General features: G+C 50.1%; 2 protein-coding genes across 7 annotated transcripts in view; both read right to left on the bottom strand.

The window, feature by feature from the left end:
* Positions 1 to 4,541: 4,541 nt before the first annotated feature.
* CDCP2 (CUB domain containing protein 2) lies at positions 4,542 to 23,993 on the bottom strand. Its single transcript, XM_032296361.1, has 7 exons — positions 23,630 to 23,993; positions 23,379 to 23,540; positions 17,203 to 17,550; positions 13,118 to 13,453; positions 11,856 to 12,209; positions 8,406 to 8,584; positions 4,542 to 5,230 (listed from the first exon to the last, which is right to left on the bottom strand). The coding sequence occupies exons 1-7, from the start codon at positions 23,733 to 23,735 to the stop codon at positions 4,904 to 4,906; spliced, it is 1,812 nt and encodes a 603-aa protein (XP_032152252.1). The 5' UTR covers positions 23,736 to 23,993; the 3' UTR covers positions 4,542 to 4,903.
* Positions 23,994 to 43,042: 19,049 nt separating this feature from the next.
* LOC116563998 (NADH-cytochrome b5 reductase-like) overlaps positions 43,043 to 65,254 on the bottom strand; it is a 29,744-nt gene continuing 7,532 nt past the window's right edge. For 4 of the 6 annotated variants that reach the window (XM_032296904.1, XM_032296900.1, XM_032296902.1 and 1 more), the window contains 5 exons: positions 60,468 to 60,616; positions 57,728 to 57,815; positions 53,733 to 53,837; positions 49,009 to 49,212; positions 43,043 to 44,633 (listed from right to left, as the gene is read on the bottom strand). In XM_032296904.1, the coding sequence (XP_032152795.1) occupies positions 44,430 to 44,633; positions 49,009 to 49,212; positions 53,733 to 53,837; positions 57,728 to 57,815; positions 60,468 to 60,562 (696 nt within the window). In that variant the 5' untranslated portion in view covers positions 60,563 to 60,616 and the 3' untranslated portion in view covers positions 43,043 to 44,429. Of the gene's footprint in view, positions 44,634 to 49,008; positions 49,213 to 53,732; positions 53,838 to 55,817; positions 55,870 to 57,727; positions 57,959 to 60,467; positions 60,619 to 65,254 lie in introns of those variants that run through there. The other 2 variants (XM_032296905.1, XM_032296906.1) reach the window with 2 other exon arrangements.

Raw genomic sequence — 65,254 nt, 5'->3', positions numbered from 1 at the left:
CAGGCTGACCCACACCGACTGCAGGCACAGGCTGACCCACACCGACCGCAGGCACAGGCTGACCCACACTGACTGACTGCATGCACAGGCTGACCCACACTGACTGCAGGAGAAGGAAGCCAGACTTCCTTCCCATGGGGTCCTCTGGCTGGCTGTGCCCCTCTGTGGAAGCACACGTCTCTTCCCCTCACCCTTCAGACCTGAGGATGATAAGGGCTCCTCACTGCCACTCACCTCAGGTTCTGCACTCTCCCTTGTGGCTTCTCTTTTGTTTTTTTTTTGAGACAGAGTCTTGCTCTTTCTCCCAGGCTGGAGTGCAGTGACACGATCTCAGCTCACTGCAACCTCTACCTCCTGGGTTCAAGCAATTCTCCTGCCTCAGCCTCCAGAGTAGCTGGGACTACAGGAACACACCACATGCCCAGCTAATTTTTGTATTTTTGGTAGAGACAGGGTTTCGATATGTTGGCCAGGCTGGTCTCGAACTCCTAGCCTCAAGTGATCTGCCCACCTTGGCCTCTCAAAGTGCTGGGATTACAGGTGTGAGCCACCTTGCCCGGTCCCCGTGGTTTCTCTGCCCACTGCTCACACCTTTGTCAGTTACATCTGTATTAAATGCTCTTCAAATTCCCAATTTCAGTGGACTGTCTCCCGGTTGCCGCCACGCTGACTGATAGATGGACAGATTCTTCGAGCACAGTGTGCCTTGCAGCTGCTTTCATGCACGTCTCTCCCCGTGAGACAGTAAGCTCCTGGGGGCAGGCCATGCCTCAGCCAGTCTGCATCTCTCTGCAGGAGGTCATGGAGAAGGCACTTGAGAAATGCCCTTGACTTAGATCGCACCACAATACAGTAATCCCACATACATGGGATGGAACACATTGAATGAAACTGAATCCAACCATTCATTCACTCATTCAACCAGAGATATTCATTGGGTGCTGCATGTGCCAGCTCTGGCAGGGGTGAATGAGATGAAGACGGCCTCACGACGCTGGCTTTGCAGTGAGAGGAATCAAGCATAGACAAGCAGAGAGCTAACGACGCTTCAGATGGTGATGCCTGCTAGGAAGGAAATGAAGCAAAGCAAAAGGGTGCCAGGGATGAGCTGGGGATGCTATTTGAGGTAAGTGGTTCAGGGGGGTCATGTGAGCAGAAAGGGACATGAAGGGACCGGGTTGGGAGACACATGACTGTGGGTGGGAACAGCCTTGGTCTGTTGGAGAGCAGCAGGGAAGCTGGGAGGTGGGATGGGGGGGGGGTGGGGACTTGCTTTCTTGTGAGGCCTCTCCCAACTCTAGAATCTGAGGACTCCTCAGGGAAGCTCTTGCCCAGGCCAGAGCCCACTAGCCAACCACTTCCTGATCCACCCAGGGGACGCCTCGCATGGGGTGCGCTCTCCATGTTCCCTCACTTAATCCTCATGCTAATCTGGTGAAGAGGGTGTTTCTACCCCCATCCCATAGGTGAGAAAACTGAGGCCCAGAGAGGTTAAGTAACCTACCCGAGGTCACACAGAGTCAGGGAAAGAACTGGAAATGATCCCAGGTCTGCCTGACTACTGCATGCATTTGCCAGGGACCCTTTCCTCAGTGACATCGGTCTTACTAGGACAGGCCGGCGGCAGATCCAAAGCTCCCATTCAAGGGTTGGCATGTCCCAAGGTCACACAAGGGAGCTGGGGTTCCAGCCTGGCTCTTTCCACAGCCCCTCACTGCGAAAAGAGAAAATTGGTAGGTGAGCAAGCAAGCCGCGCCGTGCCCGCCATGCCCAGTGCTCTTCCAGGGCCAGGGCAAGTTGGCTAATGGGTATCATTTCAGCCCTTTCATTTCTAATAGACACTGTGCTGTCATAAAGAGTGTCATTTTCCACAGCTCACGCAGATAATCAACGTGCTGGCTGCCTGGAGGGCTGGGAATGGCAGTATTTGGGCACATCTGTGAAGATAACACCATCCTCTCATTCTCTACCATTTCAGTCCTTGCCCGACCAGACACAACTCTCACATTTGAGGGCATTGCCTGGGATCCCAAGAGGCTCCAGCTTGCTGCACAATGGCCCCAGTTCAGGGAAGAGCTGACTGTCAACATTCCATAGCCATATGACCTTGGACCCATCCCTTGCCCTTCCAGAGCCTCACTTTCCCCATCTGTAAAATGGGGACAATTAGGCCTATCCTGCAGAGTGTCTTAAATGAGATTATTACCATGGACCTATGCATCTACTTAAAAGCTCTGACTTAGAAACTTAAGTTCTGGGCCCAGCCTTGTCATTGATTTGCTGTGTGACCTTGGAGGGACCCATGTTAAACACCTGCCACATAGTCGGTGCTTAGGAGGTGGTAGCTAGAACAGTGATGGTGCTGAAGGTAACGATGTTTGCAACATTTTTACAATAAGAAAACAGGTCAAGGCCAGGCGCAGTGGCTCATGCCTGTAATCCCAGCACTTTGGGAGGCCAAGGCAGGCGAACCACTTGAGGTCCGGAGTTCAAGATCAGGCTGGTCAACATGGCGAAACCCCCATCTCTACTAAAAGTACAAAAATTAGCCAGGCGTGGTAGTGCACACTTGTAATCCCAGCTATTTGGGAGGCTGAGATAGGAGAATTGTTTGAACCCAGGAGGCAGAGGTTGTGGTGAGTCAAGATCGTGCCACTGCACTCTAGCCTGGGTGACAGAGCAAGACTCCATCTCAAAAAAGAAAAAAAGAAAAGAAAAAGAAAGAAAAGAAAACTGAGCTAGAGAAGGGAATGGGCTCATGAGGGTGAAGGTACCTGGCTGGTGAAGGTAACTGGCTTGAAGGTACCTGGCTCAAGACTGAGGGTGAGAGAAAGAGGAAGGGACCTCTAATCCCAGCACCATGGGACAGATTCAGGACTCTCCTGCTGGCTCACCTACCCTGACAAATGTCCCTAATTCATCGTATTGCTGCATCTTCCCAGCAAGATAGAAACTGTAGTGCCATTTTGCACGTGGAGAAATCAAGGTTCATAGAATCAAAGTGACTTTCCCAGGCTCACACAATTTGTAACTAGAAGAGCTTGAATCCGTCTCAAACTCTTCCCGTTGGACTTGAGCCCATTTCAATTCCTAATGTCCAGGCAACTCTTTTTCCCTTGCTTAATTCCTTTCTACTTTGTTGCTTCTTTCTAATTTTTTTACCAAGTTACCAACTCATCTATACCGCTCCCTCCCCAGCTCTGCTCTCCCACACCAAACGTCTCTCAGGCAGGAATCTCGCCTGCTGTGTGTGCTGCTGTGTGTCTGGAGCCTGCCACAACAGACACAAAATCTGGAATCCAGTGGATGCTTGTTGGACTGTTGAGTGAATTGTAATTGGGCCACAGCTCTTTTAACTTGATGCCAGTGGGCAGCATGGTCAATCTGGAGATTTCTGCTATTGTGAAAGGACTCTCCGCAATGATCATTATGCAAATACACAGATGAGCAGGGGAAAGTGGTATATTATAAGTTGATTTTTTTGTTTATTTTTCATTAACAAGATTGCTTCACTTCTTGGTGTCAAGGAGAGCTCTAAGAAGGATGGATCAATTTGCATAATAATCCCAGAGGTCTTCTCACGAGGAAGGGTGGGAAACCCAACCTCAGCTCCCCGTGATGTGAACTTAGAAAATGCAGGTGAACTGGAGTAGCTCTGAGTAGACTGGAGTAGCTGTGAGTGAAGTCCAAAGGCAGGAGAGGGTACAGAGGGCTCCAAAGAGAACTCCTCTGGAGGGCAAAGATGGACTGGCGATCTGAGTTCAGCATCAGGGGCAAGGACAGAGATGTGTGGGACTTCAATCAGCTTTTGTCAAGGATCACAGACATTTAGGAAAAACTCCAACATGAAAGAGAAACACCAGCCTTCTGTTCCAGCCTCATGGCCTGCCCTAGTTTATATGGGGCTCTGACCCAGTGGGACATCGCCACCTCCACGGACAAGCATCTGCCAGGATGCGCAGGTCCGGCCTTCAACCGTGACACCATGTGGCAGGGGCGGAAGTGAGGGCACCGGATGGGACTTTGGCTCCCTTTCTCTATTCCTGGAGTTTGGAGGCAGAGCTGTCCTGCTTTAGACAAAGTTCCCAGGGTCCCTTGGTCAATTCAGGAGGGTGAAAACCCCTGGCTGGATACGTCATTAGCTTCCTGCTAATGAATGCCTAAGGTGACCAATTAATTGGAAAAATAAGGCTGGGTGCAGTGGCTCACACCTGTAATCCCAGCACTTTGGGAGGCTGAGGTGGGAGGATCACCTGAGGTCAGGAGTTCGAGACCAGCCTGGCCAACATGGGAAACGCTGTCTCTACTAAAAATACAAAAATTAGCTGGATATGGTGGCGGGCACCTGTAATCCCAGCTGCTTGGGAGGCTGAGGCAGGAGAATTGCTTGAACCCAGGAGGCAGAGATTGCAGTGAGCTGAAATCTCACCACTGCCTTTTAGCCTGGGCAATAGGGCAGGACTCCGTCTCAAAAAAAGAAAGAGAAAAATAAGTGGTGTCCTTATTTGTACCCTGAGTTGGTAAAGCACTCATGTAAGTTAGAGAATGAGTCCATTTTATCTACACTCTGCCACCAGTGACCAAAACTATCCTAACTGACAAGTAACACACATGGGAGAGTTCTTTTCTACAGCAGAATATCTTTAAACTTAACAACAGCAATTGCAATTACAGACAAAGCATGCTACAGATTACAAGACTCTTATCCATCTCCGCCCTCCTCTGAGCCTCATGCCAGCCCCGTGAGAGAGCAGGGCAGAATGGCTGTCCCAGGAAACGGAGGCTCAGAGAGGGACACGACCTGCCCGTAGTCACCAAGTCAGCAAGTCCCCGTCCCACCCCTGTTGTGGGTCCCTAAGCTGCCTCCCAGGCATGTCAGATGCCAGGCCCCTATTCTGTCTATTCAAAGCAGCATCAGGACCACGATGGCGATAACCATGAGGATTCCAGCCAGGATGCAAAGACCCAGGAAGACGATGTCACTGGTATCCTGGGCCACCATGGTCACTGAGCCCTCCAGTGCCTCCGCCTCGTCCCCGGGTGGTGCTTCCTGAAGGTGCTCCGCAGTGGCAGCATAGGGCCCCAGCCAGTGAGAGCCGGACAGCAGGTGGACGGAAGCTTCCTTGCGCCGTGGCTCACAGCGGACCTCGTATTCGTGGATGTCCTCCTGCCCCGCGGCCGAGAAGTCGATGTACAACACGCTGACAATCACTGAAGTGTTGTTTCTTCTCTGTGGGGTCACAGGGCACTCATTACACCCAAAGGAGCTTGGGCTGACCCTGTTTCCCTATATATGTGGGGGTCTCAGTACCAAGGGGGCAGAGCCCCAGGAGCCTGGGTTCTAGTCCTAACTCCGAGCCTCAGTAGTCCCATCTGTGAAAGGGGTACCGTGAGGGTGAGCTGTCTGGAAGGACAATATCAGATTTGATGCCAGTGTTTTTCTGGCTAATGTTCTCGGCACATTTACCATGGTCCAGGCTTTGTATTTTAAGTATCTTATTAACTCTCACAACAACCTTCTTTTCCTGGTCCCATTAAAACCCCTGTGTTACAGATGAGGAAACCAAGGCCCCGAGGTTAAATCCCTTGCCTGAGTTCACACAGCACACAAGTGACAGAGCCCATATTCCCACTCTGATCTGCCCAGCTCTTAACTGTGCTTTTGGCCACCACGCCTCACTCAAACAAAAGAATATCGAACCAAAGGGGGCTTTTCAAAGCATCGATTCTGATCCCCCATCCTTGGCAAATTCACAGATGTGACTCCTGAAGCCTGGAAGGGAAATGACTTGCCCAGAGCTGGGAGAAAAACCGAGTCTCCTGCCTCCACATTAGGAGCTTTGTCCCCAGTGCTGTGTGGCTTCCCCCCGCAGCCTTTTCTCCCGATGATATCTGCAGTAGGTATCCCTGCTGAGTCCCTGGCCACCCTCGTGACAGCAGCCTGGTGTTGGGAAGAGCCATCAGGAGCCTGGCACAGCACTGCCCTCTCCACCTTGGATGAAGGAGTCAAGTGGGCCTGAGCCAATGGAGCTGGAGGGCAGCCTTGTGATGGGCAGTCTGGTGTGGTCAGCAGCGAGGCAGGGCCGCTCTCCCGCCCACGCCCAGTCCACAGCAGCCACTGCCCTCTTCAGGGTGCCCTAACTGGCCCTGTCTAGCAGGTAGCACTTCTGACATGAGGCTTCTAAAAATCAAACCTGCCTAGCAGAGTCACAGCAGCTGTGAATAGTAGGAAGTCCCCAGCACCAGAGACTGGATGACCCCTTTGGGCAAGGGTTGAAGGGGTGTCACAAATAAGGGGGTTTTTTTGTTTTTGTTTTTTTTTTAGAGACAGAGTCTTGCTCTATTGCCCAGGCTGGAGTGCAGTAGCATGATCTCGGCTCACTACAACCTCTGCCTCCCAGGTTCAAGCGATTCTCATACCTCAGCCTCCCAAGTAGCTGGGATTACATGCGTGAACCGCCCTGCCCAGCTAATTTTTGTATTTTTAGTAGAGATGGGGTTTCACCGTGTTGACAGGCTAGTCACAAATCAGGAGTTTTATGGACTAGATGACTATGCATTTCTTCCAAAGGGCTCTGATTCCATGTCCCCAGAGGAGCTCCTGCTCCCTTCCGAGAACTTGCGCCCTGGATTTGTGGGACACAGAATCAGGACCCTGGGCGAAGAAAGACTCCTGAGAGTGGAAGGGGCCCAGTGAAAGGCTGAAGCTCATCTATAGAACAAGAAAGGGAGGGGAAAATCAGAGAATGGGGATGGGGAAACTTTCAGGGGTTTTGATGAGTGACAGGCTTGGGAAATAAAGAAAAGCCATACAACGTGGGGTGTTGATGGCTCTGTAGTCACGTCTGTCATGTTTTTAAGGAGATGCACGTAAAGATTGGCGTTACTTTTTATTGCTGTCAGCTGTTTGAGCTACAGATCTTTGAAAGCAACTCTATGCAAAGACTGATCTTTGAGGGTCTAGGACTTATAAGGGTTACACTAAGAATCCATGAATCTAAGGTTCTCTATTTTATGTTTCCAAGATACTGACCCCAAAGTTCCATGGTTCTTTCTGTTTGTTTGTTTTTGTTTTTGAGACAGAGTTTTGCTGTTATCACCCAGGCTGGAGTGCAATGGCCTGATCTTGGCTCACTGCAACCTCCACCTCCCAGGTTCAAGTGATTCTTCTGCCCCAGACTCCCAAGTAGCTGGGATTACAGACATGTGCCACCACACCCAGCCAAGTTTTGTATTTTTAGTAGAGACAGGGTTTCCCCATGTTGGCCAGGCTGGTCTTGAACTCCTGACCTCAAGTGATCTGCCCATCTCAGCCTCCCAAAGTGCTGGGATTCCAAGTGTGAGCCACTGCGCCCAGCGATTCCATGGTTCTGTGGTTCTGAGTTCTGGTGGCGGTTCTGTGACTAAGAGACAGTGAGTGTCTCTGAGCCCTTGGTTCTAAGATTTCATGAGTCCCTGCTCCTAGGATTCTTTGTCTCCATCATTCCATGACTCTGTGGAATGTGGTTCTGCCCCAAACAAAACCCCTAGGGGACTTAGGGCATGGAGTAGGGGGTAGGGCAGAATATCCTGCCAGCCAGGACTGGCCCCCTACCCTTCTCCTCTTCTCAGGCTGCCAGGAGGCTGGGGGAGGCAGAGGGTGGCCTGAAGGGACCAGAGGCATACTTGCAGCTAATGTTAGGAGGCGGGGGAAGGTTTGCAGGAAAGCACATGATTTCTGCTAAATCAACTGCAAAGCCCCTGGATTTCAAGGCTGGGAGTCTCTCCAACAGAGGCAACTGTTCCCTTCCCCCATACCCCAGCTCCTGATCTGTCCCTAAGCATACAAACATCCAGGTGCTTGAGCCACTACCCAGTGACTCTCTGAAGGCTCCAAGTCTGGGATCATGGCCTCCAAAATACAAGGATAGTAGGGAAAATGGACTTGTAAGCCTCATAGCCTTTTAAGGAAGGGGGATCCTGTGCCCTTTTGTGTTGTGGAGCCCAGGGATGGCTCTGGATCACCAGGGTGGGGACAGGTGAGAGAAGCAGGGCTCTTACATCTCTGCATATTAAAGGCGTGGGGTCTTCAGGATCCACGGGGAGCTCTGAGGGGAAAGGGGAGGAACAGCAAGGAAGAACTAGAGGCAGCTCAGCTAGCAGCGTTCCTGTAGCAGGAGTGACTGGTAGCATCTTTGGGTTGCTGCTGGGCTTAGGCCACGGGACCCCCTCTCCTCTGTGTCTCCTATTCCAGTTCTTTGCTACCTTTACCCTGAGCAAGTTGGTTGAGGTAAGTAAAGCCAAGAAGGGCTGAGCTCTGCATCCAGGCCCCCAGAGCCAGGAGAAGCTGAACTTTCAGGAATGGCTGGTGCCTTTCAGCAGGGTCAGAGCCCCTCCCTCGTGCCTGCCCCTCCCCCAGCCCCTACCTGAGACTCCGTGCCGCAGGTGTCAAAGCGGGCCTGGATCCTGAAGTTGCCGCCCACCTCCTGGGCAGCACAGCTCCGGCTGCCCAGGTAGACCTTGGTCCGCTCCAGCGGGGCCAGGGCCTGTGTGGATATCAGGATCTGGAAGTCCGTGCGGGAGCAGCTCACGTTCATGGGCACCACTGGAACGGGAGGGAGGAGCTGGAGGCCTTAGGGTCAGGCCGTCTCACCCTCACCTCCCCAGCACCCCCTACGCTCTCACAAAGGGCAGTGAATGGGGAAACTGAGGTCCAGAGTGGGAAAAGCTCTTATGGAATCCAACAGGGTACGGTATGGGATATCTTACATGGGTTACTCTGTTCAAGTCCATCAGACTGTGAGATCCTCAAGGAAGGCACCTGATTCTCACAGCATCCTCTGGGCCCAGCACAGAGCTTGGCAGGCCCAGTGAATGCTGAGCGAATGAATGAGTGTTCGTAATAGTCAGAAAGGCTCAGCTGGGCACGGTGCCTCATGCCCACAATCCCAGCACTTTGGGAGGCTGAGATGGGCTGATCACGAGCTCAAGAGATCAAGACCATTCTGGCCACATGGTCACATGGTTTCACATGGTGAAACCCCGTCTCTACTAAAAATGCAAAAAAATTGGGCGTGATGGCGCACGCCTGTAGTTCCAGCTACTCAAGAGGCTGAGGCAGAAGAATCACTTGAACCCAGGAGACAGAGGTTGCAGTGAGCCGAGATTGTGCCATTGCACTCCCACTCCAGCCTGGCAATAGAACGAGACTCCATCTCAAAATAAAATAAAATAAAATAAAATCATAATCATAGTCATGAAAGTTCATCTGCTAATCTCTTGGCCATGTGTCAGGCAATTCATTTAGTTATTGAGCAAATATATATTGATGGCCTACTATGTGCAGGCTCTATTCTCAGCACCAAAAATACAAACATGAGGGAAAAACACGGCTGACATTCTTGCCCTGTGGAGCTTCCATTTTAGATGGGGGAGGGGCCATATATGTAAAACACACATACCTGTCAGAGTGCCCCAGAGGAAAATCAAGCAAAGACGAAAGGAGAGTAGAGTGAATCAGGGAGGAGTGAGGAAGGAGAGTGGCAGTTTTAAAAAGGGTGGTGAGAGAAGCCTCACTTTTCCTCCCTACGATGACCCCAGGAGGCACACGTGACGAAACTCATCGTACAGGTTTGGAAACTGACACTCTGAGAGATGAAGTTGTTTGCAGTGGCCAACTGGGTGGACAGAATCTCAAAGTTCGGCAGCCCCCTGCAGCCCTCCTGGACAGGACGGTGTGCACATGACTCAAAGCATCTGCTTTGTGTGAGCATGTGTGTGTGTGTGTGTGTGTGTGTGTGTGTGTGTGTGTGTGTGTGTGCGTGTGTGCATGCATGTGTGTGCATGGAGAGGTGAGGGTAGGGGAAAGGAAGGCGGCTGCCTGGTGGGAAGAAAAGGAAAGGGAGCTGGCAGGCAGAGGCCTGGAACTCTCAACCCCTCTCCGGGAAATGCCTCAGACATGTTTCAGCCTCTGGTGTCTGGGCAGCCGGGGATTTATGGGCCAGCCGTCTCCCACGATGATCTCGGTGGTGCTGAACTGTGTGTCACCCCGACTGACACTGTGGCTGCCCTCCCGGTGGGGAGGCCTCCTGCAGCCTGGGCTGCATCTGGAGCCTCACCCAGCATGAGTGCCCCTGTCTGCCCCTGTCTGCCGCTGGACTCCCACGGGGATCTGGGGAGGGAGGGACGTGGGGTGGAGTGGGGCAGGCACTCCCGCCCTGAAGCCCCTAGAACAGTAGCTGGGATTAGAGCTGCCCCTAACTTTCCCTCATTCTCTGCAGAAGGGGCTGGGAGGGGGACTGGAAGAGCTCTGGAAATAAGACTACCAGAGGCAAAAGGAACTTTAAAGATCTTTCAATGTCCTCATCTTACAGGTTGCGAAACTGAGGCCCACGAGACGCAGGGGCCGTGACAGCTAGCGGAGGCAGAGCCAGTGGAGCTGGGCTGTCCAGGGCCGTGCCCACAGAGCCACAGCTCTCCCACCCAGCTTGCAGGTGGAGCCCACTAAGGCCCAGAGGGGCTGGGCCTGCCCAAGTCTGTGGCTCTGCCTCAAGCTCGCAGCAGCTCACCATCTCCTCCATCGCTGGCCCCGGCTCCTCTTGCATATGGGGCAAGGAAAGATCTTTTGAATGCTGAACAGACCTGAGACACCTTCCTGAAGGAAAGATGTCCTAGGATCCAGGCATTGTGACCTGTGTTACCTCATTTGGCCTTTGAGACCACCTGTCTAGGGCCTTCATCAACCTCTTTTACAGATGAGCCCCTTGGATGATCAGTAAATGGCAGCATTTGGATGTGGCCCTGGCCCCTGAGCTTAGTCCTGGGCTGCCCTCCCTTGTGCCCCTCTCAAACAAGCAAGAGGAAGGCAAGAGAGTTCTAGTCCTGGCTGTGCCACCGACTGCCCATGTGGTCACAATGAATCTTTCCCCTCTCAGCACCTCCGTTGCTATCCCTGCACAGTGAGCGGCTTTGCTCAGCCAGGAAGAGGGCAGAGTAGGTGCAGAAAGCAGGCATTTCTGGGCCTATAGACAGGGAACGGTGGGAGGAGGGGAGCAACGGTGGATCCTCTTGACTGACAAATCTAAACAATAATTTGGAGCCTGAGAAAGCCCAACACCAGCTCCCCAGCCTCCTCTGCAGCAAGGTATGGCCATCTGACTGAGTTCAAACTAATGGGACTTTTTTTTAAGGTCTTGTGAGAGCTTCTAGAGATGCTTTTCCTTTTTGATAAAATGCCATTTGCAGCTGGCATCTTCCCTGTCCTCTCCAGCCTTGAACATGGATGTGACGCCTGGAGCTATGGCAGCCACCTTGCAGCTGTGAGGCTCAGAGAGGCCCAGAGATAACACTTGGAACAGTGTTGCGCCCTGGACCAATACAGCAGCTGCCCAGCTCCAAGCTTCTTGTTGAGTGAGGGAAAACAAGAGCCATTTGTTCAATCAGTAGTTCTGAATGATACAAGTAGGGCTGGTAGGCACACCCATGGTTATGCCAATTTTTTTGCCATAAACAATATTATCATATTTTTTCTATTTCTCCTGGATACAGGGGACCAATTATAGCACAAGAGGGGCCAGGGGCCCATGGGGGAAGGAACCAGATGGGGAGGGGTGAGGACTCATGAAGTTAGGAGCTGAGGAAGGAGGCCCTGGAATAGTGGAAACACGCAGGTGCCATGCTGTACAGTCTCAGGGCTCCCGAGACTTGGCAAGGGTGTAGCTGCCAGAGAAGGCGCTGGAGAAGACCATTCACGGGAGGCAGGACAAGCTGGTGTCCTGGTGGTGGGATGCTGGTGGGAGGGAGAAAGGAGCTGCAAAGGCCGAGGCTGCAAAGACCCCCCTCACCCCTCAGTGCACCCACCCCACAGCCCAGCTGACCTCCGATGTAGGCCACAGAGAAGCCCCTGCGGGTGGTGCTGCGGTCCGTGTGCAGCAGAATCAGAAGCTGGTTGTGGCTTGAGGTGATGGGTGGTGGCACGTGGTGTCCACACCAAGTCCCCAGCAGGGGTGCCTCCTCACTGGCGCCATCGAAGGCTGCCAGATGGTCAAAGTCACAGGTCTTGGTCAGGCTGTTGGGCTCCTCCAGGTCCAGGTCCAGGAAGAATACCTTGACCCGGTGGCCCAGGGGCAGGCGGATGGTCCAGTGGCAGTGGATGTTGTTGGGGTAGGAGCTGGGGTACTGTGGGCTGGAGAAGTTGCCCCGCATGGCCATGTACACCTCCTGGCATTCTCCTGGGTGGGGGAGGAGCAGCAGTGAGGAGGAGGAGAAGTCACCCTCTGCAGTTACAGCTAGGCAGCAGGCACCACAGTGGTCCTACTGGGCACCATGGATAGCAAACCAGGCAATTGATCCCAGCTGGACGAAAGCTAGGACGCTGGACCCCAAAGCTTGTTTTAAACTGCAAGTAGCTGAAAGCTGGGACTTGCATTCCAATTGATAGCCCCTTCATGAGTGTGGGCCCTGTTAGGAATTCAATAACACACAATACCTGGCCTCAGAGTTAACTCTGCACTGCCCCATTTGGTATGTACTATGGGCACTGCAAACACTCTCTGCCCTCCAGGCCTTTGCACATGCTGTTCCTCCTGCTTGGAACACCCTTCCCTTCTGCTTCTGTCCAACTCCTTCAGGGTGCTGCTCAATTCTCTCCTCCTGGAAGTCATCCGTGATTCTTACTGTTGGATAGCACAGATCATAATGTCTTGCTTGTCTGTTGCCTTATGATCTCCCCAACTAGACTGTAAAGTTCCCATGACTTCATCCATTCCTTTGTGCAAATATTGAGTCCCTACGATGTGCCAGGTACAAAGATAAGCCCATAAGGGACTCACAGTCAGACTGTGACATGACTGACATGCAAACCACATACGGAAGTGACACATGTTAGATCATAGTGTAAAAACTTCTATAAGGAGTTGAAAAAGGGATTAATTCTGGTAAAACAGGAAGTCTTTGCAGAGGAGGTGACATGCTTATGTCTTGGCATCGGCCAAGGGTATGCTAGAGCATTCCAGGCAGAGAGAGTGCAGAAAGCCCGAGCCTGCTGGGGGCAGAAAGGTGGGACCCCTGCAAGTGTAATGGGGAGACAGAAGTCCAGTAGGCACGGGAGGATTTGGGGTGGAGCTCCGGCCCCTCCTACCTGAGAAGTAGTAGGCCTTGAAGCCACGGCCTCCGATGTTGAAGTCGGACTTGAAGACCACCTGCAGCTCGTGGCCCAGAGACACGAGCGTGGGGGGCCTGGTGCTGCCACAGTAGTGGTGCCCACGGGTGGGGCCAGACCCCCCAAGCACAGCCACGTAGTCATAGGTGCACTCCTCGTTGCCCTCCACCTGGAAGTCCACGAACACCAGCTTGACGCTGGCAGGGCCAGTGGCCCGGATCACCCAGTGGCACTCCATGCTGTTGGGGTAGTTGTTGGGGTACTCAGGGCTGGTGAGGACCCCCGACAGGCCGGTCAGGACGCCGCCACACACATCTGCAAGGGAGCCCACTTGAGCTGACCTTTCTCTCTCCTTGTGGCTCCCCAGTTTCCTCCCTTGAGAACCAGACACCCCCACATGCTGCCCCCAGAGCTACCTCATGGGGGCCTCATTATCATCCACTGAGACCTGCCACCCAAGTAGCAAGTGTAACGCGCGCTCCGGCCTAGCACTCAGCCCCTATGCCGCCTGTTGAAATCTTCATCGTAGCCCCACAAGACTGTGCTGCAGGCTCTGATTTTACAGTTAAGAAAAGGGAGGCACAGAGAAGTGAAGTAGCTTACCTGTCTGAGTTTGAGTTTGCCCAGGCAGACCCCCAGATAAGGATTCGAGTGCGAGGAGCTTACTTGGGAGATCCAGGGGACCCCAGGTGGGGAGGAAGGGAGTGGGCAGAGAAGGGGAGGTGTGTTCGAGCCGCCTGTTGACCTGTCGGGGAGCTCTGGGACGGCGTAAAGCACACACTTCAGAGCTCTGTCACTCTAGGAGCGAGGGAGCTGCGGCGTTTATATGCCAACTCCCCAGAGTGCAGGCAGAGGGCTGCTGTGGGCTGGGAGTGACCTACTGAGACTTCAGGAAAAAGCCCTCCAACAAAGAACCGTGGAGGTTGGCAGGAGCACATTGAAGTGGCAAAGCCCAAGGGACGTGGTCAGGGCCCTGAGAGCAGGTCATCTGACTGGTAACTGGGAAAGTGGGATTTGAACCCAGGGAGACTAACCATCAACCCTGTGCACTTGACCCTCATGACCTTCGCTGGCCACTCCTATGAGGCCATTGGGGCACAAAGGTTGAGGAGCCTGAGCTCAGGAATGTGATGAAACCTCCCTAACAGATGAGGAAACCAAGACTTAGAGAGAAGATCTGATGAAGTAGAGCTTGGTTTGACATCTGAAGACAAGTGGTCTCCCATCTCTGCCTCTTATTAGCTGTGTGACTCCAGGGAAGTGACCCAGCCTCTCTGAGCCTCAGTGGAACATTAGAAATCATAAGACCCAGCCGGGCATGGTGGCTCAGACCTGTAATCCCAGCATTTTGGGAGGCCGAGGCAGGCGGATCACGAGGTCAAGAGATTGAGACCATCCTGGCCAACATGGTGAAACCCTGTCTCTACTAAAAATAAAAAATACAAAAATTAGCTGGGTATGGTGGCGCACGCCTGTGGTCCCAGCTACTTGGGAAGCTGAGGCAGAAAATAACCTGAACCTGAGAGGCAGAGGCTGCAGTGAGCCAAGATTGCACCATTGCACTCCAGCCTGGGCAACAAGAGTGAAACTCCATCTAAAAAGGAAGGGAGGAAGTGAGGAAGGGAGGAAGGCAGGAAGACAGGAAGACAGGAAGGGAAGGAGGAAAGGAGGGGGGGAGGGGGGAGGGGGAGGGGGAGGGGGAGGGGGAGGGGGGAATGGAGGGAGGGACAGAAGGAAGGTATTGTAAGACCGAACTAGCTTGATCCACTGGGCTCAGACGTGAGCAGAGTCTGAAAATATGCTGCTGGAAACTCTCAGGAAGCCAGCTGGTCCAGTACAGCAAGTGTGGATGAATGCTGTGACTTGCTGAGGTCACCCAGAGAGGGCACGCATGGGATGTGTTTCCTGAGACTCCAGCATCTCGCCCTATGGCAGGGCTATGTGACCAGGGCTCTGTATGGGGCGTCTAAGCACTTGGCATCTTTTCCCAGTGCCAGCCCAGCCACGTGACTTTAGGAAGGCCCTCTCAGAGGCTCAGATTTTGTGAAATGAGACAGCAGGTTTAGATAGCCTATGAAATCCCTTCCAACACTAAGGACCTTCGCGAAGACTTCCCAGAGTACCCTGGGGCTCCTCAGCAGCCCCCTGGAGCGCCTGCTGGCACCTGGGGCAAATTTCATTCTTATGCTGTGTTTTAAGCTCTCTTTTAATATAATGAAAAGACAGCACCCACAGTCTTTAATATCACTAATAAAATATTAAAATTTAAATATTCTACATTTAAAAGTTTGACTCATTGGAGGTCATCAATATTTACTTGTGTTTTTAATGATTGGCTTATAAGAAGTAAATGTTAAAATATGAATTTACAGGCCAGGCACAGTGGCTGACACCCTGTCATCCCAGCACTTTGGGAGGCCTAAGTGGATCACCTGAGGTCAGGAGTTTGAGACCAGCCTGGCCAACATGGTGAAATCCCATCTCTATCAAAAATACAAAAAATTAGCCAAGCTGGGTGGCACACGCCTGTAATCCCAGCTACTCAGGAGGCTGAGGCAAAAGAATAGCTGGAACTGGGGAAGTGGGTGGAGGTTGCAGTGAGCTGAGAGTGTGCCACTGCACTCCACCCTGGGTGACAGAGCAAGACTCCATCTCAGAAAAAAAAGAACTTACAGAATAAATGCATACCACTAAAACATTGCTTTTTTTTTTTTTTCTCTCTCTCTCTCTCTCTCTTTTTTTACATTGGGGATTAACATGGAGGTTCCACTTGACACAAAGATATTCCTGTTTTTTGAAATGTTAGGAAATGTGACTGATGGTACTATGACTTTGATATCCTAACATTCTAAAAATCTAAGGGTCTAAAATTCCAGGCTGGTGAGGTGGCTCACGCCTCTAACACCAGCACTTTGGGAGGCTGAGATTGGCAGATCACAAGGTCAGGAGTTCAAGACCAGCCTGGCCAACACAGTGAAACCCCATCTCTACCAAAAAAAAAAAATACAAAAATTAGCTGGACGTGGTGGCACATGCCTGTAATCTCAGCTGCTCAGAAGGCTGAGGCAAGAGAATTGCTTGAACATGGGAGGTGGAGATTGCAGTAAGCCAAGATCACACCACTACACTCCAGCCTGGGTGACAGAGCAGGACTCCATTTCAAAAAAAAAAAAAAAAAAATTCTAAAACTATGATTATCAGCCTATGGTTCTTGTATTGTAGCATTCTACAATTCTATCCTTCTAAATGCAGCAGTGGCTCAGGTCCCACCTGAATCCCCCCGGATTGCTGTTGGTCGACCCTGGGGACCAGTAGCTTCTCTGGGTGTCTATTGTTTGTGTTAACATCAACGAGGCCTTTGGTTCTGGCCCGGGGAGGAAGCAGGAGGTTTGAGCCTTTGCACAGAACCTGGGGACAAGGATGAATGAGTCAAAGAGAAAGGCAAGAAGAGCAAGGCCTCCTCTCCCCTCACTAGACTGAGAGGCAGGTGTCAAGCCCGGTTGAAGAAGGGAGGGGTTAGGGATACATGATATGAGAGTCACCAGCTCCATCCAGACCCTCGTGTGGGGACTCAGGCGGGGATTCCCAAGCTGTGAAGTCGTGGGATGCTGCCAAAGGCTGCAACAGCAGTGGTGTCCCCTTCTGTGGCCTGATGCCATGACACAGGACAAGAAGGATAAGAGTAGTAGAGTGTGACAGTGCGACCCTCTGAGGGCTCTGGGAGAAATGGAAGGAGGAATCACACCATGAAGGTGGGAACTGCAGCTACCAAGATTATAAGCATGGTCATGAACAGTGAGGAGGCTGGCTTTTGCCCTATAAACTATGCATGAGAGCTGGGTCGGGCAGGTTACAGAGCAGCCTACATGCCAAGATGCCAAGACCCTGCAGGTCTCACCTAAGCCCCACTGCTATGCTCCCACCTCCACCCCAGAGCCAGCCCTTCCACTGTCAAATTCCCCCCTTGAACTCCTGGGCTCAAGTAATCCTCCCGCTTTGGCTGGCCAAAGCACCAGGATTACAGGTGTGAGCCACTGCATCAGGTTCCTAATGCCCCCCTTGACCTTTCTGGTAGCCCGCAGAAAAGCCATGGCTGGCCACGTGCTTGTCTGAGTGGAAGATGACAGACATGATGTGCCAGGAGGAGGTGAAGGGTGGTGGGGGCACCTGGCCGCAGAACCTCCCCAGCAGGTTGCCCTTGTCTGCTGAGGCCCCGTTGTAGATCTCCAGGAAGTCGAAGCTGCAGGTGTCATGGTACTCCAGGTCAAAGGCATGGAAGGTGAGCAGCACTGAGGATCCCTCGGCTACCACGATCAGCCAGCTGCACTCTGTGTTGTAGGGGTACAGTCGAGGGAAGTTGGGGCTGGAGAAGTTTCCAGAAGGTGCTGAGAGCACACCCCCACATTTGACACCTGGGGCAAGAGAGAAGGATGCCTCAGACTCCATGCTGGGGTCTTGGGTACATGTGGTAAGGACAGTGGACCCAGCCACAAAGCTAGCTCCTTGGGATGGGATGAGGGAACACAAAACCATGTGTTTTGTTTTTCGTTTTGTTTTATTTTTGAGATGGAGTCTTACTCTGTCACCTGGGCTGGAGTGCAGTGGCATGATCTTGGCTCACTGCAACCTCCACCTCCCAGGTTCAAGCTATTCTCCTGCCTCAGCCTCCTGAGTAGCTGGGACTATAGGCGTATGCCACCACACCTGGCTAACTTTTGTATTTTTTTAGTAGAAACGGGATTTCACCATATTGGACAGGCTGGTCTTGAACTCCTGACCTCATGATCCACCCGCCTCAGCCTCCCAAAATGCTGGGATTACAGGCGTGAGCCAGCGCGCCCAGCCACCATGTGTTTATTTGCTCGTGCATTTACTTATTCTTCAGATGCTGATCAAGCACGCTGGGATTCATTCCACAAATACTATTTGAGTGCTAGGCATTGTTCTAGGTGCTGGGGTTACAGCAGAAACAAAACAGACAAAAACCCCTACCCTCATGGAATCTACATTCTGGCAGGGAAGACAGACCATAAACCTACCAGGTAAAATATAGAGCTTATGACACTGTGAGAAGCTATGGAAACAAAAGCAAGCCAGGAAAGCAGACCGGAAATGTCAGGCAGGACCCCAGAATTTTAGTTAAAACATTATGCAGTAGGGAATTTTAAAATTATTAAAACATTAACTTGAAATTAATAATAACACTAACCCCCCCAGTGAAAATGTGTAGAGTCTGCTACAATGTTAAAAGTACATTTTTATATGTGCAGAATTGTTTGTATTTAGCAAAAGAAAACAATGGAAGGAAACTAATAAGAATAATTCTCTGTCACGGGAAGTAGTGAAAGGAGGGAGGAAGCAGGTATACTGGCTGGATCTCCTTAAAGTGTCCTGAATTTTAAGAATTTTCACTTTGTAAGCACATAAAATATTTTATATAATTTTGAGATTAAAAAAATGTTTAACCCCTAAATATCCCAAACTGAAACAAATAAAGTGAACCTTACCAACTTGGAGTCACAGTCACCTGGGGAAGAATGATTTGAAATGACTTTGAAAGACAGTATTTCAGCCACACAGTCCTGGTGGGATATATCTCAAGGTCAGAATGAACCGCAACAATATCTCAAGCTATATTCACTTACTCAAGCTATATAAACTTACTATTAGTAATAATATTAAATACCATTTTACAAGTATTATGTATTAGAATAGAGCAAGTAAGTAGGCTAATGTCAATAGAAACCAATATTTTCAGTGTAAGAGTGATAGGTATAATTTTTTTTTTTTTTTTTAGACAGAGTCTGGCTCCGTCGCCCAGGCTAGAGTGCAGTGGTGTGATCTCAGCTCACTGCAACCTCCGCCTCCCAAGTTCAAGTGATTCTACTGCCTCAGCCTCCTGAGTAGCTGGGATTAGTTCCTGCCACTACACGTGGGTAATTTTCATATTTTTAGTAGAGACGGGTTTTGTCATGTTGGCCAAGCTGGTCTCCAAGTCCTGACCTCAGGTGATCCACCATAATGAAATAATGGATCCAGACAACATTATCAAAGCCTGTTCTGATCACTGAGTAAAGAGCTGGTAAGAGTTAAAACTTAGATAATTGGGTATACAGGAATTCACTGCAGAATTATTTCAACTTTGCTAAGTGTTTGAATTTTTTTTACTGGTCAAATAAGCCAGATAAATAAAAAATTGCATAATTAAAAATATACAGCCGGGTGTGGTAGCTCACACTTGTAATCCCCAGCACTTTGGGAGGCCGAGGCAGGAAGACCACTTGAACCCAGTATTGAAAGACCCTATCTCTGAAAAAAAAATTAGTTTCAACTGACTATTTAACAGTGAAAAAAGAAACTAAAAATTTCAAACAGACCGGGCTAACAAACCCTGAACCCACTGGTGTATCTAAGTGTCAAAGTGGAATACTGGACAATAAATATCTTCTTGAAAAAAAATTAAGAAATATGAATCTCAGGAAGTCTCTGGATCTGTCTATAGTTAGAGTGAATATGGAAGCTATGGGAGCATTTCATGAGGATACATTTGGCAAGTCTGGAATGTGGCAAATTCTATACGATAAATGACCTTGGGGCTTCAACAAAAAATGATAAAGTGGGGGGAACACGGCACAACTGTTGTATTAAAAGAGTCAAGGCCAGTGCCATGGCTCACACCTGTAATCCCAGCAGTTTGGGAGGCTGAGGCAGAAGGATCACTTGAGGCCAGGAGTTTGAGACCAGCCTGAGCAACATAGTGAGACCCTGTCTCTAAAAATAGTAATTTTTAAAAAATTTTAAAGAGTCAAATGTTGACCAAATTCAGTGTGTGGAACTTGTTTGGATTCTGATTTGAACAAATGAACTGTAAAAAGATTTTTTTCTTTTTTTGGTCCACAGTTGGGGAAAATTGAACATGAACAGAGTGGCACATAAAATTAAGGAATGAAGCGGGGCGTAGTGGAGTGCTCCTGTGGTCCCCGCTGCCCAGGAGGCTGAGGAGGAGGATCACTTGAACCCAGGAGTCTGAGGTTGCAGTGAGCTGTTACCACAGCACTGCACTCCACCTGGGTGACAGACAGCGATCTTGTCTCTAAAAAAATTGTTTTTAATTAAGCACGTATTATACCATGACAAAGGTATTGAGGTTATATACAGTTTTATGATGTATTTCTCTGTTAGAGACATACTCTGACGTATTTATGAGTGAAATAATATAGCATCTGAGATAGGCTGTAATTTTCTTCTCACCTCCCAGAATGGGGCTGGGGTGGGATAGAAGAAACAAGAAAGCCAAAACGTTGATAGTTATTGAAGATGATTGATGGAGACATAGGGATTCATTGTATGATTTTCGCTGCTTTGCGTGTATTTGAAATTTTTCATAATTAAAAGTTAACAGCCAGCACATCCCTGGCTGCCTTCTCAGGGAAGCCTTCCTTAACCACCCTGTAACACCTAAAACCCTCTCCCCAGCCCATGCCCCTTCTCTCCCTTTGTGCTATATGCTTCTCCGTAGAATTCATCACGATCTAACATACTACTTATTGTACATATTGATTTGGTTCAGCATCCTGCCACAAAAACGTAAGCTCTGTGAGAGCAAGGATTTCTGTCTCTTCCCCCTGCTGTATTGCAAGCACCTGGAGCAGTGCCTGCCGCAAAGCTGGTGCTCAATGTATATTTGCTGAATGAATGAGTGAGTGAATGATCTTGTATAACCCTCACAACAGCCCCCTCAACCGGGCAGGGCAGGTGTTACTGACTCATTTTACGGATGAGAAACTGAGCCCTGGAAAGGGAAGTTACTTGCTGCAGTGAACATCTATTGCTTTGGGTCTGCCCAAATACCCCTTCCTCCGCCTCTTGCAACAACAGCCCCCTCTTCTAGACACTGCTCCCCTCCTTCCCTCCATGTGGTAGCTTCCCTCCTCTTCTGGCTCTCTCCCTGACTCTAGCTGGGCAGTCCTGCGGCTCCCACCACCACCACCACAGTGACTGGCCCGTGGGGTGGGCATGTGCTCCAGGCTAGGCCAGAGTTCTGCTCAGGATGTCCAGATAGGGGTTCTTTTCTTTCTGGTCCCTTGACTGGGTGTGGGAGCCCTGGGGGTGGAACAAGGTCCATACATTGCATTTGGTCGATATTTGCCTCTTAAATTTTTAAACAATTCTTATTGGCCGGGCATGGTGGCTCACACCTGGAATCCTAGCACTTTGGTAGGCCAAGGTGTCATGGCATGTGCCTGTAATCCCAGCTACACAGGAGGCTGAGACAGGAGAATCGCTCAAACCCAGGAGGCAGAGGCTGCAGTGAACCAAGATTGCGCCACTGCACTCCAGCCTGGGCAAGACAGAGCATGACTCCATCTCAAAAACAAAACAAAACAAAACAAAAACTTATTACGTGTTCTCAGGGCTTAAGAAAATATTCCCTCTGTGGACTAGAAGAGCCATATGAGATGTAGAAGCGGCCCTGGAGCCCAGGGGCCCTGGCTACAGAGCCAGTGTACTCTTCTTTTTGCTTAAACTCATCCAGGTTGAGTTTCTGTCACTTGCAACCAAAAGCACCCTGAAGAATACACTTGACTACATCTCTATAAGAGAAGACACATTCACTAGCCATGTGACCTGCACCAGGCCTGTGCTGTGAAATGGGGATAGTGGTGCCTCCCTTGCTGGGTGGTTGTGAGCACTGATGAGCTAAAGGCTGTGTGAGGGCCGCACAGGTGCACATTATCGGCTCTCTGATTGGCTCCTGGGGTGGGACAGGGCAGGAATGGCATCTATTCCGTGCCTTTATGGCAAAAGGACCAAGAGATATTCTGTTCAATGCCTGTTCTTGTCCTTCCCCCAGCCCTACCCACAGGGCAGGAAAAGGCACCAGAGCATCGGAGCAGAATTCCTGTAGCCCAGGTGGCTCCAGTCATCAGCAAAAGCAGAGGCCCTGTCCACTGGGACCCAGGGTTTCCCCAAGGTTCTATAAGCCCTGGTGGCTGGAAAATAGGAACAGCTAGCTCCTCCCACCACCCAGGCATGGGTTGAGACGCTTGAGTGCCCATCCTATCTCTGAGCCCTCCCTGAGCCCCACTTGAGCCTTGCAGAAGGGTGAAATGATATCACCCCGGCTTCACAGACAGGTAAACAATGCTTGGAAGGCCAGAGCAGCGCAAGGCCACTGGGGACCACAGTGCAGGAAGAGGGTTCCAGGAGCCCCAGTGAAGGCGAGTGTGAGGCTGGTGGAGGATGTGGAAGGCTGATGGAGGGAGTGGTGTTTGATCTGAGCTTGAAGGGTGAGCCGGATGTTCTCAGTTGGGAAAAGGGAAAACAGATTTTCCAGACAGAGGGGACAGCAGGACTTAAGGTCCCTGAGGCTGAAGCAGAAGGGGTTGTGATTCCCCTGCCAGGGCATGGGATGTTCAAGGGACGCAGGAAACTGAGGCTCAATAAGATATGGAAGTTGGAGCCCATACTCAGAGGGCACTGAAGGCCATAAGAAGGAACTTTGATTTCACTTGCTTGGCAGTGGGATGGACAGCAGGGGCTCGGGAGGAGAATAAAGACTCTTCAGCAACAGGCAGGGTGCAGTAGCTCAGGCCTATAATCCAGCACCTGCCGAGGCAGGTGGATCATCTGAGGTCAGGAGTTCGAAACCAGCTTGGTCAACATGGTGAAACCCCATCTCTACTAAAAATGTAAAAATTAGCCAGGTATGGTGGTGCATGCCTGTAATCCCAGCTACTTGGGAGGCTTCGACAGGAGGATCGCTTGAACCCAGGAGTGGAGGTTGCAGTGAGCCGAGATCACACCACTGCACTCTAGCCTGGGTGACAGAGCGAGACTCCATCTCGAAAAATAAAATAAAACACAAAGACTCTTCAGCAATAAACCTTTAATAGTTCTCAGAGCCGTTCCCTTCAACCTTAGTAACCATGCAGCCTTGGACAGGTTACTTAATATCTCTAGCCCTCAGTTTCTTCATCTGGAAAATGGGAGGCTAACGTCCACCTTGAAGTTTGTTATGTAGATTAAATGCAACCGACATGTGAAACATCCGGCACATGGCAGGCACTCAGTAAATTGTCTTCCCCCACCTCAGAAACAAATTCGTTCTCAACTTGGCTACGTCCCCTAAAAGGACCTCCTGCATTCTGGCTTCCCATGTAGAAACTTCCTGAGCTCCTGGCTGCTGCTTGTCCACCTCCTTCCCCTCCCAGTTCGTATCTGTCACAAGAGTGCCTACCTTCCATGGCTTGGGTCCAGGGCCCTGGGCCCAGCAGTGCCACTGCCAGCAGGAGGCAAGCCCCCCACTCTGCCAGCATCTCCTTACCAGAGGCTCCCACAGGTCTGCAGAGCTCAGGTAGGTGAGGATCTGAGGTCCAGAGTGGGGGAAAGAGAGGTGAGGCTGAAAGGGCCTCCAAGTTAATGGTGGCATGAATAATTCACTGGGCCCTAGAATTAGTAAGCCGATCCCCAGGTACTTCCTTCACTCACTGTAAAGTGACGGATCTGGTGTCCCCAGGTTTACACGTTCTGAGATCTGCACTGACCACACTGTATCAGGAAGGGAAGCAGCTTGGGCTTGGAAGGAAACAGTCATGGAAAAAGCGCATAACTTTTGGAGCCAGGTAGATCTGGGATCAATCCCAGTTCAGACTGTAACTTGCCAGGTCAGCTTGGACAAGTCATTTAACTCTCCTGGTCTGGGTCTTCTCATCCACCCAGTGGGGCTGTTCAGCTCCTCCCCAGGGGCTGTTGTGCAAAGGAAAGGAGATCGCACTTGCTAAAGCACAGAGTAGGTGCTTGCTACAGGTTCTGCCCATCCCCACCCCTGAGGGAGCTGAAAGGAGCCTGTATTTAGTGGGACAAGCAGGACAGCTTCCTTAGACATGCAGACTTAGCTCAGAGGAGGAGGGAAGGAAATTGCTGTGGACAGTTGATGAGGGAAAAGTCTTTTTCATGCAAGAATGCAACAGGAGTAACAGAATTAGAAAATCGTATTGTGCAACTCTTAATACAATAATAGGTCTGGGCCCCAGTGTAACTTCTGGCTGAGAATATGAACTACTCCCTCCTTTATCGCTCCCAAGCCTTGCTTGAACATCGTTGGGTGCCAGGCCCTGCATGAGGAGCTGGCACTGCAGAAATGCCCCGGGGACTTTGTGTCCAACAGGAAGTAGGCTCTTTCTTCTCCTCTGGAGTCTTTTGACTTGGTTCAGTTCAGCCCAACACACATTTCTAAGCCCCTTCTCTGTGCTGAGCCCATGCCAGGCAAGGGGACAGCAGGGGAACACGGCACATTCCTGCTCTCCCGGCGGGGATCCTAGGCTCTTCCTGGCAGGCGAAGGTCTGAATCCTCGACCCACCCCTGCCTGGCTATGGTAGCCCGGGAAAGTAACCCAACTCTGTAACTCTGAGGCCAGTTTCCTGGATTACGAAATTGGAACGAGAATTAGTAGCCTGCAGTTTGCTGAGAGGATTAAATGTGATAGTGCATGAGAAGCCTTCGCCAGTGCCTGGCTCAGTGCATAGACACACTCAAGGTTTCTACTTACCCTAGAGGAGCCCAGAGAGCATCATCTGCCAGATAGCATGTGCCTCTGGCCCAACCTTCTGTCAGGAAGTCCCCAGGGAGCCCTTTGCTGCGGGCTTAGGAGGCTGAGTGGAAGGTGTTCAATGGAGCATCAGGACCCATCAGGCCTGAGGGATTGGCTTACCTGTGGAGCCTGATTGGCAGGAAAGAAGTATTCAGCTGTTCTAGGCAGTCTGAGAGAATAGGAAGTTCTTTCTTTCTTTCTTCCTTTCTTCTCTTTCTTTCTTTCTTTCTTTCTTTCTTTCTTTCTTTCTTTCTTTCTTTCTTTCTTTCTTTTTCTTTCTTTCTTTCTTTCTTTCTTTCTTCTTTCTTTCTTCTTTTTAATTTTTCAAGATGGAGTCTTACTTTGTCACCCAGGCTGGAGTGCAATGGCGCTATATCTGCTCGCTGCCACCTCCACCTGCTGAGTTCAAGCAGCTCTCCTGCCGCAGCCTCCCAAGTAGCTGGGATTACAGGTGCCCCCCACCAAGCCCAGCTAATTTTTGTATTTTTAGTAGAGACAGGGTTTCACCATGTTGGCCACGCTGGTCTTGAACTCCTGACCTCGTGATCTGCCCACCTCAGCCGCCCAAAGTGCTGGGATTACAGGTGAGAGCCACCTCACCCAACCAAATGGAGTTTCTAAACACCTATTGTCCTACTGTGTCTGTGACACAGGAAGGCAGGGAGAGGCGCCGACCTAGTACCTGCTGAATGCGGGGCCCGGTGATGGGTGCGTCACTTGCGGGTGCAGCCTCCCAGCTTTCACAGCCTTTGGCACCCTCCTGAAGGACAGAGCAGGAAACTGAAGCTCGAAGGGCTGGAGCCACTGTTTTGGCTTGAGTTCTTTCACACAAAGACCCGGGGACGGTAGCGCATTTGGGAGGTGATCCCAGGAAACACAGTTAAGGAAATGGGACGAGGCGGGGAAAGAAGCCAGTTCAGGGACAGTGAGTGAGCAGGTTACCACTGTGTGCAGCCGGGGCTAAGTCAAAGTGGCAACCTCCAGGACACAGTATAGACTGTGCCTCTCGCTGCTCCACCGGAGGGGGAAGAAGTAGAACATTGATCACCAACTCCCAGTGCCCTTGCTTGGAAGTTGCTCTAAGGGTCTTATCTCCCAGGTATTTCCAGCCTGCTGGGCACAGCCCCAAAGCCCTGAGGCAGAAAGTACAAGGGGCTACAGGCAGAAGCTGTCTGCATGATGGGAACAGTGGATGCCACAGGATGGGGCAGGGCCATGAGGCACCTACTGAGCCATCCATAATGAGAGGCTGTCATCATTACAGTGACCCCACCCTGGACTTGACATCTGTATTAGTTGGTTATCACACTGCTATAAAGAACTATCTGAGGCCAGGCGCAGTGGTTCACGCCTATAATCCTAGCACTTTGGGAGGCCAAGGTGGGTAGATCACGAGGTCAAGAGATCGAGACCATTCTGCCCAACATGGTAAAACCCCCGTCTCTACTAAAAATACACAAAATTAGCTGGGCATGGTGGTGCGTGCCTGTAGTCCCAGCTACTTGGGAGGCTGAGGCAGGAGAATTGCTTGAATTCAGGAAACGAAGGTTGCAGTGAGCCGAGATCGCACCACTGCATTCCAGCCTGGTGGCAGAGCGAGACTCCGTCTCAAAACAAAACAAAACAAAAAAGCTCTTGGAGACTGGGTGATTTATGAAGAAAAGAGGTTTCATAGACTAACAATTCCACAGGCTTAACAGGAAGCATGACTGGGAGGCCTCAGGAAACTTACAATCATGGCAGAACGGGAAGGGGAAGCAAGCATGTCTCAGCACAATGGAGCAGGAGAGAGAGAGAGAGAGCGAGGGGGGAGGCACCACACACTTTTAAACCATTGGATCTCAAGAGAACTCACTATCATGAGAACAACATGGAGAAATCCATCCCAACGATCCAATCACCTCCCATCAGAGCCCTCTTCAACACGTGGGGGTTACAATTCTATAGGAGATCTGGGTGGGAATAGGGAGCCAAAGCATATCTCCTCCAGAATCACCCCATCTCCCTGCTGCATCTCTCCTCTGGGCACCCTCAGCAGCCTTTCAATGATACCCCATCCGTGGTAACTGTCATAGTGCCCCCTGGGTCCTTCAAAATCAATAGCTCCCACCCAAACTAAACTAGTCACTGTCTCCCACACCAAACTTCTCCTCTGATGGTTCCTATTTTAGGTAGCAGCACAACCAACCCATAAAGCCAGCAATGTAGGAGCCTGCCCCATCTTCCTTCCCCTCACACCCATGTCCATTGGTCACACTTGAGCTTGGTCACCACTTCTGCCTCTGAAACGGCATCTGCAGCCATGGCTACCCCAGTTCACCAACTCTCCTGCGTGATTTCAGCAGCGGCCTCCTCACTGGCCTGGGTGGCTCTGCTGCTGCCTGCTCGCCGCTCACCCTAAAACCACATTCTGCTACTTGCTGCCCTGCCCCATGCGGTGATCTTTCTAAAATGTTCATCTGAGTCAGGCACGGTGGCTCACAGCTGTAATCCCAGCACTTTGGGAGGCTGAGGTGGGCAGATCACTTGAGGTCGGGAGTGCAAGACCAGCCTGGCCAACATGGTGAAACCCTGTCTCTACTAAAAATACAAAAATTAGTTGGGCATGGTGGTGGGCACCTGTAATCCCAGCAACTCAGGACGTTGAGGCAGGAGAGTCACTTGCAGCTGAGAGGCAGAGGTTGCAGTGAGCGGGGATTGTGCCACTGCACTCCAGCCTGGGCAACAGAGGGAGACTCTGTCTCAAAAAAACAAAAAAATAAAATGCGAATCTGATCATGTCATTCTTCTGCTTATGATAAATTCCAAAGTCCTCTTTTTGGCAGTCATACCCCTTCAGGTCACCTCCCCAGCATGTCTCAGACTTTCTCCTCCTCTTGAGCTCCACACCGCGGCCCCCTGACAGCTCTCTCACTTTTCTGCGTGTGCTGTGCCCTGAGCTTGCATTGCCCTGCTTTCTGCGCCATTGTCCCTTGGTGGACTCTGAACCTTTAAAACAGTTGTCACCTCTTCCAAGGAGTTGTCTTAACCCCACCCCAAACTGGGTGAGTTCCTCCTCCCTGGGTGCACCTCTAGCACAGAGGGGACACCGGTACCCCTGCTGGCTGGTTTCTTATTCTGGTGCTCTGCACAGGGCTTGGCCCAGAGCGTATCCTCTCCCCTATGTCCATCTCCACTGTCTCCCCAGCGCATCTTAAGTGCTTAGCAGCTATCCATGGACTGAACTGCTCAAGGCTGCACTGCTAGGAAGTGTCTTTGTCAATGTGAACCCATGTTCAGGTGTGTTCAAAGTCTGCTTGTAACCCTGCTGAGGCCGTGTGGGCTGCCATGACCAAATGCTATAGCTTGGATGGCTTATAAACAACAGACACTTACTTCTCCCAGTTCTGGAGGCTGGAGAGTCCAAGATCAAGGTGCCAGCAGATTCTGTCTGGTAAGGGTCCATTTCCTGGCTCATAGATGGCTTCTTCTTGCCATGTCCTCACATGGTGGAAGCGGTGAACAAGCTCCCGTGGGCCTACTTTGTAAGGGTGCTAATCCCATCACCTCTCCAAAGACCCTGCTTCCTAATACCAGAGCCATGGGGGTTGGGATTTCGTGAATTTCAAGGCACACATCCATTCAGACTGTAGCACCTGCTGGGTAGAGTGGCAGGGTGGCCTGGTGTAGTGGTTCAGCACGAGCGCCCAGAACCCAGACCACGTCAGTTCAAATCACAACTCTGGCAGTTGCTAGCCGTGTGACCTTGGGCATTTTGCTTTGTCTCTCCAGGCCTCTGATTCCTCGTTGGTGAAATGAGAAGAGTGGTATCTACCTGCAGGGCATCAAGAGGATTGAAGGGGCCGGCATATGGGGAATGTGGAGACCTGTGCCAGCACCTCGTATACTAAGTTCGGAGTGCACCGACCTCACTGAAGACTTCAGGTCTTCTTGTATTTTTCTTTTGAACCCATCTCTCCTGATGTCACCTCCGGGTGGGGCCTCCTGCTGCCTGGCTGCCCCTCCCTCCAATCAGCAGCCTGGCAGTGACTTCTCTACTGAAGTCCCCAGGGGAGGTGGTAGAGAGGCAACAAAGGCCATCCACCTGCCAGGGGCATTAGGGAGTGCCTGGGCCACCCCCAAAATGAGTCAATAAGGGGTGCCTGGGTGCCTGGCAGTGCCCTGCTGTGCTGACTCCCATGGGCTGAGCCCTGGGGACCCACCCTCAAATTTGCAGGGAGTCTCTTGGCATACGATGACCCTCCCCTCTATGGCTGGCTCTGCAGCACCCTCGAGCTAGTGGGCCCAGGGTTCTCCAGGAGGTTGCGAGTGTGCTCCTGGGACAGATGCTGTCCAGGGGCAGGGGCCGATGCTGTGTGTGCCTATTTCTGGCACTCCGCACATATGTGCACCCATCCCTGGGTGTGTGTTTCATCATCCGGTCTTGCTGTTTCTTGGGGTACATGATCCCATCTTAACATCTATGCATTGGGCACTAAATATAGGAGTCTTTCTATGGATGACTGTCCGCTGCGTGTGAATATGTCTTGTGTGGCCGGGTGCAGTGGCTCATGCCTGTAATCCTAGCACTTTGGGAGGCCGAGGCGGGCAGATCACCTGAGGTCAGGAGTTTGAATTGAGGTCAGCCTGGCCAACATGACAAAACCCCGTCTCTACTAAAAATAAAAAAATTAGCTAGGCATGGTGGCGAGCACCTGTAATCCCAGCTACTCAGGAGGCCGAGGTAAGAAAATCGCTTGAACCCAGTGGGTGGAGGCTGCAGTGACCCAAGATCATCGCGCCACTGTACTCCAGCTTGGGCGCAGAGTGAGACTCCATCTCAAAAAAAAAAAAAAAAAAAAAAAGAGCATGTCATGTGCTGCTGCACCCATCACTGTGCATTCACATCTGCTTCCTTGTACACATATCCATTGCTGCACACACGCCCGGATCACACAGCACCCTGTCTCAGTATATACACATGTCTCTACACCTAGGGATATACAACTGGATCTGCATGTACCCAGATGTATATGTGTCTATTTCTCCCTCTGGGTATATACAAAGATTTCTGAGTGAATGTCCATGTCTAAATGCAAATGTCATAGCTGTGCGAGTATCCCAGGAACCGCGTGTGTGTCTCTTCATATGGACACATCTCTCTTTATAAATGCATATCTATTCCATGGATACACAGCCTCTGCTGGTGTGTAGATCTGTGCCCGAGTGTGTGGAGCTGTGAGTATAGATGCTCACACAGCTCTGTGAGTACACACCTGCATACCCCTGTGCATGTCTGTGGAGGTCTCCGAGGTTGCACCTCTAGAGCTGGGGCTTTTGTCTTCACGTCTGTAACCTATCACTGGTTCCTGGGTCCACGGGTGGTGCCCAGGGGATAGCAAGGTGCTGCCTAACACCTCCCTTGTCCACAGAGGTCTGGACTGACCTGCGGGTGTGGCAGAGGGCAGGAGCAGGGAGGCCACTCCACCTCTGGGGATTTCTGGCTGGGCCCCAGGAGCCACGTCTCTCCCTTAACAAGGGCACTGGGGACTCGGGGGAGTTTTCTATGAGTAGGGGCTCTATGCAGAGGCCAGGAGGCAGGGCCCTCAGGAAACAGTCCTCACTCTCTGCTCCTGAGGTGCCTGTTACCTCTACACCTCCTCTGCCAGAGCCTGGTAGACAGCCATGGGGTCAGCACAGTAGAAGTGGCGGGGTGTGTGAGTGGGGGGCGTCCCCACATGATGGAGGAGGGGAAGGAGAAACAGGACAGCAATACAGGAGAGAGAGAGAGAGAGGGGTGAAGGATCACACAGAAAGGTGAAAAGCTGACAGCAAGGGAGGTGGGTGGTGGCCCCGATGGATCCAAGGCTGCTGGTGGACTGGGGTGCACCCATGGGGTCCTGCTGGCTCCTCACACCCCGCCCTAGGGATGGGACTGTGCTGAGAGGAAGACGGGGACACCATATTCCCTATGCCCCCATCTCTCTGAGTCTCTCAATTTCTCTCACAGTCTTTCTGCTCAGTTCCCATTCCCAAAGGCTAGGATGTGAATATCGCATGACAGGAATGATGTCCTGGAAGTCCAGATTGGCCAAGGGCGTGACCTTCACAGACTCTAGCTCCTGGGCCAGTGGGAAGAAAGAAAGGAGGGGGTTAGAATTGCTGCCATTTTGACCCCCACCCCTAGCTCTGGGCCCTCCCACCCCGATCCCGCTGAGCCTCCCGACCCTGCAGGAGAGCGTACTGTCCCCACGTCACAGATGAGGGACCTGAGGCCCAGCATCATGAAAAGTCTGCTTCCAAAGCTGGGGCAGAGTGAGCACTGGGGGTCAGGCAAAGAGTGGCCCCTCGTGGAAGCTGCCTGCCCCTCATAGCTCTGTGAGATGTGAGTGTTCCCGGCAGCACTGGCCACTGTTCCTGCCCACGGTTTTGTAGAAGGAGCAAGGGTTTGGATTCTAGTTCCTCCTCTGCCTTGCTGCTTAACCTGGAGCTACTCACTCACTTACCCTTCTGGCCTCAGTTTCCCATGTGTACAGTACCTCGCTGGGCTGCCATGAGGACTGATGCAAGATCCAGAAGGCGAAAGGGCCTTGGAAACTGTGAAGCACCGTGCACCAGTAGGTGTGCGTGCGTTCACAAGCGGATGAGTGCTACCACAGCAAGCTGAGCAATGACTAGAGCGGCCGTGGATGGGGCTGGGGTTTCACTAAGCACTTTGCAGAGGGCATTTAATCCTCATCACGGCCCTCTGAGTAGAGACCACCACTGCCCATTGCACAGATGAAGAAACTGGGGTGAAGTAACTGCCCAGTACCCCATATCCTTTAAGTAGCAGAACCAGGACTCAAATCCAGGACTGTCCAGCAGCAGTGCTGTTCCTCTGAGCCACCAGGTGGGGCCACCAGGGCAGCCTGATGGAAGAGCTTCTGCAAGAGGATCCGCAGGGCCAGGAGGCAGCAGGGTGGGGAGACACACACGGGAAGCCCCCTGCTGGTCCGGTCTCTCCTCCCACTCCTTTGACCACGAATTAGTCCTGCCTCTTTGGCCAACTTGTGACCTTCAGCAAGCAAAGGTACATGGAGGAAGTTCACAGTTACAGAAGGGAAGCTGCCCTGTGCCCCTCCCTGCTGGGATGGCTGTCCCAGGACCCCGACCTCCAGGGAGTTGGCTGGAATGTTTTGCTGCTGCCTCTTCCCCTGAGGGCCCTCCCATCCTCACCCCTTCTCATCCTTCCCATCGCACTCCACCCTCCCTAATTCCCCTTGACTACTCATTCACAACCAGCTCTAGGGACTAAGAACAGCCTCAGCACAGGAGACTTCCACAGTGCCCTGCCTTCCCCTGGATACCAAGCCCAACACCTCCCTGCTCTACAATAAAGCAACTATTGAACTCCTACTGTTTGCCAGGCATACTCATCTCCAGCCATATCCAAACTAGGTGACCTTGGCCAAGTTCCTTAACCTCCCCTCTATATCTCAGTTTCCTCATCTGTAAAATGGGAACAATGAGGTAATTTTTATAAAGGGTTTAGAGGAAAAGCACAGGGCCAGGTGGAAAGCTCTATTTAAATCTTCATTAATTTAAATTAAGATCTACATAGCACCTTTGCAAGGTCAGAATTACCAGCTCCATTTCACTGTTTGGTGACTGGGGCTCAGAGAGAATGGCTTTTATTCGTTTTATTTATCCAACCAGTGTCTGTTGAGTACCTACTATGTGCCTGGCCCAATGCGTGATACTTTTGCACATTATCCCATTTAATTCCCATAGCTCTGTGGGGAGGCGCTAGCATCCCCCACTGTTTCCAAACACTCCCTCAGGGGCAGTATCACTCTGCTCGACACCCCTGGTTCACTGTCTATCTTCCCTACCAGCACTTAAACACCGGGAGGGCAGAGAACTGCATTTCGTTCACCGCTGTCTTTCAGCACGTGGCACAGATTAAGGGCTCAACAGATACCTGTTGAGAGAAGGAATGAAAACATCCCAGTTTGCAAATGTGGAAACTCCAGTACCAGCCCCAGGTGCAATAGCTCATGCCTGTAATCCCAGCACTCTGGGAGGCTGAGGTGGGCAGTTCACTGGAGGTCAGGAGTTTGAGACCAGCCTGGCCAACATGGCGAAACCCTGTCTCTACTAAAAATACAAAAATTAGCCAGACGTGGTAGCGGGTGCCTGTAATCCCAGCTACTTGGGAGGCCTAGGCAGGAAGAATTGCTTGAACCTGGGAGGCAGAGGTTGCAGTGAGCCAAGATTGCACCGCTGCACTCCAGCTTGGGGGACAGAGGAAGACTCCATCTCAAGAAAAAGAAAAGAAAGAGAAAGAAAGAAACTACAGTTCAGAGAAATTAAGTGATTTGCCCAAAATCACACAGCTGGCTCCATGGCAGAGCTGAGATTTGAACCTATCTCTGACCAGCTCCAAAGCCTGTGTTCTTACCACAGTGCTAATTCTATGCTTGGGAGCCTCATTGGTGGAGAGAAAGAGGTCTGAGCTGAGGTGCAATGGGCCGTAGATGTCTGGAGAGACAGGCAGCTGGGGGCCAAGACCCTCACGGAGGCTCCTTCATTGAGGCCCTGGATTTCTCCTGCCCCCAACCTGCCCACCTGGGTTTCCCCTCAGGCTGCTGGTCATTCCGGTCAGGGGAGCAGCGCTCCCTCAACAGGCCCTCCATCAGGAAGAGGGGCCGGCCAAGCTCAAGCTCAGAAAGCCCAGACGCAGAAGCTGCCACACCCTGCCCCCGGGGACTCCTACTGTGCACAGGCTCGTGGGGAGCTCGAGTGAGAAGGAAGGGCTCAGAGAGAAGGGTGTGCCAAAGCTTTGGACTAGCAAAGCTGGACAGGACTTTAGAGAGCAAGTCCAACCCCCTCTTCCTATGCTCTTTTCTGGCTGTGGAAACTGAGGCCCGGAGAGAGCAGAAGAAAAGACAGAAGCCCACATTCTGTCGGACACCTCGTGTCAGGGTCCTTAAGAACCCAGGAGAAAAACCTCACAGAAGCAGGTGTTCAGGAATGTTTGCTGAATGCCTGCATGGATGACTTCTATAGTCCCCAGAGCAATCAACTGAGGTAGGAATTATTATCCCATTGAGGAAACTGCAGCCCAGAAAGGAAGGAATTGACCATTGCCTCAAATGCTGCTGAGAACTGGGCTCTGGGCAGCAGGGAGCTTATTGGGAGCACATGGGGTGGAGACGGGGCATGGATGCCAGGCTGCAGTGGGTTGAGGAATGAAGGCAGGGGAGGAATTAGGCACTGAAAGTTGTAGGCAGCGCTTCAGGGTGAGGCGGGAACTATGAGGGGGCAGGGGCGGAGCACTCTTCCCTGGAGGAACCCAGAGTGAGGCGGGGCTGGTGCTGGGCTTTGCGTCATCGTGGAGGAACTTGGACAGGCTTCAGGGTTGGTTGGACAGAGCCAGTAGAGATATTCTGGAGATTCCCTGGAGGAAGATCCATTTATCCAGAGGGCAGGGATTGCTGGGCTGGGCAGGAAGGGTTACTTCTTGCTAAAGACCCCAGTTCCCCTGTATTAGTCCATTTTCACACTGCTGATAAAGACATACCCAAGACTGGAAAGAAAAAGAGGTTTAATTGGACTTACAGCTCCACATGGCTGGGGAGGCCTCAGAATCATGGCAGGAGGTGAAAGGTACTTTTTACGTGGTGGTGGCCAAAGAAATAAGGAAGAAGCAAAAGCAGAAACCCCTGATAAACACACCAAATCTTGTGAGACTTATTCACTATCACGAGAATAGCAGGGGAAAGACTGGCCCCTTGATTCAATTACTTCCCCCTGGGTCCCTCCTACAACATGTGGGACTCCTGGAAGATACAGCTCAAGTTGAGATTTGGGTGGGGACACAGCCAAACCATATCATTCCACTCAGCCACTCCAAATCTCTCATCCTCACATTTCAAAACCAATCATGCCTTCCCAACAGTTCCTCAAAGTTTTAACTTATTTCAGCATTAACTCAAAAGTCCATAGTCCAATGTGTCATTTAAGACAAGGCAAGTCCCTTCTGCCTATGAGCCTATAAAATCAAAAGCAAGCTAGTTACTTCCTAGATGCAATGGGGGCACAGGCATTGGGTAAATACAGCTGTTCCAAATGGGAGAAATTGGCTAAAATAAAGGGGTTACAGGGCCCATGCAAGTCTGAAATCCAGCAGGGCAGACACACTTTAACGCTCCAAAATGATCTCCTTTGACTCTAGGTCTCGCATCCAGGTCACACTGATGCAAGAGGTGGGTTCCCACGGTCTTGGGCAGTTCTGCCCCTGTGGCCTTGCATGGCACAGCATCCCTCCTGGCTGCTTTCAAGAGCTGGTATGGAGTGGTTGCGGCCTGTCCAGGTGCACAGGGCAAGCTGTTGGCGGATCAGCCATTCTGGGGTCTGGAGGATGGTGACCCTCTTCTCACAGCTCCACTAGGCAGTGCCCCAGCAGGGACTGTGTATAGGGGCTCCAACCCCACATTTCTCTTCCACACTGCCCCAGCAGAGGTTCTCCATGAGGGCCCCACCCCTGCAGTAAACTTTTGCGTGCACATCCAGGCATTTCCATACATGGAAATGTATGGAATCTGAAATCTAGGTGGAGGTTCCCAAACCTCAATTCTTGACTTCTGTGTACCCACAGGCTGAACATCATGTGGAAGCTGCCAAGGCTTGGGCCTTCCACCCTCTGAAGCCATGACCCAAGCTGTCCATTGGCCCCTTTCAGCCATAGCTGGAGCAGCTGGGACATAGGGCACCACGTCCCAAGACTGCACACAGCATGGGGACCCTGGGCCCAGCCCACGAAACCACTTTTTCCTCCTGGACTTCCAGGCCTGTGATGGGAGGGGCTGCCATGAAGGTCTCTGACATGGACTGGAGACATTTTCCCCATGGTCTTGGGGATTAACATTAGGCTCCTTGCTACTTACGCAAATTTCTGCAGCTTGAATTTCTCCTCAAAAAAATTTTTTTTCCTACTGCATCATCAGGCTGCAAATTTTCCAAAATTTTATGCTCTGTTTCCCTTTTAAAACAGATGCTTTTAACAGTACCCAAGTGACCTCTTGAATGCTTTGCTGCTTAGAAATTTCTTCCGCCAGATACCCTAACTGGTTATCTCAAATTCAAAGTTCCACAAATCTCTAGGGCAGGGGCAAAATGCCACCAGTCTGTTCGCTAAAACGTAAAAAGGATAACCTTTGCTCCAGTTCCCAGTAAGTCCCTCATCTCCACCTGAGACGACGTCAGCCTGGACCTTATTGTTCATATCACTATCAGCATTTTGGGCAAAGCCATTCGACAAGTCTCTAGGAAGTTCCAAACCGTCTCACATTTTCCTGTCTTCTTCTGAGCCCTCCAGACTGTTCCAACCTCTGCCTGTTACCCAGTTCCAAAGTCACTTCCACATTTTCAGGCATCTTTTCAGCAACACCCCACTCTGCTGGTACCAATTTAGTGTATTAGTCCATTTTCGTGCTGCTGATAAAGACATACCTGAGACTGGGAAGAAAAGGAGGTTTAATTGGACTTAAACCTCCCACATGGCTGGGAGGCTTCAGAATCATGGTGAGAGGCAAAAGTACTTCTTACATGGGGGAAGCAAGAGAAAATGAGGAAGACACAAAAGCGGAAATCCCTGATAAAACCATCAGATCTCATGAGACTTATTCACTATCATGAGAATAGCACAGCAAAGACTGGCCCCCATGATTCAAGTACCTACCCCTGGGTCCCTTCCACAACATGTGGGAATTCTGGGAGATACAATTCAAGTTGAGATTTGAATGGGGACACAGCCAAACTATATCATCCCCTTGGAGGCAGGGGAAGGGAAATAACATCCACTGCCACCCCGCTGTGGGCCAGGCACTGAGCTGAACACTTGGTTCACACAATCTCCTCTACTCCGCAAAGCAGTCCTGGGAGGAAAGAACCAACATCTTCATCTGACAGAAGAGTGGTCATCAACCCACGGTCACACGGCTTCTGCCAGCTCGTCCCTTCCTTCAACAGGCACTGCCTCCACACTGTGGCCAGACATCACACTAGATGGGGTAACGGCATGGGGAGGGGGCACAGTATCGAGCCCTGCTCTCATGCAGGAACATCACTTTCTCCACTAGCTTCTTTATCTCTTGCTGATCAGTTTCTTTGCCTATAAAGAAGCTGCTGATCCCTAAAGACTGTGAGAATTCGGCAAAGTGTCATAGTAGACACTGTTGATGTGCTATCCATATCTCCCTGCCCAACTGGAGGTAACCACAGGAAGTTTCCGTGTGCACTGATGGCTTCCTGTGTGTCTCTGCCTGGGGACTTCTCTGGCTGCCAAGCACTTGGCCCACCCAGAGGAAGCTGGAGTTCCAGGAATTCACGCGCTCAGCCAATAAGGTAGTCGGGCTGTCGGTGCATAAATACCCCAGCTTCTCCATCCCTCGGTAGGATCACTGAGGCATGTCCTGCACAGTCTCTTGGCAGGGCCCCAACAGGATGAGCTCCGGGTCCCATCAGGGGTAGCCTGCCCATCCACATGTCTTTCATTGTCTTTCCCCATGACTCCCTCACCATGCTTCCCTGAAGCACCTCCACATAAATTTCTTGCAACCAGATCCTTGCTCAACGTCAGCTTTGGGGCAAACCCAGCCCAAAACAATCACATTTTAGAGCCTGGTGCCCAGTGTGGACCCTCAGCAATTGCAATCTACCTTGATACTCATTTTCTTTCCTTTTTTTTTTTTTTTTTTTTTTTGAGATGAAGTCTCGCTCTGTTGCTAGGCTGGAGTGCACGATCTTGGCTCACTGCAACCTCTGACTACCAGGTTCAACCGATTCTCCTGCATCAGCCTCCTGAGTAGCTGGGACTGCAGGCACGTGCCACCATGCCCAGCTAATTTTTGTATTTATAGTAAAGACGGGGTTTCACCATGTTGACCTGGATGGTCTCCATCTCTGACCTCGTGATCTGCCCACCTCAGCCTCCCAGTGTGCTGGGATTACAGGTGTGAGCCACCGCACCCGGTCATTCATTTTCATTTTTATAGAATCAGACAGCTTTTCTCCAGCTGAGTCACCCGCAGCTCATCAGCATCTTCCAGGAGCAGATATGGGCCTGTGGCCTGGGGATGCAACTGAGGGCCATGGGCCTCAACCTGTATAGCCTCATGGGCCTATAGCCTCAATCACTCGGAAGCTAGATTAATCTCTGTCACACACATACACTATACAGTTTATAAAGATGTTTTCTTGTGTTCCAGGGCCTGCATCCCATTTTCCCTCCCATTGTTCCAAATCATATGTTCCAACTCAGGGTTCTGTGTTCAACACATTAGGCTTAAAGCCTAATGTGCCAAATGCTCTGCTTGTTGCAAATACATACCACCGCCACCACCACCACCATCTCCTTCTCCTTCCAAGTCTCCTTGGGGTCAGCCAGGCTGGAGGTGAAGTTCCCTTGCATCTGGGCAGAGGGGCTGATATGGCTCACTTCCCTTCTAAGCTGCCTGGTGCGGCCCACCAGCTGGCCGGTGTGCCCACCTGGCTGTGATTCTGAGTGCTGGGACCAGACTAAGGCTGTCACCCCGCCCCACTACAAACTAGTCTGCTCTTCTGGCATCGGGAGCCAGGGGCAGGATGATGTGTTGGTCTCCAGCCAAAGACTGTAGGACCTACACTCAGACAGCTTCGCCACCTCCCATTATGTGAACCCATACTCTTCTGCGTGGCACTGTGGCATGACGTCTGTTTGGAGTGAGCCCTGTGGGATGAGGCCCACGTGGGGCCCCACATTAGACCCTGGCACCCAAACCTCAGCCCCCAGCCCACCAGTAGTCAGTGTCCCCCTGTGAAAGCAGCACTTATCTGGGCAACCCCAGCAGCTTCCACAACTCATGGCCCATTAAAAAAATAAACAGTAAGATGCCCCTACATTTCTCCTCCTTGGGCCACCTGGGCCACCCACACTGCGGAGCTCTTTTGCCTCTGGCTGGAATTATGTCAACCACCACAGCTCCCAGCTGGGTGTACAGATCAGAAGCTCTGAGGGGCAGCTATTTATGTCTTTGATTAATAAAAAATGGGAGATAAATTAATAATGACTTAAAACATGCAATTTGGGATCAAAATCTTCCAAAGCATGAGAAAAATAATAAAAAGAAGAGTTCTTGATAGTGAAAAGCCTGGAAATAAATGCCGTCTTCAGAGGTCAACCATGAGTTGGGTACTGCCAGGGAGAGAGAAAGAAGGTAGAACGGATTCTCACACCTGCTCCATGCCAGGTGCTGTGCTTGAGATTACATGTTGCCCTCATCCTCACACAACTCCAGGAGACTGTGCCACTATCCCCATTTTATAGATGAGCAAACCGAGGTTCACAGAGGCCAAGTTACTTGCCATGGGTCACAGATGAGTAAGAGACTTGAACCTAAGTCTGCTGCATTGACCAAAAAAAAAAAAGGAAGAAAGAAAGAAAAAAATAGGCCAACAGTGTGGTGCTTGGTAAGTCATTCTGGTTTGAGTTTATGAGGAAGAGGGACAGGTAGAGGGAACAGCACGTCAGCTATGAATACCAGGAACAATTGACATGATTGGCTGCTGTGTCTCCTGCACCTAGAACAGGGTCTGGAACACATTAGGTGCTCAGGAATGATCTTCAGTGAATGACTAAGATGTCTGGGGGGATAAAGGGGCACAGCCTATTCTGAGGTAGGAGAAAGAAAGTGAATGTTTCTAAGCCCCTAGTTTCTAGAGAGCATTGAAGAAGCACATTTGACTTTTAAAAAAATCTTTAATTATGGAACTATTTCAAACACAGAAAAAGGCAGAAAATAATACAGCAGACTTTGGGGAACTCATTGCCCAGATTCACCAGGTGTTCATATTTTGCCATGTTCATGTCAAGTATTTTTTTTTTTTTTTTTTTGAGACGGAGTTTCACTCATGTTACCCAGGCTGGAGTGCAATGGCGCGATCTCGGCTCACCGCAACCTCCGCCTCCCGGGTTCAGGCAATTCTCCTGCCTCAGCCTCCTGAGTAGCTGGGATTACAGGCACACGCCACCATGCCCAGCTAATGTTTTGTATTTTTAGTAGAGACAGGGTTTCACCATGTTGACCAGGATGGTCTCGATCTCTTGACCTCGTGATCCACCCGCCTCGGCCTCCCAAAGTGCTGGGATTACAGGCTTGAGCCACCGCGCCCGGCCAAGTATTTTTATAGTAAAATACATACACGGATATGGCTAAAAGCCCCGTCACCCCGTCCCATTCCCTTCCATCTATCATCATCGGCCACCACCATCCTTGAAGTTGGTGTGTCTCTTCCTGAGCATTTGGCATTATTTTGGGTTTTTACTTTCCAAGAACAGGTATCTCCCTGTAGCTAACCTTTCGCAATGTGCATTTCACTCAGTTATATTTTGACTTTGTCTATATTGGTACATGTGGATGGAGTTCACTTTAATTGCTCTATCCACTGTCTGAATATACAACTGCGTTTCTCCATCTGCTTTTTGATGGACATAACAGGCAGTTTTTATTCTTCGCTATTTCAGAGAATGCAGCAATAAAAATAGTTTTTATTATTTTTGAGACTGACTCTTGCTCTGTTGCCTAAGCTGGAGTGCAGCCGTACGATCTTGCCTCACTGCAATCTCCGCCTCCTGGGTTCAAGCGATTCTCCTGCCTCAGCCTCCTAAGTAGCTGGGATTACCACCACACCTGCCTAATTTTTGTATTTTTAGTAGAGATGGGGTGTCTCCATGTTGGCCAGGCTGGTCTCAAACTCCTGACTTCAGGTGATCCACCCGCCTTGGCCTCCCAAAGTGCTGGGATTACAGGCGTGAACCACCACGCCTGGCCGTCAATAACATTTTTAATACACATCTCTGGGTGCACTCATGTGTCACACACAACCTTTACAACAATCACAATATACTGGAACTTGTGTTTCCCTACATGACCTTGGAAAACTGCTTGAAGTCTCAGAAGCTTAGTTTCCTTGTCAGTAAATTGGGGTAATAAAATAGCTTGTATTTTGGGGAAGATTCTGTGCTTCAAAGTAGAGGAAACGCATTTGGCCACATGGAAAGCACTTCTTGAAGATTAGTTGTCTATAGCTCAGGTATTCGACATTCAGGAAGTACTGAGCATCTTCCTGTGGCCGAGGTACAATGGGCCGGCCCTCATGCTCACATGCAGATGAGGCTGATGGGTACAGTGACGGAAAAGCACACATGCCTCTCTGCTAACTGACCAAGCTGGAGTGGAGGAGACAGGCGAGGCTCCCAGAGGAAGCGACACTGAGCTGAGAGCTTAGAAGATGAGGAGGCAAAAAAGGTGAGTGGGAGATGGGAAGGTGGGAGGCTGGCCAGGCAGAGGAAGCTGCAAGTATAAGGGATGGGCTGATGCAAGAGAACATGTTTGGAGCCTGAGAGGTAGGTGTGAGCGGGCCGTGGCATAGAATAAGTCTGGAGAGGCAGGCAGAGCAGACAGGCCATACCCCAACGCTATAGGGAAACAGGGAAGGATTTCAAGCAGGGGAGTGACAGACTTGGATTTGTGTGTGGGAAAAATGGGTCTGGTCTTGGTATGGAGGTGGCATGGAAGGGAGACTGGGAGATGGGAGACCCATGAGGGAGAGCGCTGAAGTGGCACCGGTAAACGCGGTGAGGGGTGAACTGAAGCTGCCGCCGCTTCTGTTACCAATAATCTGTTGCCTTCCTGAAGCTCGGGATGCATGCACACAGAGAGCTCTGTCTGGCTCACAGATTGCGAACACTTTGTTGACCTCTCCATGCCTGTATGTCATGTCTAGCTCCTAAGTCTCCCTTCTCCCACTGCAACATCACACGGTGGCCATGCCTCCCACAACACGCAGTGGGCATCATCAGAGGAACAGCAGCTGATGGATGACAGAAGCACCCCCTCCCGCCCCAGCTCCAAGAGGTCTGAACTCACACACCACACCCCACACTCTTCTTGGGCTTGCTCAGCACCTTGTAGGGCACAGTACCTGGCCCTGCACTCTCAAAGTTTCCAGGTGACAGGAGCCCTTTAGGTTTCTTGGCAGCAGGGGCATGACTGGGTCCTCACCAATGTCCCATGATAAGAGATCCCACCAGCAGCCAGGCTGCAAAGAACCTACACAGACTGAGGGAAAGAGGATGTCAACACATTCTAGGACAAAAGGGCTGTTGGTTACCACTGGGCGGCCTTGTCTACTATCTAAACATCATACATCTATAACGAGACAGGGACAGAGACACAAGAACTGTCCCAGACTCTCTACTCCTTAAGGGGAGACCCCCTTTTTGATTTTTTAATTTTATTATTATTGTTATTTAGACAGGGTCTTGCTCTGTCACACAGACTGGAGTGCAGTGGCTTGATCACAGCTCACTGCAGCCTCGACCTCCTTGGCTCAAGCAATACTCCCACCTCAGCCTCCAAAGTAGCTGGGACTATAGGCGCACACCACCACGCCAGGCTAATCTTTGTATTTTATTTTTATTTTTTGTAGAGACAGGGTTTTGTCACGTTGGCCAGGCTGGTTTTGAACTTCTGGGCTCAGGCAATCTGCCCGCTATAGCCTCCCAAAGTGCTGGGATTACAGGTGTGAGCCACCGGGCCTGGCAACACTCTTAATATTGAGAGATTTCGAAGCTTCTGAAGCCTCTATCCCTAGTGGCAGTGGTGCGCCCTGGCCTTGCCCTAAACTAGGCTAAAGCCCCTGCCATCCACTCTCCCAGCACTCCGCACTTCCCTTCTCATGATGCCATCCCTTTTACAACAACAGGTTGAGTTTCTGCCTTCCTTGCTAGGCTGTAAGTTCCCCCATGGACATAACTGCATCTGCCTGGTGTGCTGTTATTCCCCTGATGTCTGAACAGAGTCAGGCTCCTGACGGGCCCCCGCTATTTGGAGCTGAGTCAATAGGACGTGCTAACTGAGGGAGAGGAAAGGGTGGAGGAAGACTCGCAGACCTCAGAGGCCTGGGGAGAGGAAAAGTGTCTTGCCCAAGTCACAGGCTAGGCAGGAAGAGATCACGGTTCCTGCTCGGAATCTCTGACTCTCAGTCAGGGCCTTTCCCACTCATTATACCGTGCTAGAAAGAGGTTTCGAAACCCATAGAAAAGTGTTCTATAGTTAAATAAGCTTGAGAAACTCTGGGTTAAACAAAATGAAAGGAGTTTCTTTGCCACGGATCTTTTCAGAGCCTTTAACATGCTCCTATGCCCATGCTTCTGGGAGAAGGTCACACACAGTACTCCACGCTCTCTGACCCTGGAACTGTGCCTGTGAAACAGTTTGAAACCTCTGGCACCATCCCCCAGCTGTGTATCATAATTATTTATGAAATGTGACACAGTAGAGAGATTTGTGGCAATTTTTTTTTAGTGGGATAGGAAAATCCTTTTGTACAAATAGTTACTCCAAGCCCAATATACGAACAGGATAAAAAAAGAACTGCTCTGGTTGAAGGGGTCTGGGGATCCATCTGGAGCTGTCCTTTCACTGCTGCTATGCAAAGAGCGCTCATTTTCTTCGGAGCACAGTTTGAAAACCACTGGTGCAGAACTCATACATGAGGTTGAAACTAGGAGGCTTGTAGTTTTGGCTCTGCCATGGACTGTTTTACCCTTGGAAAGTCATTTAGCCTCATTGGGCTTCAGTTTCTCCATGTACACAATAAGTCAGTCACACTATGTTCCTTGGAGTCCTGAACTTTCAGCTTTGATATGGTGAGGAGTGTACTTCTATGACTATAGAAGTCTAACTCTAAGATTCCATGGCTTAGTATTCCAATTCTGGGACTGCCTGTAGCCAGCCCGAGCTGGTGCAGCATGCCGGAGCCCAAGCTGTGAAAAGCAGAATTCATTAGCTGCAGTGCGTTGCCCAGGGGCACTGGGCTCCTGGTGTGGGTGACTGGAATCAGTAGCCACTCAGTGGGCAGAACTGGGAGAGGGACCCAGGTCTCCTGACTCCTGCTCTATCTTTAGATCTCCATAGCAACAGTCGCTAGGGCACCGAGCTGAAGGCACAGGCTGAGATGCTGCCTGCAGGAGGGAGGGGCATTTCCTTCCCGAGCCTCTTCTTTTGCTAGGCGAGGTTCTTGAGCCAGGAAAGGGGAGTGAGAATGAAGCTGTTCACAGCAGGAAAGGTTTGGGGTCAATACAAAGACAGTCCAGGGCCCCATCTTGCTCTCAGGACATGGTCAAGTCATAGAACCCAAGACCTTTTTGTGTCAGGCTCATGGCACTGGAGTAAAGGTAGGGTCCTCCTCCAAAGAGCTCTTGGCCTCTCCTGTGTCCTTCCCTACACACCCAGGAGCCCCTAATCTGAGATGGTGCTGAGGCCACAGCTGTAGCCCCCAAGAGATCCTCTAATCAGAAGGGCCAGCGAAGCTCCTCCTGACTCTTCCCCTGCCCAACTCCTACTCCTCCTGGGGCTCAGCCTGGACTTGGCTTCCTCTGAGGAGTCCTCCCTGACTCCCAGGCTGGCTGCTCACCTCCTCTGGATGCCTACAGTCTGTCTTTCCGCCACATAGTAGGAGGCCAGGAGGAGTTATTAATCTCAAGGGGCAGTAAACACACTTGCCCAAGGACACCTGGCAAATGAGCAGCAGGACAAGGCCTGGACTCCATGTGTTCTGATTTCTGTCTGTGCTCCTTCCTGGGTCCCAGTAGCAGGCCCCTGGCCTGGGCTTTGGAAGGCAGGCCAGGGCTAGAAGAGGAAGTAGGAGTCCTCAGTGAGGCCTGCACACAGTAAGCACCTGGCTATGTCCTTGGTGAACTCAGCCGAGCCACAGACCAGTGCGAATGGCTTTCTCCGACAGCAGCTGACCAGCTCTTTAATCAGGTCCTGGCCCAGGTGGCCAAAGCGGGTCTTCTCTTGGTAACTCCAGGGAAGCTGCTCTGGGGAGCTCTCCTGGGATGACAAGAAAGGTATGGGTGACTACGAGGGAGCAAGGGGTCCTTAGTGTTCACACAGCCAGCTCGTTTCTGAAAAATGAGGAAACTGAGGCAGAAAGGGTAGGAAGCCAACCTGTATCCAGCTCCACCACGGGCCAGGCACTTCCTCACCCGCAAAACAAGCCTGTGGGAAGGCTATCACCCTCCCATGACAAGAGAGGCCCAGGGAAGAGGAACTTCCCCAGGGCACACAATGAGGTGGGGACAGCAGCAGGACTAGAACTCAAGTCCTGCCATTTCTCATTGCCTCCCAGCAGCCATTGCACCTGCCACTGTGGAGGAATGTTTTCTCCCCTGACTGTGGGTTTCCCAGAATCTTTCCACCATTAGCCATCATCATCACCCTCGGAGCATAACTTTTGCTCATTTGTTTTAAGGTTTCAATGAACGTATTCATTTAGCAGATATTTACCAAGTGCTTACTCTGTGCCAGGCACTGAGCTAGCCACTGGGGATATGGCAGCTGCTCAAAACAGACAAGGGTCCTGGCTGCATACAACACAGATCCCAGGTCACAGTGCCTTCATCCAGAAAGGCTAAGCTTGCATTCCAAGGCTGGACTGTGCCCCCAGGGACCCAGGATCCTTCTCTCTGCCCTTCTAGCCTCAGCTGTGGCTTTCCTCCTCAGGGTCACAAAATGAAGGCTCCACTCCCAGGTGACTTGAAGAAAATGTATTTAAATGAACATTTTATTGGAATACAACATACGTGTAGAAAAGTGTACAAAGCATTAAGTATACAGTGGGCATTAATTACACCAGCACTGCGGCTCTCTGAACAGTGGCTAGTATACAGCTAGCCCGCTGTATCCACAGGTTCCACATTTGTGGATTCAACCTTGTGGATTGAAAATATTTTTAGAAAAACATTAAAAAATAACAATATAGTAATGAAAACACAAATAAAAAATAACATAGTATAACAGCCACTTACTTTACATATTAGGTATTATAATTTAGAGATGATTTAAGGCACGTGGGAGGATGTGCATAGGTTATATGCAAATACCACACCATTTTATATCAAGTACTTGAGTATCCTCAGATTTTGGTATCTGCAGGGGGTCCTGGAATCAAGCCCCCATGGATACCTAGGAACAACTATATATATAGTCTGAAGAATTTAAATGAAGAAACTATGTAACCAGCCCACAAAGAAAAAAAATCCAGAACAGAGCTATCATTCTGCAGATCCTATGAGGGCAAGTTGCTAGTTCCTGGGGCTAGGCACAAAGACAGGATGGGTCGGGGGTAGAGCTGCACTGCCACTTTCCTGGCTGAGTGACTGTGGCCTCTCAGGATCATGACTGTGAGGAGAGTATCTGCAATGGAAAGCCACTGTCCAGAGAGCCGCAGTGCTGGTGTAAGCCCTGGCAGAGGCCAGTGAGGAGTGGCCTGTATTCTGAGGCATACTCAAAGAGCCCTGGAGGTAGGTGCAGTGGCTCATGCCTGTAATCCCAGCACTTTGGGAGGCTGAGGTGGGAGGATCGCTTGAGCCCAGGAGTTCAAGACCAGCCTGGGCAATGTGACAAAAGCTGATCTCTATGAAAAATATGAAAATTAGCTAGGGATGGTGGAACATGCCTGTAGTCCCAGTTGCTTGGGAGGCTGAGGTAGGAGGATCATCTAAGCCCAGAGAGGTTGAGGCTTCAGTGAGTTGTGATTGCACCACTACATTTCAGCCTGGGCAACACAGTGAGACCCTGTCTCAAAACACAACACAACAAAACAAAATAAACAGGGTCCCTGGAGTCCTATATCACAGAGCCTGTGCTAATGAGGGATGTATCCTCTCTGATGATCTGGCATTTCCCATGATCTCGCTATGGTCTGACCCACCAGATGAGGCCTTGGGGCCCACTGGCCTCACTTTCCCTTTCCACTGCTCAATTTCCTCAGACCACTTAGGTTCAGCACAGCCCATCCCACCATGCACCCTGAGATGCCCTGGGCCTGGCTGCTGCTGAGATGGGTAGGGGACCCCACAAACAGTGATGATGCAGCAGGTGGGTGCTGTGAAGGAGAGCCAGGGCAGTGGCAGCAGAAACACCAAGGCCACCCTGGGAGCTCTAGGAAAGCTTCCAGAATGCACTTATACCTCAACAGGAATGTGAGAGCTACAGAGGTGTGAGATGAGGAAGGGGGAGCACTCCTGGCAAGGGGAATGGTGTGAGCAAAGGCCCAGCAGCCAGAAAAGCACAGCACATTTACAACCATGGGCAGACCAGTGACATCAGGCCACAGCTTACAGGGAAGGTGGGCTAGGAGATGAGGCCACAGAGGGTGGCAGTTCCTGGGCTTAGACCTCATCCTGTGAGCAGTAGGGAGCCAAGGAAGGGCTAGAAATGGGGTGGTGTTATGGTCAGATCTGCCCTCAGCACTGCAGGATAAATTGGCATGGAGTGGCTAGGATGGGAAGGCTTGGAATGCTGCAGCTGTGGCCCAGGCAGGGGAGGGAGCACGCTGAGTCAAGAGACTGTGGAGAAGCAGGAGCCACCAGTCACCCCTTCACCACTGATGGCCAGCCTACTTGCCTACCCAACCCCCAGGCCACTACCACCGCCCTGGCCTAGCTGGGAGCTGAAGATCTTCTATTGCTAGTGAACTTTAATGTAAATGCCACATACTTGGTAAAGCCCTCCTGACCCTGCTTGGCCTCTCTTGCCCACTGCTGGCATCCTGAATACCCTCACAGCACCTGTGCTGTGCTGCTTTATTCCGAGGAGCGCAGCCTTTGAGCAGGACCTCCTGGGTTCATACTCCACTCTCCACTAACCAGCTGTGTTACCCTGGGCAAGGTTCTTAACCATTCTGTGCCTCGGTTTCCACATCTGTACAAGGAGCATGATGGGCATATAAGCCTCCTAAGATTGTGGTGGAGATTAAATGAGTTAATAAAGTGCTTAGAATGGTGCTGGGTATAGAGAATGTGCTGAATGAAGGAGAGTCCTTTTCAGCCATCTCTGTGGCTGTCACCCATAGACAGGTGGACAGCCGGGGGGCTGGGAGTGGGTCACCTTCACTGTTGTGTCTCTGATACCTGGCATGTACTCAGGCAACAGAGGAGGGAAAGGAAGACTGGCCAGCAGCTTGGGGACTCTCTGCCAGGTGCCTGCCTTCCTGCCCTCATCCAGGTATCCTTGCCCAGGTTCACAGGCAGGCTGCCTGTGCTGCTGGGCAATGGTAGCCCATCCCGCGTGCCCACCCTTCAGGCTGCATGTTAGCCTTTGGCTCCATTCCCCTCCCTTGGGCACTTTCCTGCTGCCATGAATGTTCACCATGCTCTCAATGTCATGCCACTGAGCATTCTGCCCCATGGACAGGCCCGCAGACCACAGCCCCTGGGGAGCCTAGGGACCCTGATATTGGGACAGGAAATCCAATTTCCTTATCCCCCACACCCAGCCACAATATTGAGGATCAAATAAGTGTTCAGGGACTATATAAAGCTGTCTCATAGGGGGACCAGATGAGAAGGCACTCCACAGGATCAGGCAAGAAGGCTGACCCTGAGCACCACGGAATGCAGGGGGCCCAGCAGGAGCCCCAACCCAGGGGGGACAGGAGGGAAAAGTTAAGCTGTCAAACAGGGAAAGGCAGGCCACCAAAGGTAGCTGAGGGCCTGGCTTGAGATGAGGGGCAAAGATGAGGCCTGTGCTCTGGCCTATGGGGGTGGCCCTAGAAGGTTCACCTGCGTGAACAGAGGGGATATGGAGTCAGATGGAGAAGGGGTCAACAGGGAGAGTCACTGCCAGCTAAGGCGGGGTCCTCCTATGGAGGGACAGGCTAAGGTGGGAGGATACTAGCAAGCTCAGGGAATTCAGATCAGTTTACTCCAGCAGTCACTGATGGAGTCCCTGTTCTGTGTCTGGCATTATGCTAAGAACTCAAGAGAGAGTGCTGAGGCAGACATGTGGTCCCTGCCTCAAGGAACATCACTCAGCTGGAGGGAAGTCTGCAGCCTGCCCCAGCCCCCACAGCCAGGCCCCTGCCCATGTCACTGATGATGCCAGAGGGCAATAGGAGGCAGGAATGCATGGGGTGAGAGCCAGAGTTTGGCAACCAGACAGCCCTGGGCTCAAATCCTGGCCTCAACTCTGTCCAGCAGCGTGAGCCTGTGGACAGCTTCACTCCCAGAGCGTGCATCTCCTCATCTGTATAATGAACATGAGAATACCTGCCTTCTGTGCCACGTACAGGTAGGTGCTCCACCAGTGGCAGGGATTATGATTACACTGTCTATTGCCAAAGAGGCTACAGCTCGTCCTCAGGACAGGTGCAAAGGGACTGCAGAGTCTCAATCAAGAAAGGAAGTCACCATCCTGGGCTCACCTGGCTAAGTACAAAGAAGGTACGGACGTTCCAGAAACGGGCCTGCTCTTGGAGGAAGGTTTTCAAGTAGATGCTCTCAAAGGTCTTGAAGCAACCAACCAGAGTGACAAAAGTCTCATCATCCTCATTGTCTGTGATGCTCTGCAGGATGGGCACCATGGGGGCCAGGCCCGTGCCTGCAGCCAGCATCAGGAGCTCACCATACTGGGAAATAGAACAGGTATGTATGACAGGTGGATTGGGGGAGTCCCACCCTGTCCCCTCTACTACGGGGTTTTTCCTCGTGCTTCCTTCAACTGGACGGCAGTGCCCTTCCTGGGTGTCCAACCACCTATGTCCCCTCTCTACCTCCTCCAGAAAGCCAACTTTACTTGTGAAAGGCATGTGAGGTTTGAGTAACAGAGATGATAGGATATGGGGGCTGAAAGGGAGCATAATATTATAGCCATTCCTGTAAGTGGCCTAGTTGCCTACTAAAGCATCTCCACAAGGACTCTCTGCTTACACACTTCTGCTGACAGGGAGCAAATTACTTCCCAAGGCAGTTTGCTCTACTATAGGCCAAGTTCTTTGCCAGAGAGGTCTTCATAACTTACATTGAACTGAAATCGGTTCCCATCAAAGCCTTGGCCACTCCCAACACCATTCCAGCCCTGGAATGCTTCCTCTGCCCCAGGGTACCTCTGCAGAGATCTCAAGGGCCCACCTTGGACCTCTGAGCTTGCTCATCTCCAGGCTAAATGAAAAAATATATATAAGCATGTAGCACGGCACTGGCACAAAAGAGTCACCTGAAAAAGGTGAATTCCCAGCTGGGTGTGGTAGCTCACGCCTGTAATCCCAGCACTTTGGGAGGCTGAGGCAGGTGGATTACTTAAGGTCAGGAGTTCGAGACCAACACAGCAAAACCCCATGTCTACTAAAAATACAAAATTTAGCCGAGCGTGGTGGTGCATGCCTGTAGTTCCACCTACTCAGGAGGCTAAGGCAGGAGAATCACTTCAACCTGGGAGGTGGAGGTTGCAGTGAGCCAAGATCATGCCACTGCACTCCAGCCTGGGTGACAGAGAGAGACTCCAACTCAAAAAAAAAAAAAAAAAAAAAAAGGTGAGTTCCCACCTCAAGAGGTCCCAGTTCCATCAACTCCTCCTCACTGAATTTATTTCTTGGCTCTAGTCCTCTTAAAGAGGGGTGACCTCTTTAAGGTCAGTGCCTTAAAGGTTAGTACCTGAGCAATGCTTTAAGTATCTTTAAGGCACAGACCTTAAAGAGGAGTATTCACCTCCCTCATTCTAGAGATTAGGCCTCTGGGTATAAATCCACAACCATGTGATCTGGGCAAGCTCTTTCACCAATCTGAGCCTCAGTGTCCTCAGTGGTAAAAAAAGAAAAGCACTTTCCCATAATAACACCTATCTCAGAACTATTACAAATATTAAATAAGATGAAGAAACGTTGGCTGGGTTTGGTGGCTCATGCCTGTAGTATCAGCTACTCAAGGCTGAGACAGGAGGATCGCTTGAGCCCAGAAGGTTGGAGCTATAGTGTGCCATGATCATGCCACTGCACTGCAGCTGGGCAACAGAGTGAGACTCTGTCTCAAACAAAACAAAACAAACAAAAAAGAAAAATGCCTGGTGCAGATCCAGTTAGATTCCTCCCCTTCCCTAAGCTGTGGAGACTCCTGCCTGGCAGCTACCGCTCCTCCTCCCATCCCAGCTTGGGCTATCCTCCGGGAGGCTTTCCCTGATCCGGGGCAGGGGAGGGTCCTTTCTTTGTTTCGACAGCTCCCTCTGAGTCCCTCCACAGCACACTGGCCACACTGTGCTGCTGTCATCTGTCTGTGTATCTGACTCCCTCAGCAGACTATGAGCTTCTGGAGGACAGGGGCCTTATCTGACCCATCTCTGGGTCCCCAGAGTCCAGCACAGGCCTGGCCCTGGGTGGACGCTTGTGTCTGTTTGTTGAATGAATGCACAGACAGATGCTAATATATCAGTCCACAGGGCTGCTATAATATCCCTCTGTAATGAAGATGACTGCAGAGTAGTAAAACAGGGCCCTGAAGAGGGCAGGAGCTTCCCAGACGTCATTGCGGGGTGAAACCAAGGCTTACTGAAATTTCAGTGAATGCATATAAGGTGTGAGACACCATTTCTTTTTTCTCACCATCAGGCCCTACAACCTCCCTAGATAAGAGGTGCAGGAGCTGGACATGGTGCCTCATGCCTGTAATCCCAATACTTTGGGAGGCTGAGGTGAGGATCACTTGAGCCAAGAAGTTTGAGACCAGCCTGGACAACCTGGCAAAATCCTGTCTCTACAAAAAATACAAAACTTAGATGGGCATGGTGATGTACATGTAGTCCCAGCTACTCGGGAGGCTGAGGCAGGAGGATTGCTTGAGCCCAGTAGGTGGAACTGCAGTAAGCTATGACAGCACTCCAGCCTGGGCAACAAGGAGGGAGGGAAAGCAGGAAGGCAGGAAGGCGGGAAATAAATGTAGGGCCTTTCAAGTGTTCTATGCATGTGAAGGAGAAGCCACAAGGCATAGGAAGGCTCCACCAGAAAAGGTGGTCAAGACAACGTTCAATTGTTACTCACTCTAGGCCAGGAGGAAACACAGTCTATTCCCTGCTCTCAAGGACCTGGGGGATGCAAGGCTAAGCATGGTTAGTACTAGGAGAATACCATGAAAGAGTATTAACATATGCATAGGTTTATGGGAAGATATAGAAATTAAAGAATTTTTTTAAAAAAGAAAAAAAAAACATATGCATAGCACATGTCTGTAGAATGGGAGTTGTAGCACCTAAGTGCTGCTGTGAAGATTATGTAAGTCACTATATAGCAAGTGCTAAGGTCCGAGCCTGGCACGCATGAGGTGCTACAAGTGTTTGATATTATTATACATACATATTACACATGTGCATGCAGTGTGCATTTGTACATATACTCATGTGGAAGAGGATTTGGAAGGATATACACCAAGTAAGATGGGTGTGTCTGGGTAGATTGCCTGTGTGTTTTATTTTCTTCTTTTTGTGTCTTTCCATCTGCTGATTTTTGGGTAATGAACATGTACTGCATTTATAAAAGGGAAAAAACAATAAAAGCTATTTTTCTGTTTCTTTCTTTTTTTTTTTTTTTTTTGAAAGAGTTTCTCTCTGCTGCCCAGGCTGGAATGCAGTGGCAAGAGGAAACCTCTGCCTCCTGTGTTCAAGCAATTCTCACACCTTGGCCTCCCAAGTGGCTGGGATTACAGGCTTGTGCCACCATGCTTGGCTAATATTTTTTGTATTTTTAGTAGAGATGGGGTTTTGCCATGTTGGCCAGGCTGGTCTCAAACTCCTGACCTCAGGTGATCCACCCTCCTCGGCCTCCCAAAGTACTGGGATTACAGGCGTGAGCCACTGCACCCAGCCAATAAAAACTATTTTAAAATTAAACAAAAAGAATGGAGAGGAAGGCATGATTCATTATTTTCCATTTGTTTTCATTTTGCTTTGTTTTCCTAATTATAAAGGTAATAGGTGTTCACTGCAAATGATTTAGAAAGTATAATGAAGAAAATAAAAATCACCCATAATTCCACCACCCAGAGTTGCTAACATTTCATTGCATTTTCTTTTCTTTTTTTTTTTTGAGATGGAGTTTCGCTCTTGTTACCTAGGCTGGAGTGCAATGGCGCAATCTCGGCTCACCGCAACCTCTGCCTCCTGGGTTCAGGCAATTCTCCTGCCTCAGCCTCCGGAGTAGCTGGGATTACAGGCACGCGCACCATGCTCAGCTAATTTTTTGTAGTTTCAGTAGAGACGGGGTTTCGCCATGTTGACCAGGATGGTCTCGATCTCTTGACCTCGTGATCCACCCGCCTCGGCCTCCCAAAGTGCTGGGATTACAGGCGTGAGCCACTGCACCCGGCCCGCATTTTATTTTCATAGTTTGTGCATTTTAACTTAGTTTCCCAACCTCCTGTATATTCAGTTTTGTACCTAGCATTTGTCACTTGATCTTACAGTGTAAGTATAACATCATTTATAAACATAATCTTAAAATCCAGGATATTACTTTATCAAGTACCTATAACCCAGTGTATTTAACTGTTCCCCTGTTGTTGGATATTCAGTTGTTTCCAATTTTCGGCTATTATAAATAAAGATGCAATGAGCAAACGCCAAAGAGCCAGCATTTTGATTCATTCCATAAGACAGTCATTCAGAAGTGGAATTAATGGGGCAAAGGATTTGAAGATTCGGAAGACTCTTGGTACATACTGTCAAAATGCTTTCTAGATATGCACCAACGGATGAGGAATTGCAAATTCTTCCTGGGAAAGTTAGGGAAGGGTTTGAACATGCCAGGATGACGGGGGAAGAGTCATCGGAGCTGGGAAGTAGTGGGCTCCCAAACAGGAAGCCATGGGGTATATTTAGTCATGTGACTGCACTGCGAAACTGGAAAGGCGTCTGAGGTAGAGAGCTCCTAAACGCCAAGTATGTGAGTCTGACGTTCTAAGCAGTGGCCACCCTGGGTAGCTTTGAAGCTGGCCAGGCAGTTTCATTTATAAGTGTCTATTCCATCTCTTCCCATGTCCAACCCCCAGGATACACTTGGGATTGGGTTTGAGCTCAGGGATAATAGCATAGTGAGATACTGTGGGCTGCAACATGAAAACCACAGTCAACGGGGGTCTCTAGAAGATTTAAGGTGCTGGCACTGACCTGGTTTGGTTTATAGAAGAAATCTCCGAAAGGTCCTCGCCAGAAAGCTATGGCTCCTGCTCTCCAGGACTCAACATACCGAGACATCAGCCCCATCTGGTAGCACTGGAAGCAAAGACAGGGAGACGTCAGTAGGACAAGTACATGCTGTCAACACAAACCAGATTAGCCATTAATGTCGAGCCCATTCTGTACGCTAAGTGCTTCATACGTGTTATTCTCATTTAATCGTCCTCTTCATCCTAGAAAGTTGGTACAGCCATTCCCAGTTTTCAGATGCTTACCCAGAAGGTAGACAGGAGGCTGGGATGAGAATCCATAGGACCTAAAGCCTTCAGCATAGAGGTCCCAAACCCGAATTCCCACAGGGACCATGCAGGTACCATAAATGAGTGAATAGCTGGGTGATGATTAATGGCAATTAACACACAGTCTCAGTGTCAGGGAGCCAATAGGGAGTGATGGCGACTATGATAAATTGGTGAGCGAATGCTCCTTCTAAGGAGGGAAGCCACTTTGCAGGTTTCAGTCCATAGTTTTCGGGGCCTAATTGGCCAGATGTATTGAATTTTCAAAAGCAGCAGGAAATCCATATTTTTATTTAAAATCTCCCATTTCTGAAATGTCTGCAATTAATTTAAAATTTTAAAACTCTATACTGGCCAATACCAAATACATTTGTGAGCTAGATTCACTTTGCAGGCCACCCATCTGCAATCTCTGCATTATTCTACACCATCTCCTGGCTGGATGAAAAATGAAGGTTATAGGAGTGAATTCTCCATGGGGACAGGAGACTATATTTCCTGGATCACTGCCCACTCTGTGCCAGGCACCATGTTGAGGACGCAGGCAAGACAGCTAGATCTTAAGCTTCATGAAAGCAGCCAGTGCCTGAACCATGGAAATAACTTAATAAATATCTGAATGAATGAATGAATCAATCAATCCAGATTCAGGCTCTCCCCTTAAGGAGCTCACAATCTAGAAGGAACCTAAGTCTCAGACATATACAAGGTAGAGACCAACCATCTAATACCCATGAGAAAAATAAACTAGGAATAAACCTGAGAAGGGTACAGTCACTTCCATAGATGGAATCAAGGACGGCTTCCTGGAGGAGGAAGCATTTGAGTTGGACCTTGAAATATGGGCAAGATGGAATTCACTGGGGATGGGAGCAGGGGTGCAGAGAGGACTCTGGACATCAGGTGTAGTATGGTCAGGTGTAGGACAGCCTGGATCATGTTTTGGGAACAGCAAGTGAACATGGTAGGGTGAGGGTGAGGGCAAAGCACTGGGAGACAGGACTGGAATGGTGTTTGGAGTAAGATTATAGCCAGGCTTAATGGAGAGACAGGGCTTTGGTCCCCAGACCTGTTTTTAAGCACCCACAACCATCTCCAATATCATCCCTGCCTTCCTTGGGCACCACCTGCACAAGGCAAGGGAAGTCCCTGGCTCAACTGGAAGGGGTCTAAAGGAAAGGTGTGGTTTTTCTCCTGCCTTGCTGGAGGCTGTCTCCATGAAAACTTTGTTTTCTGGCCCCAGTCTATGGGGAGGCATGACCCCAGCTGTGGCCTTAGAGGCCATATGGCATACATAGACAGCACCCAAGGAGAAGGGAAGGATTCTTCTATGTTGTCTTTAGTACTCTGACATGGCTTGGCTATATCCCCATTCAAATCTCATCTTGAATTTCCATGTGTTGTGGGAGGGACCCAGTGGGAGGTAACTGAACCATTGGGGCCGGTCTTCCCCATACTGTTCTCATGATAGTGAATAAGTCTCATGAGATCTGATGGTTTTATAAAGAAGAGTTTCCCTGCACAAGCTCTTTTCTCTTGTCTGCCACCAGGTGAGATATGCCTTTTGCCTTCCACCATGATTGTGAGGCCTCCCCAGCCATGTGGAACTGTGAGTCCATGAAACCTCTTTCTTTGGTAAATTGCCCAGTCTCAGGTATGTCTTTATCAGCAGTGTAAAAAGCGACTAATACATACTCACACAGAGCCTGGTACAGAGTAAATGTTCAACACATACTTGTTAAACAGAACTGACACTGAAGTTTTGTCCTTATATTACCCCAGGGGCCTTGGGACAAATGATGTCATCTTCTGAGCTTCAGTTTCTTCGTCTGTAAAATGGGAACAATATGATCTACTCTGCAGGGTGATTATAAGGTTGAAATAAGATAATTAGAATAAAGAGCCAGAGGCAGTGCCTGATGCCCAGAAGGTGCCTGAGAGATGAGAGGTCCTCCTTCCCTTCTGCATGGGAGGGTCAAACAATAAGCCCTGCCTGCCTTCCCAATTTGCAAAGACATTTCTGGCTCCTCCTAGCCAGTGGCTTAGAGATAATTAAGCAACTCTCTAAAGAGAGGCTTTCTGGTAAAGGAAGGACAAAATCAGCCTTGCAGCTGGGAGAGATCCAGCTGCCCTGAAGAACTGTCTCCAGGCTTATGCTTTCCATAGAAACACACCCTGACAAGCAGCTTGGGGAAGCTGGCCATTTGGAGAGGATTTGTGGAATCTCCCAGACAAACAGTTGCGTGAAGGGATCCCATCCAAGCTTATGTGTGAGGGAATAAACACTCAGGCTCAGAAGGCAGGCAGGAAGGCAGGAGCTGGAGACAGTGCTAAGGTCTTGGGGTCAGGGTGCAGGACTCATGCACTGGCGGCATTTCTTACTAGCTGTGGGGCCATGGGGCCTCCGGGGGACTCAGTTTGCTTATCAATGAAATACAGATAATAATTCATGTCTTTTAAGGTAGATTAAAGATGTAAACACTATTCTTACATATAAGTAATATGATTCCATTTGGGAAATGATGATCTAGAGCTGTATTAGGTTGACCGATATGAAGCTGATGTTTCTTTAAGTCAAAAAAGTTAGAATAGCAGCAGTTTCATGTAGCTTAACCTAATTATTCTTTCCATGTAACTGAGCCTCCACAACTTCTTACATATTTGTTGCCTATTCCTTGGGTCTCCAGGGTGTTTTGTATTCAGTCTACTTTGTTCATCTCATCTCTGCCAACTCCTCCATCCACCCCACCTGCCCCACAAGCACCCTCTCCTCCTGTCTCTCAGGCTGGGTAGTTCCCAGAAGACTTGTTCTATTTCACTCCTCTCAACTTTTGGTTAACCATCCCTTCAGCCTAGAATGCCATTTACAGTCACTGCCAATTTGTAATCCTTCTTCAAGGTCCAACTCAAATGCCCGTGGTTCTGCCCACCTCCTCCTGAGAGGTGATGTCAGGTTAGTCCTGTCCCCAACTCCTCCATGTCCCACCTCTTGACTAATCCTCTCAGCTTGTATTCTGTTCCCTCAGCACACCTCCCTTCCGTTCCAGGAAAAAGAACTTACTTCCCCATTGCCTTTGTCCATGTTGTTCCCAGCACTGAGTTTCCTTCCTACATTTTCCCTCTAGCTCTCCACTCTTTAGACACATGGCTTCTCCAAGGAAGCCCAGCCTGCCTCCCCTGCACCCCAGCTGCTGAGTGGGCTGGGCCTCTTTATGTCAGGAAATCTGTCACGCTGTATCATCCTAATCTGGTTGCTTGTCCTGGGCAGGTATCCTGAGGGCAGGCACTGTGCCTGACTTACCTCTGGAACCCCGTGCTCAGCACACAGTGGGTATGGGGGACCTTGGCTCCCCTTCCCTGCCCAGCTTGGTACTCACTCTCCATGGATGGCAGAAAAGTGAGCGGACCAGCTTTCCCTTCTTCCCCTTCTCAGTCTGAGCCACCTTTTAGTAAAATCTTTCAGGGGTATACTGGAATAGACCTCTGTTGGTAGTCTAGCAGCAGTCCCTTCCCCAGGAAAGCAGATGGAAAAAGGCCTTCACCTGTCCCTGCTCCTCCCTCAAGTCAGCCTCCTTTCCTGTGAACCCTGGTTTTTCCCACATTGGTAGGAACTTCCCCCTCATGACCAACTTGGCAAAGGAGGCACAGGTCCATGGCATCTTAGAGCATCCTCAAGGGTCAACTTACCTTAATTAACACTTCAAAGTATCCTTCTGCGTTGGCAGGGCTGATAGGCGTATAGGCTCTCTGAATTTCTAAGTCATCTACTATCCCTCTAGGAAAGAGAAGCATGCAATCAGTCAGCCAGTCATTCAACAAACCCTTATGAGGCCAGGCACGGTGGCTCATGCCTGTAATCCCAACACTTGGGGAGGCTGAGGCAGGCAAATCACTTGAGGTCAGGAGTTTGAGACCAGCCTGGCCAACATGGTGAAACCCATCTCTGCTAACAAAAATTTAGCCAGGTGTGGTGGCTCACGCCTGTAGTCTCAGCTACTTGGGAGGCTGAGGCACAAGAATCATTTGAACCTGGAAGGTGGAGGTTGCAGTGAGCCAAGATCATGCCACTGCACTCCAGCCTGGGCAACAGAGCAAGACTCTGTCTCAGACAAACAGACGAAGAACCGCAAATCCTTATGAGGCGCCTCCTCTGCCAGAATGGCCAAAGTAAAGGTCCTCACTGAGAGGCAGGCAAGGTGCAAGAGGGAAAAAAAGAATACTGAGCTCATCCACTGCCACATGCTGGCTGTGAGATCCCAGTAGATCATCTGATTCCTCATGGCCCCTTCTGTAAAATGTGGACAGCTATCTGCATTCCAGCTGGGTGGCTCCTCTGGGACTACAGATGGGAGAGTGCTTCAAAAGTGCACCGAGGATGTAAGTTGTTTTGGGGATATGACTAACATTTTTCCTGACCTCTTCTCTGCCACAGAATGATAAAGATAAAAACAACTGCTAACATTTATTAAACACTTACTAGCACCTGGAAGAAGCATTGGGACTGGAAGGATCCTCAAAGGGGCCCTAGTCTAAAGCCCTATCTCATGCATGAATCCTTTATGTTACCAACAACAGGGTCAGGATAACCACCATGAGTCACAGTAACAGCCACAGTGTATTAAATGCATACATGCATCAAGCATTTCACATGCATTATCTCATTTAACTCAAACAACAACCCAAATTAGGAAGCCAATGCTTAGAGAAGGGAAGTCACTTGCACAGTTCAAATTCAACCACAGCTCTGAAGTCAGAGCTGGACTCCTCACCACTGTTCCTCAGAGCTTCCCAGGAGCTTTCCTAAGCAGTCTTCTCTCAAATCCTACCATGTACAAAATTTCTTCTCTGAGGTATGCAAAGATTAAAAAGGCCCTGTCTCAATGCACCAAAAGCAGGAGGGCCTGGACAGGAATATTTAATAAATGCTTACAAAACAAATGGGGACATAAAGAACAGAGCATAGAACGTGGCTTGGCTGCAGAGAACTATGACGTCTGCTGCAACAGAGGTAAAACTGGCATGTTTCGGAGGGAGTGCACAGCCTCCTCTGGGAGCCTCGGAAACCTCCTAGAGGTAGGCGCTGCAGGATGGGCCAACCACTGACAGGGGCTGGTGGGGACAGGAAGGATGGTGGGAACGTGGTATGGAGCAGGAGGCTGAGACCAGGGCAGGGGTGGGGTGGCGGAGGGAGAAGAACATGGTGGGAAAGCAAGCTGGGGCCTTGGGTTAGGAAATCATCATGGAGGCAATGTGGTACCTCAGATACTTTCTGCAGTGCTACATTGTCTCCATGTGGCACCCAAGAGTGACATGGTCAGATGTGTGTGTTAGGGATGTCACTGCAGGGACAGAGAGGAAGAAGGAGGGGAGCCAGCCTGGAGGCAGGGAGTTCTAGGCATTCTAGCTCATGAATGGAAGGATGCCTGGGGCTGTGACCTGCCCTGTGGCCCCTCCTGCCCACTGAGATAGTGAACTTCCAGGACTGCTGGCCAGGCCACAGGCCAGAAGGAGCTGGACACAAACACCAAGGACCAATGTGAGGTAAGTGGCCAGAGTCTAAGCAGCAGTAAGTACTCTTCTGGTTTCCACCTTCTACTCTGGCCACACCTTGTTTCCTTTGCTAGCTCCTCCTCCTCTTGCCAATACCTTAGATGCCGGTGTTTCTAGGGTTCGGTCCTATGTCCCTTCCTGTTTCCATGCATACATGTTCCCAAATGCCACTCAGGTATGTGCCAACGACTCCCAAACCCATGCTTGCAGCTCAGATCTCTCCACTGAGGCTCAGACTCACAGAGCCAACAGCCTGGCAGACAACTCTACCTGGATATCCCAAAGGGTCTTGTCTCTGGGCAGGCAGGAGTGGGGACTGGGGTGGGAGTAGGGTGCCTAAGTAGGCTGGGAAGTAGGAACCTCAGAGGAGTGGTTAAGAGTGTCACTCAGGAGCCAGGCTGTCTGGGTTTAAATCCTGGGTCTGTGACTTATTAGCTATGTGGTGCTGGGCAAGCCCTTTATTCTCAATTCTACCAATTGGTACTAATCATATTGGGTTCATACCGCAAGCTCTAAGGCCAGACTGCTTGCCTTCAAATCCTGGCTCCAACATTTCCTAACTGTATGACCTTGGGCAAGTTTCTGGACCCCTCTTAGTTCAATGTCCTCTGGGGAGTAACTGCGCCTACCACATAGGATTTTGTAAGGGTTAAATGATTTCACACATATAAGCACACAGGACTGTGACTTGGATAGTAAATGCTATTAAAGTGATTGTGTTGTTATTATTTATTATGAAAATGCATTATCTAGTCCAATCCCAAGAACCCTCTGAATCATGTGTCACTACATCTATCTCGAAGATGACAAATGGAGGCTTACGGGAGAGTACGCTAGCTGCTCAAAGCCACCAGATCCTCCCACTACCTGAGTGTACCGTAGGACGAGGTGCTGGCCGGGCTGCAGGCCAAGCTGGCTGTTCCCAGGTAGAGCAAACCGGACACGGTAGGTGTCTTTAGTGAGTCTGTCCATGGCACTGATGCAGAAGGCCACGAAGGTCTTTGGGTTCAGCTTGGAGGGACAGCTCTGCAACAAGAAGAGATCCAACAGCTAGAGGCCAGGGCTCCACAGACACACAGGCATCCACAACACCCTTCCCACTGTCCCCAAGCAGAGGCTGTCTCAGCTTGGGAAGTTTCCTGTAAACTGGACACTAGCCTCACCTTACTTCCCTTTCAAAATCAAGCCCAAGAATGGCAGAGCATTTTCCTTTGAGCTTACCCTACTCTTAAGTCTTCCATGGCTCCCTCAGCTCCAGGGTAAAGTGCAGGCTCCTTCCTTAGCTGGACACTCAAGGGCCCTGTGGATGACCCTCAAGCCTCATTTTATCTCCCAGTCTGTCCATGGCACTGATGCCAGACTTTTCTCTGTCCTCCCAAGAATACCATGCTGACTCCTATTTCTGAGTCTTTATTTGCTCAAGCAGTGCCCTCTATCCAGAACATTCATACCCAATGTATAAAAGACCTATCCATTCTTCAAACCTACTAAAATCCAGATTTGCAGAATTTAGAAGTTGATGGGACCTCAGAATATCTAACTCAATACCTGCGTATTACATATGTGGAAATTGAGGCCTGAGTTGAGTCATGCTGGCTTGCTTGTCCACAGTCAGACTATAAACAAAGATTCAAACACATGTCTAAGTCTCAGACCACTGCCTTTAACATACCACCCCAACCTGCACGTCCTCCAGGAAGCCTTCTCTGAATGCTGTCACTCACAGATCTTTCTCTCCTATAAAATACTCCATTAATTCCTGGGACCCTTCATATCCAGCTTAGGGCCTGGCACCATGTGTTCCTGTAGCACCAACTCTGGAACCCCAGTTACCCATGGTAGTGCTGACAGTACCACTGAACTGACAGAAATTCTCGGGCCTGGCATTCGAGGCCTTGCCTCCACTATGCCCCTTCCCACATCCCCATCCAGGATGACCTCACCATCATCCAGAGCACCTGGGCACCCTCTAGCACAGCTGCCTGGGGGCTTTGAAAAGAGCACTGGACTGGAAGTAGGGAGAACTGGGTTTAGCCCCAGCTCAGCTGCTGCCTCCCTGTGGGGCCTTTAGCATATCAATTGATCCTCTGGGATTCAGTTTCCCAGTCTATAAAAAGGAGCCACTCATCCCTGAAAACTTTATAGGGTTATCATGAAGGTCAGATGAGATACAATGTAAAAATGTAAGTTACCAAGGAAATGTAAAATCTTTTCCCCTTATTATTGCTTCATTAAAAGTTAAAAAACAAAACTATAAATTGGAATATGCTATTTTATAGAATTGAATCTCATCTGACATCTATGTTCTCCCACATCTGTTTCAAAATTTTTTTTTTTTTTTTTTTTTTTGAGATGGAGTCTTACTCTGTCACCCAGGCTGGAGTACAGTGGCATGATCTTGCCTCAATGCCACCTCCACCTCCCAGGTTCAAGTGATTCTCGTGCCTCAGCCTCCTGGGTAGCCGGGATTATAGATGTGTGCCATCACGCCCAGCTAATTTTTGTATTTTTAGTACAGACGGGGTTTCACCATGTTGGCCAGGCTGGTCTCGAACCCCTCACCTCATTTCCAATGTTATAATAGGTGATGACAGCTACTGAGCATCTACCATGTGCCAGGTGCTTTACATATTTATCCCATGAAATTCTCGTAACAACTTACAAAGTATTAACATCCTCATTTTTCAGATGAGAAAACTAAGGTTTAGCACACTAAAATGACATGCCCAACATCACACAATTAACTGGTAGAACTGGGCCTCAGTTCATACTGTATCACAATCCTGTGGTTCTTTTTTTTTTTTTTGAGACATAGTGTTGCTCTGTCACCCAGGCTGAACGGCAGTGGTGCAATTTCAACCCATTGCAACCTCCACCTCCCAGGTTCAAGTGATTCTTAAGCCTCAGCCTCCCAAGTAGCTGGGACACAGGGGCACACCACCACGCCTGGTTAATTTTTATATGTGTAGTAGAGACAGGGTTTTGCCATGTTGGCCAGGCTGGTCTTGAACTCCTAAGCCTTAGGTGATCCACCTGCCTCGGCCTCCCAAAGTGTTGGGATTACAGGCATGAGGCACCATGCCTGGCCGAGTAACCCTGCGGTTCTTTATCCCCTTTCTGTAAGCTGAGTTTTTTCAGCACTGATACCCTGGCACCTTTATTATCAACCTCCTTGTGCCCAGCATACAGAATATGGTACTCAGTAGATCTGAGAGAAACACATTCATTCATTCATTCAACAAATATTTAATGAGTGCCAACTGTAATGCCAGGAACTACTCAAGGTGCTGCGGATAGAACAGTGAGCAAGACAGAGGCCCCTTCTCTTCCAGAACTAATATTTTAGCAAGAAGATGGACAAGGCACACATAAAAGAGTACATCTAGATGGTGTCTGGTAGTCCTGAGTTAGGAATAGACATGAAATTTGAGCAGAGATCAGAAAGAAGTAAAAGGGTGAGCCATGTGGAGATGGAGGGCAGTGAGAAACAGAGGTTGTCATGAACATCCCCCAGTCACTGGCAGAGGCCAGAGGATTCTAGTCCCCATCACCACCTTCCAGTGGCAGAAATACAAGGAGACATTAAATATAAAGTCATTCATGCCTGTAATCTCAGCAAGCACTTTGGGAGGCCAAGATGGGAGGTTTGCTTAGGCCTAGGAGTTGAGCCCAGCCTGGGCAATACAGCAAGACCCCATCTCTATCTTCATAAAAAGCAAAACTGTGGCCAGGTGCAGTGGCTCACACCAGTAATCCCACTACTTCGGGAGGCTGAGGCAGGCAGATCACTTGAGGTTAGGAGTTTGAGGCCAACATGGTGAAACCCCATCTCTACTAAAAATGCAAAAAAAATTAGCCAGGCGTGGTGGTGGGTGCCTGTAATCTCAGGTGCTCAGGAGGCTGAGGCAGGAGAATCGCTTGAACTTGGGAGGCAGAGGTTTCAGTGACCTGAGATCCCACCACTGCACGCCAGCCTAGGCAACGGAATGAGTCTCCATCTCAAAAATAATAATAATAATAAATAATAATAATAAATATAAAGTCGTGTTGTTTGGGGTTCAGAAAAACAACTGCAAGGCCAGGCATGGTGGCTCACGCCTGTAATCACACCACTTTGGGAGGCCGAGGAGGATGATCACTTGAGGTCGGGAGTTTGAGACCAGCCTGGCCAACATGATGAAACCCCATTTCTACTAAAAATACGAAATTAGCCAGGTGTAGTAGTGCATGCCTGTAATCCCAGCTACTTGGGAGGCTGAGGCAGGAGAATCACTTGAACCTGGGAGGTGGAGGTTGCAGTGAACCAAGATCGTGCCACTGTACTCCAGCCTGGGCAACAAGAGAGAAACTCTGTCTCAAGAGAAAGAAAAGAAAAACAACTGTTATTTGTTCAAGATGTATGATCTATAGTTTAAGAACAACATGTGTGGCCAGGTGCAATGGCTCACATCTGTAATCCCAGCACTTTGGGAGGCTGAGATGGGTGGATAACCTGAAGTCAGGAGTTTGAGACCAGCCTGACCAACATAGAGAAACTCTGTCTCTGCTAAACATACAAAATTAGCTGCGCCGGGCATGGTGGTGCATGCCTGTAATCCCAGCTACTTGGGAGGCTGAGGGAAGAGAATCGCTTGAGCCCGGGAGGCGGAGGTTGCGGTGAGCCGAGATCGTGCTGTTGTACTCCAGCCTGGGCAACAAGAGCAAAACACCCAAAAAAAAAAAAAAGAACAAAATACAAAAAATTAGCCAGGTGTGGTGGCACCAGTCTGAGGCTGAGGCAGGGGAATTACTTGAACCCAGGAGGCGGAGGTTGCTGTGAGCCGAGATTGTGCCACTGCACTCCAGCCTGGCGACAGAGCAAGATTCCGTCTCAAAAAAAAAAAAAAAAAAAAAAGACTAAGCTTTGGTCCAGTTTGGGCCCCAACAATGGGGAATGGTTGGTCAAAAAGTGACAATGGTCAGGCATGGTGGCTCATGTCTGTACATCCCAGCACTTTGGGAGGCCAAGGTGGGAGGATCACTTGAGACCAAGAGTTTGAGACCAGCTCTGGCAACATAGTGAGACTCCAACTCTACAAAAAAGAAAAAAAAAGTGATGATGATGCCATACGGCATTGAGAGAAGTAGAAATGGGAGATGCCTTCTGCTCCACATTAGTCAGGAAGGACATGGAAAATGGGAAGACTGTTCAAAGGTGAAAGACCAAGACAGGGACAGATTCAAACAAAACCTGTGTAGTATCAGAAGGAATGGGTCCTCAGTTTCCCAATCTGTGTAATATAGGGGGTGAAGTCCAGTGTTCTGACATCTGTAACTGTGAACCCCCCCCAAACATTACAATAAAGGGCTAAACTGCTTAGTCAGACTATCAAGTCCTGGAAGAGTTAAGAAAAGGAGGAACAAGTCAGTAAGGACTAGAAAAGAAATATCAGCCCTAACATCCTTTATTTACCTATATATTATAACTAGTTTGGTCCATAAGGACAAGGACTGTGTCTGTCATGCTTGCTCTCAAATCCTCACTGTCTCACAAGGCCTGGTATATAACAGGTACTCAATAAATATTTATTAAGTGAAATGAATGTTAAGCTCTGTGCTATGTATCACAAATGTTTAGCCTCATTTTACAGATGGGGCAACTAAGGCTTAGGTCGACTAAGGAAC

Source organism: Sapajus apella, unplaced genomic scaffold (genome assembly GCF_009761245.1).
Source record: "Sapajus apella isolate SASKATOON/1434 unplaced genomic scaffold, GSC_monkey_1.0 scaffold36, whole genome shotgun sequence".
In the NCBI taxonomy this organism is placed as follows: Eukaryota; Metazoa; Chordata; class Mammalia; order Primates; family Cebidae; genus Sapajus; species Sapajus apella.
The sequence above is the reverse complement of the archived record's forward strand: the minus strand, read 5'-3'. Positions and strand labels throughout refer to the sequence as shown.

What these genes read in the sequence shown, in the direction of transcription:
- CDCP2 (XM_032296361.1), bottom strand. Translation starts at nt 23,735, where the DNA reads ATGACTGTTTCCTTCCAAGCCCAAGCTGCTTCCCTTCCTGATACAGTG. An exon ending in ACCAGATCCGTCACTTTACA is followed by an intron (nt 23,541 to 23,629) that starts GTGAGTGAAGGA and finishes AGGCCCTTTCAG; the next exon opens with CCTCACCTCTCTTTCCCCCA. An exon ending in CAAGGCCTACTACTTCTCAG is followed by an intron (nt 12,210 to 13,117) that starts GTAGGAGGGGCC and finishes TCCCCCACCCAG; the next exon opens with GAGAATGCCAGGAGGTGTAC.